The following is a 70,423-nucleotide window of genomic DNA, read 5'->3' as shown; positions in this document are numbered from 1 at the left end:
ATCTCCTGGATAGTGGGATCTCTGCTTTCAAGTGAGCATCTTGCATTTTGATTCCCTCAGGGCAAAGGGCGAGCATGGAAAATCCCCAAAGGAAATACATGGAAGAGGAAATTGTTGGCAGAGGGTGAGTCCAACCACAGTTACTTGTACGCAATCATGGGGCAACGATTTGCTGCTGGAATATCTGTCAAGGGTGAAGTCAGGCAAGCTGCAAACATATTCAGACACTGGGGTTAGTCTGCCCCATCTCTCAGTACCGGCCAGAATTTGGAAGTGTGGTCAGAAAGAATTGTCAAAGACACTTGGATTTCATTGCCAGAAACAGCAAGCACCCCTTTTTGTAGCAGGCAGATAACTGTTGCAAGGAACATTTCTTCCCAAGAGTTTGCTGAAGGAAATAGTGTGATCAGGATAAAAACTGCCCAGTTTAGAAACTGAAATCCAAAATGAAAGAATCACCTGGCCTTTTGAGCTGAGGCACTAAAGCCCAATGCTTCAGAAACAGGCCCAGTGCCCATGCACTGGAGAGGAAAATGCATCATCTGCCTTCTGGCAGAGCCCTCCTGCATGCTGCAGGTTGGAGGCATTTCCAGCAGACATCTCCTGTCTGGACTGGCTTTCACTCCAAGGTCTAAATGGCTTCTCCTTGCTTTGCTGCTGTTTTGTTTCTAGGGCTTTTGGAGAGGTTTGCAGAGCGATCGACACTGCCACAGGAGGACAGGTAAATGTCAAGAGCCCCTGCAGATTCTGCTGCTCTCCAGGGCTTTCCTCTCTCGTGTCAGCTGTGGCTGCAGCTGTGGCTAGAGCTGTGCTGCAAAGGCACAAGAAGCACAGACGCGTGCCAGCCAGCCAGCTGCATTTGGGACAGTCTTTGTCCTGCTCAGCTGCCAGAAGGAAGGCAAGGGGGGCAGCGGTTCCTTTCAGAGAAGGACGCTCTCCCTGGCTCTCAGTTGCTCCAACAAAGGTGGTGCCTTGGAGCATCTCACTGCTCTCTGGGGCTACGGCTTCAGAGTCCTGAATTCCCATTTCTGGCTGCCAGCAAATACATCTGAATGTTCCTGGCAGTTCCTTAGCCACCTGCAGTGCTGCACTTGGGAACTGCATGTAGGGAGAGATCTGCAAGGCATCCCTAAAAGCCCCAAGCCCTGCCTAGGTCCCGAGATGTATCCACAGAGTACCAAGGCACGCATTTCTTCCTCTGAAGTACGGACAGAGAAACAGAGAGTGTGCTCAGAGCTTTGGGGGGTGAGAGTTGACACACCATTTTTAACAAGTGGACAAGGCAAATTGTGGTCAGTGGCCACGTGTCCTGGAACTGGCCCCCAAAGGAGCAGAGAAATGAGCTGTAGGAATGTCAGTTCCTAATTACTCCTTTGTCTAATCACAAGGCACTTTGGCAGAGCTCACCTGTGTCATTGCAAAATCACTCGCTCCATGTGTGTTGTGGTCTCATTCCACCAGCTTCTAAAGTTACTGATTTTCTGTGACATTCTAGGTGGCCATTAAGAAAATCAATCTTCAAGGACCGAATAGGAATCAACAAGCGCTTAATGAAATCATGGTCATGAAGAAGAATAAGAGTCCCCACGTTGTGGATTATTTAGACAGGTGAGTGGTCATGGTCTCTTCCCATGAAGGTTTGTTTACATAGTAAAAGCATGCGAGGTTAAAACCCCACTTTGGACACTGGCAGAAAATAGAGCTGTTAATAATCAGTTAATTATTATTTCTCTACTCATCTCCAATGGATGGGAAGAGAGTGTATTTTGCCTGCATGTGTCTTCCCTGGCTTTCAAACACTGAGTTGGAACACTGGCCAAAAACCTGAATCAACCCTCCCATACTAAGTCAATACCTTGTAAGCTCACTGCCTCCATGTTGTCTCAGGATTGATTTTTTCAAGTTTCTTCAATGCTGATGAAGCATGCTAGAGAGGATTTCCCTTGAACTGTTGCCCCTCTTTTCCAGGGCTGGCCATGCCAGGAACACTAGGTGCTCCTTTCCAGAAATACCATGCGGGACAGGTTTTTCATCTTGGCTGATACTAAACTGTACTTTTGGCTTGCTGGCCATCTAAAATATCTCCTTTCTCACAGATGTGCTGTTCTCCTTGAGACTGCACAGACTGCAAACAATGCACAGCCTGGAGGGCATGTCTATTCCTTGAATTCTGTCCTTGTCACAAAGGGACCCGGAAACAAGAATCAAGCAAAGAAACCAATGTATGCATGTTCATCTGCATGGCCTTGTTCCCTTCTTTCAGCTACCTTGTGCTCGACGAACTCTGGCTGGTGATGGAGTACATGGATGGAGGCTCTCTGGATGATGTCATCGCTGAGGTTCGCATATGTGAACACCACGTTGCAACCATCAGTCGAGAGGTGAGGGATCCCATCTGTGCGTCCCAGGGCTTGGGCAGGATTGTCTGGGAAAGGGGCTCAGGACAGGAGCGATTCCGTGAGCCAGGCTTTGTTTCTGTGTGGCTGATATGCTCTGGGCAAGCAAGAGCATCTCAAGTGAACTGCCTGCCAGTGCCCCTGCACTCACTGGACTCTGTTCTTGTCCTCTTCTCTCCTGCTGTTGCACTTTCACTCTGGCTCTTGTATTTGCTCTTCTCCATCTTGCCTCTCTAAACTTTGGCCTGTCTGCGCTGCATTCCTTGCCTGTAAAAGCAAAGGTGGGGGTGGCACTGTTTGAAAGGAGCAGCAAAGAAGAGAGACTCATTTCTCTGAGTCCTCAGCTGGAAAGGTTAGCAGTGCAGCCAGAATGCTCTGTACTTCTGAGCACATCCACTGCAGCAGCAGTCATCCTGGCTGGTTTGCAGGGCAGAGTCTACACCAGCAGTTGCTGTTGCTCTTTGGCAAGCTGACATGCCTTTCTTTAGAAAGGTGCTGCCCTGCCTGTGTTGGAGCAGCGTGCTCTTGCCCTCAATGGCACTGTCTTCTGCCATTACTCCCCATTCCCCTGCAGAGGGAATCTTGGAGAGCTCTTTCCTTTCTTGTGTGATGAAATCACATCACTGATTTTTGCCCTCCTGTTTCTGGTTTCTCTCTCAGTGCCTGCAAGGACTGCATTTTCTCCATTCCAACCACGTGATACACCGAGATGTGAAGAGCCTCAACATTCTCCTCAAAACGGATGGCTCTGTCAAGCTGGGTCAGTATATTCTCGGTCAGGTGCAGCATTCCAGGGATATGTGGGCTGTGGGGCTGCTTTTGAGTGAGAGCCAGCCCCCCCAAAACGGTGCTGGTGGCAGTGCAGGGAGCCTGTTGTGAGCTGACCACGCGGTGGCAACGTGCACAGACCTATGGCAAGGATCGAGCCGTCCACAGTGGCATTGCTCTGTGTGTGTCCCTTCCAGAGGGAGGGGGCTACAAGTCTAAAGCTTCAGGGGAACAAAAGACACTGCTGGAGGCCGTGTAAAAAATGTGGGGATTTTTGAAGCAGCCAATGCCATATTTCCTTGGCTAAAGTCCTGAGGAAACAGAGCAGGGACAGTTGTCCAGGAGATTCAGCAGCACATTCTCCAACTTCAACTGGGCAATTCTTTTCCTTGCTTTCCTAATTGCACAGGATTCAAATAAAAACGGTCTTTTGCTTTCTCCCCAGCTGATTTTGGCCTCTCTGCTCAACTCACCCCTGAGCAGAGTAGACGGAGCTCGGTGACCGGGACTGCTTGGTGGATGGCGCCTGAAATTGCAAAAGCTGAGTCCTATGGCCCCAAAGCAGACATCTGGTCTTTTGGAATTGTGGGCATTGAAATGGTGGAAGGAGAACCTCCTTACGGGAATAAAGGTCCTCTCTCGGTAAGGTGTAAATACTCTCTGTTCCCGCTGTCTTTCTCCCCCATCCCACGTTCTGTGTGCCATTGGACAAAATGCCATTGCCATCTGCTGGAACTACTTCCACCACGGTCCCTTTCTGAAAATGTCCCTGCAGCACATCAGCATCTGCTGGGGTTTTGGTTGCATCCATGGGGGAACTCAAGCCTTAGCCCAGGCAGACAATCTCCCTTCTCAGGCAACACTGGGCTTTGGCTTAGAAGTCGTTCCAGCTCTTTTGGCCGTGTAGATGGCCCTACTAACAGGAAACAAGCATCTTAGAGCTGCTGTTATCTTTCCTGAAATGAAGGAAAGTAACCCAAACCCAACAAAGTTTCTAAAGCAGTGGTTTGGAGAGAAGTGTACCCCCATTCTTCTCACAGGGAAACTTGCCTTAACTGAGGGATTTCCTTTCTTTACTTTTAATTACCATTGTTTTCAAGAACCAAGGAAAAAGCTTGATGACTTTTATAGCAGCTGTGCTTAAGGGACCAACAAGTGCTGCAGAGATGCTTTTCATGTCATACTCCTTGGAAATACTAGAGTGAGTTAGTAGAGCAAAGTCCCTCTTCCAACTAGCCTGTCAAGCTGGTCAGGTGAATCCTCAGAGAAGCAAAGGTGCTTTTGCTGATGTAGTTTCCACTAAGGAGGTCAGTCAATGAAATCAGCTGCCAGGGCAAGATCTGCTGGATGCTGGAAAAGCTGTGACTGCATCAGGCTTTGGGTTTTTTGTTGGTCCAGGAAAGTCATCTCTTCCTCTGTGCCACGGCAGAAACTGCCACTGCAGAGTGCAGCTGAAACAATGGGATCTGGGAGAGCAGTTCCAGATGTGAAAGAAGCAGCTGAGAGACTCGTCTTTCCTTTTTCTCCAGGCTCGATTCCTGATAGCCACCAAAGGGATCCCAAAGCTGCAGCAGCCCAAGCTTCTCTCCCCTTTGCTGCGTGACTTCCTGAGCTGCTGCCTGCAGAGAGACGAGGAGCGGCGCTGGTCTGCCAAGGAGCTGCTGCAGGTAAAATGCCAAGGGGCTGCAGGGGAAACAGTGTCCCAGGGACGGGCTCCTCCTGCACTGAAGTGCCAGGCATCAGATGAGCCTCGTCCTCCTCGCCTCCACTCTTGGTGCTGTTCAAATGAGAACAGCCAGGAATCCTAGACTGGGCTGGGCTGGCAGGGACCTGTAAGGGTCATCTGGTCCAAGTGCCCTGCAATGAGCAGGGGCGTCTTTCAAGAGATCAGGATGCTCAGACCTGAAATATTTCCAGGCCTGGGGCATTTAGCAGCTCTTGCAGTAAGCTGTGCCACTGTTGTCCCACTGTTGCTCCTTAGACCTACTCTGACTCAATCCCCTTTTCATTGAAAAAAAGATTTCCCTGCCTTTGGGGCTCTTAGCTTGGAAAGCAATGGTTCATTCTTGGCTTTTTTGTTTTCCTTTGTGCAGCATCCATTTGTAACATCGGCCAAGCCTACATCCAGCCTGGTGCCACTCATCCTTACCTTTAAGAGGTGGAAGGAGTTGACAGGAATGGACCAGTCACTTAAAAACTTTTTCTTCCATCACCAGCATCGTAGTGGATTGTAGAGTAGGATTGTAGCTAGGATTGTAGAGTAGGATTTTAGCCTAGGATTGTAGGGTAGTATTTTGGCCTAGGATTGTAAATAAAGTTTCTGAAACCTCAAGTCATTTTGAAGATTGTCCTCCTTCTGAGCCTGTGAGAATGCTCAACATTTCCTTCTGAACTGTCCATTTTTTGCTTAGAGGTGGAAAGTGACATTGATGCCTTCTTTGGTACGGTTTGAAGGGGGAGTAGGCTCTTCTTTCGTCATGCTCTCCGGACCGCAGTGCCTTTGGAATATGGCCCAGGGGCTGGGTTTTACCCAGCTGTGGCACTTGTGTTTGAGGCAGAAAGGGCAGTGGCATTTGCAGGCAGAACCAAAGGACGAGTGGGGCAGCCCAAATACCCTGTGCAGATGCAGGCCTTGAGCTCTGACTCGAGAGCATTTGGGTTGCTGCCACTTGCATTTGTATCCCTAAGTGCAATCTCTTTGTCTGGGGGAGAGTTTTGCCCAAGTGAGACAGCAGAAAGATCAGGGAGGCTCCTGGGAAAGGCGCAGAGCTGGTGCAGAGCTGTCAGCGGCTGCAGGGTGAGCCCAGGCCCCGCCTTGCCCAGGCTGGAGCCCCAGCAGAGCCCTGGCAGAGCCCGGAGCAGCCTGAGCCCGGGGCAGAGGCAGCTGCAAGGAGGCCCTTGGAGCTGCAAGAGGCAGCAGCCCGGCCCTGGGTGCCTCTTGGGGGCCCCGGGCGAATCCTGCGCTCTCAGAGCCCAGCTGGCAGCCGGCTGCTCCCGAGGGGAAGCGTGGCCGTGCTGGGCACAGCACAGACCGGTGGCATCGGCCGTCCGGAGCGTGCACAGGAGCAGAGAAAGGCAAACCACAGCCGAGGGCTGCAGGCCTGGCTGAGGATTGCCACCCTTGTGCCGGCTGCCCTCTAACTCCTGGCCAAGGCGAGCAGTGTGTGCAGCGCTCTGGGCACAGGGGAGGGAGCCGGGCTGCTCCGCAGGCTCCGGCACAGGGCAGCCTCCTTCAGGCACGGCGCTTCTGCCGGGGGAACCGAGGCCAGCGGCAGGCAGGGACAGCTTGTCAGGTCACATCTGCAGGAGCCGGGGCCTCACACGGCTCTGGGAGGAAGCGCCTGCAGTGCTGGAGTTGTGCACTGAGCCAGAGCAAAGGGGTGAAATGCAGAGTGTTCTGCAGAAATATTCCGGGGCGCCAGGCCAGCCTGCTTTGTGCTCTCTGGCACACAGCAAGCACTGTGAAATGCAGCCCTGAGCTGCTGGGAGAGGGGTGTTAGAAAGGAGCCAACTCTTAGATGAAATTAAATGGGGAGACAAAGTCATCAAAGCCAAAGAGAACTGTTTCTTAGGAAGGATTCACCTGAGCTGGGTGTGTATCTCCCTCTCCCAAGAGCCAAACACACACACAACACACACACAGAAAATGCTGCTTTTTACTGCCTTTCCCAGCCCAGGGCGAACCGTGTCCCCTTTCCCTTTGGCCGGGAAATAGGAAACTTGTATTCTGTCCCCACCGTCTCCTTTTCTGTCCCCTCCCCTCTTCTCCTACTTCCCTTTTGGTTTGGTCTTCACGCTGGCCCCTCTCCCAGCTCACAGCAACACCCAACAAATCAACTAGAACCAATCCAAACCCTAAATAACAACCCCAAGAACCAACAGCTTTCGTTCTTTCTTCTAATAACCCTGCAGCTGCAGCAAAATATTACCTCCTATCTCACTGAGGGAATCGGGCATGAGCCTGTGGCTCGTGCTTGAGCAGTGAACTGATTTGGAAGGGAGCAGAAGGGTTTCAGTAGGCAGTTTGTGTTTTTCTTCTGAATTGCTGAAGGAAAGACACACTCTGGCTTCAGTCAGCAAAAACATTTTCAAGGTGCATTGAGGACATGCTTGTGAGCAATTCCCAGAGAAGGCAGGTTTTGAGAAAATGTTGAACTGTAACAAATTGTGAATTCCCTTTGCATTAACAGTGTTGAGCCCTCTATTCCTCCGGAGCAGTGATTGATGTGTGCAAGTGGCTACCTTAGCCTTGAGAATAGAGTAGTCTTCCTAAGAAGGTAGCTGGAACGCATTCAAGGGGAAAAGAGTGGTTGTAGGAGGCTCTTGGGCATCAGAGGAGAATTGCAGGAATGGGATGTTCCCCAAATGACCACCAGAGACTCTCAAGAGAGCCCTACTCTCCTGTCAGTAACTTCTGAGAAGTGATTTAAATATGTCAACTAATTTGAGGGAATGTTTAGCCTGTGAGTTTCAGCAAAGTAATGAGTAGGTCTTATTTCCATGGTTACAAATGAGTAGGTGGGATTTCTGGCTGAGCACGTGTTAGGAAAGTGATTCCCCACGAACCCAGCACTGAAATAAAGTCAACTATTGACAGGTGAAAATGAAACCTTTTCCAGCTGTTCCCCTCGGGTTTACATTTCTGGGGGCCAAAGCTCTGTGCTGCAGGTGGCCCGCGTGTGTGCAGAGCAATGCAGCCTCCACAAAGCCCTTGGTTTCCCCACAAGTCGTCATGATTTGTTGCCAGGTGTGCCCAGCTGTGGCAGGAGAAAGAGCCCGCAGTGCAGTGGGCGCCGTGCCCTGCCCAGCCAGGGCTCTCTGGCACAGAGGAGCAGCAGCAGCACCTTTCAACCCACTCCTGCCCTGGCCTCACCTGGGACACAGAAGCCTCTGGAAATCAGCACCACCTGGCCCCTTCCCAGCCTGGAGCAGCTCCTGCTGGTGGGCACATCCTGCACTTCTGCTGCTTCCGAACAGGAATCAAGGCACAGGGGGAGACGGACATACAGAGAAGCCCTGGGCTAGTGCAATAAATGGGCAAATGCATGGGGGAATGTGTTAGGAATCATTTCAGCTGTCATGCCAATACTGCCTTCTCTCCTCTTCTCCCTTCACGTTTCCTGTTCTTTTCCCTCTCACATTTCCACTCCTTCCCCCTCTCGAGTCTCACAGTTTTCCTGTCATGTTTGCCTCCCAAGTTTTACTTCTTTTCCCCACCCTTTTCAGCTCCCTTTCCTCACACTTTGCCTCTCACACTTCCCCAACTTCCCGCTTTTTCCTGCTTTTTTGTTCTCTCACGATTCTCACAATTTTCCCCTCACTTATCCTGCCCTTTTCTCCCCTCATGCTTTTCTCCTTTCCTCAGTCATTTTTCTCCAAGTTGTCTCCTCATGTTTCTCACTTTTGCCCTCATGTTTCCCAGGCTTTCCCTCTTACATTTCTCCCACTTTTCCCCTCACGTTTATCATTCTTTCCCCCTCATGTTCCTAATACTTTTCCTCTAGCATTTTGTGCCCTTTTTTCACTCCTGTTTTCTGTCACTTTTCCCATCCAACTTCCCACGCTTTTTTCCCCCCTAATGTTTTCTGCCTTTTTCTGCCCTCTGGTTTCTCCCTCTTTTCCCCTCAGGATTCTCACAATGTTCCCCTCACATTTGCTGCCTGTTTCTCTCTCTCTGCCAGTAATTTTCTCCCTCTCTTCCCCTCACATTTCCCTCCATTTTTTCCTCTATGTTTTTCAGCCTTCCCTGATCATGTTTCTTAGAATTTTCCCGTCATATGTCCTGCCTTTTCCTCCTCTCACCTTCCTCTCCTACTTTCACTCACATCTTCACCATTTTCCCCTCAGTTTTCTCAGCCTTTCCCACTCAGGTTTCCTTCCCTTTTCTTCCCTCACACTTCCCTCCTTTTTCCACTGCCATTTCTCACACTTGTCACCTCATGTTTTCTGCCTTTTTTCCCCTCACATTTCTTAACCCACTGCTTCCTGTCAGTGACTCTTCCTCTTCAGTAGTTGATGAGCTTCTTTTCTTCTTTCCTGCAATCCCCTCCTCCAAAGAATGGGTGCCAGAGCAGCGCTCCAAGAAGCCCCTGCCCGTGTGTCTGCTGAACAGAATGGCTGTGCTCGACTTGAACAATCTCGTGAAGAACAACCTAAACTGCAGTGGACTTTCAATTCCCTCTAGTCTTCATAGTGTTCTAAAGAAATGGGTACCCTGAGGGATACAGGTCGCAGGTGAGCAGCCGCTGCACCATCCGCCTCAAGCAGATCCCATCTCCGTTTTCATCACCTCACACTCACTGTGACTCCTGCCTGGACGAAACCACTTGTGATGCTGCTTGATGCTAATTGAAGTCCACGTGGACATTCCCAGCACTTTTTCCTGCACTTTCTGCCCACCAAGCAGAAATGGAGCTTTTTAGAAGCTTCTTACAGTGACACCTGAAAGAGCAGTGCTGCCGTCAGCACGTTCCCAGCCTTTCTTCCCTGGGAATATTTCTTTCCCAGAGCCAGCCTCACACCCTGTGTGCCCCGTAGGAAAAGTGCTTTCCCTACAAAGCTGAAGGGATTTTCAGGGAGTCCCACCCAGCAGAAAATGCCTGAGAGGGGCTGTGGATGGTGTCCAGCAGCTCCTCGTGGCCCAGCAACCTTCCCCAAACACCGAGCGCTTCCAGGAAACGGGAAAGAAACACACATCCCATGGGCCTGGGAAGAGGGCCTGGCTGAATCTCTGCTCCTCACACCCATCTTCAGGGGAAGGAGGAAAAATAAACGGGCTCCAAACAGGATAAATGGCTCCCTGCGGGGCTTGGCTGGGGGTTTATTCTACAGCCACAGCATCCCAGTCCCAATGGATGCAGGGCCTGGCTCAATCCCAGTTTGGGGCTGGAAGAAAAGCACCAACAATCAGCTTTGCTGAGGCAGCAGCCTGTGGTGGAGCTGTTGGAAAACCTTGGTGCTGTTGCAATGTTTTCCTCGTTGCTTTTGTGTGCTCTGCAAACAGATTTGGCAAGCAGGCATTGTTACCCTGGAATCCTCCTCCAGGATTTATTGGGGGTGTTTAATACCTGCCCCAACCACCCTGCATTTCCCTGAGCTGGCACTAAATGCTGGCCCTGAAGTGACAATTTATGGTTGGGTCTGTTGTCTCAGGATAAACCACAAAGCCAATAATGGTTGTAAAAGTGCCGCTCCCAAAGCGTCCCACTCCCAAAGAGTCCCGTTCCCAAACTGTCCCAAAATGTCCCATTCCCAGTGTCCCATTCCCAGTGTCCCATTCCCACAGTATCCCATTCCTAGTGTCCCATTCCCAAAGAGTCCCATTCCCAGTGTCCCATTCTCAAAGAGTCCCATTCCCAAAGAGTCTCATTCCCACAGTGTCCCCACTCCCAAAATGTCCCAATGTGTCCCATTCCCAGTGTTCCACTCCCAAAGTGTCCCACTCCCAGTGTCCCACTCCCAGTGTCCCATTCCCAGTGTTCCACTCCCAGTGTCCCACTCCCAAAGTATCCCATTCCCAAAGTGTCCCACTCCCAGTGTCCCATTCCCAGTGTCCCCTTCCCAGTGTCCCACTCCCAGGGCCTGGGGAAGCTCCTGCTGGTTGTTCCCATCACCTCCCAGCTGAGGGACAAGGAAGAAAACCCAGGGATAAAATGTCTGCAACTCCTGTTCTGATAACAGCTGGGAAGGTGCTTTAGCCCCCAGGCACTGCTGCCTCCAATCCAGGTTATCTTTGGGTTGGAATCATGGAATTTGGGATGGAAGGACCTTCAAGCCCCACCCTGCCACGGGCAGGGACACCTCCCACTGTCCCAGGGGCTCCAACCTGGCCTTGGACACTCCCAGGGATCCAGGGGCAGCCACAGCTGCTCTGGGAATTCCAGCCCAGCCCTCCCCACCCTCCCAGGGAGGAATTCCTTCCCAAGATCCCATCTAAATCGCTCCTCCCATAGTTTAAAGCCATTCCCCCTTGTCCTGGTGCTCCAGGTCCTTGTCCAAGGTCCCTCTGCAGCTCTTTCAGGCTCCCTTGTGGTCTTGGAAGGCCCCAATGAAATCTCCCCAGGTCTTTCTCTTCTCCAGGCTGGACAGCCCCAACCCCCGGTCTGAGCAAAGTCTCCTGCCGCCAGCTGCAGAAAAATGCAAAAATATCCAACAACTTCTCCAATTCTGCATTTTTAGTTAATGAAACAGATTGATGAGGGAAAACCCAAATTGCTTTATCAGCAAGGCTGAGCTGAACCAGCCCCTCCTAAACTCCTGCCCCTTCCTTGCTTTGGAAACACAGCAAATGGAAAAATGGAAACAGATGGAAACACAGCAAAAACAAAAGAAGGAAGGATTAATTTGGTTTGATTTTTGGTATTGACCTTCTACCCCCTCACATTTCTTTTAGCACACATCCCATTTCTGTTGCCTTCTCCAGCTCACTGAAACCTTCTGTGACTGCAGTGATGGCCCCTCCTGAGCCAGGCTTCTCCTGCCCTGGGGCAGAATTGTTTTCTGTTCTGTCCATGATGAGCAATGAGATCATTGCTGCCAAAAAAACCTGGGTGAGTTCAGCCCAGGTGCTGTGACTCTTCCCCTGGCACTGCCAGGCGTTTCCTCTCCCAGCCACATGAAATATTAACATCCCTCCCCTCCCTTTTCAGAGTCTTGTGAAGAAATGGCAATTTATCCCTAAATCCAATTTACTCTGCTGCCCCTCAAACCCTGCAACCACCACAACAAACATGGAAAGCTGATCATTAGACTTCAGAAGGCTGGGAAAAGGAATTGATTACAAAGAAATCTCTGACCTTTGGAGCTGTTCAGATCAGTGTAACTCCCCCAGCAGCACCTTCTGAATGCACCAGGAAGGTGGATCTCGGATGTCTCCTTGTGCCACTGGAATACAGGAGTTTTCCAGGTTGATAACAATTCCCTCAAGGAAGAGGCTCGTGGATCCCGAGGCTGGAGCAGAGCCAGAGGATTTGCCAGGGGAAGGAAAAGGGCTCAGTGGTGATGGGAGCGTTTCCCATGATTGTGCTGTAAATACCCTCAGCACTCACTCCCCTCCCATTGTTCTCCTCTGGAATCAAGGGCAGGCAGGATCAGGGGAAGAAAGGAAAGTAAAATGTCAACACAGGTTGGAGCTTTCTGCGGGGAAACTCTGCAATGGCTAACACACACAAAAAGGGGAAAGTTCTCCCTTAAATACTCAAATTAAAAATCCTTCCAGAGGGAAAGGTGGGTGATATCAGGGATTCAGGCAGAACATCACTTCAATCATGGGTTACACTATATATATATAGATGTATTTATTTATAATTTATGTAGATGTGGCACTGTGGTGTTGGTAAACACATCACCAATCTAAAGAGATCTATGCTTAATAAATAATTATAGCAGCAGGCTCTTAAGTGGCAGCAAATTACTTCATCTGGGATAATTTCATTCATTTCATCCATACAAATAATTCAGCATATTCTAGAACCTGGAAGAATAAAATTCCACAATTCTGAAGGGATTTTTTTTTGGAAAAAAACCCAAATTACCTAACCCATCCTGGACATGCTTTTATATCCTAAGCCAAACCCAAATATTATAACCCAAATCCCTCCCTGGGAGGTTGGTGAGGGCTAGGATGGAATTCCCAGAGCAGCTGTGGCTGCCCCTGGATTCCTGGAAGTGTCCCAGGCCAGGCTGGAGCAGCCTGGGACAGTGGGAGGTGTCCCTGCCCATGGCAGGGCTTGGGAATGAGAGATTTAAGGTCCCTTCCAACCCATCCAGTGTGGAATTCCATGGTTCTGTGAACATTTGAAGGTACCGAATCCTCATTTGCCTCCACCCACCATGCCACCGACGCCACATAGAGCAAATAGACTGCCCTCATCACACAGCGCGCCCGTATTAAAAACCCAGATCGCCCATAAATTTTAAAAATAATTACAAACTGACCAGAAAAGAAAAAAAAACAACTTTAGTCTCACAAACAAAGAAAAGCAAGAACAAGTGACACAAGCTAAAAAAGCTCCTCCGTACAACCAACTGCCGGCAAAAAAACCACGGTATGCCCTTTTAACTGACGGTTCCCGTTGCATTGTAAAAATGAACCGCAAGTAGAAAGCAGCCGTATAAAACCCCACACAACAAGTTGCAAAAGCCACTGAAAGGAAAAAAAAAATCAAGTCAGCATGCTAAACTTAAAGCTGTCCAATTAACCCTTGACATTGCTAAAAACAAAGAGTAGCCAAAGCTCTACCTCTACACTAATTCGTAAATAGTAGCCAATGCTCCGTAGAGTTGGCTAAAAAAGTAGAAAAAGGCCAACTAGCAATGTAAAAAAAAAAACAATCTAGGCTGCTGATGAAAAAAAAAACCATTGCCACTCGTGTAAAAAAATTACCTGTAAAAATCTGCCACGTAAATCCCCATGTTCCCAAGAATCGAGCTAATAAAAAACACCAAAATAATAAGCAAGTCAATCAAGCTGCCAAAATAAAAGTATCAAAAATAAATTTAAATTAGCAAGACAGAAAAAAGTTGTTCCTAGCTCAATAAGCCCATAATGCCTCAAATCATCCAAGCAAAAATGCCACCTCCAAGTGAGCCCAAAACCAAGAAGTAAATTTAACCATAGACAGCATTTCTCAAGTTATCCATAACTATAAAACACGTGCTGCAATCAAGCAAGCCAAGCAAGTAAAGCCCTTAGAGTATAGAAAGCAGTAGTCCAAATATAAATATAAAAAAACCTAACTAATTAACTACATCACCCTTCCCCAAACCCACCAGGGCAGGCGCTATGTACTAACCATAGTAAAAGCCATCACTAAATAGTTAAAAACCTACCCTGTGCCTCATGCTACTGTCCAAAACACCATCCTGAGCCTAAAAAAACAAGTCCTGTGAAAACACCGCACCCCTGAAAAAATCAAATCAAACAATAAAACCCATTTCAAAAATTGTCTTATAAGCACCTAAGCTAAAAAACACAGCATTAAGTAAGTATGCCATATTCCTTATCATGCACCAGCGGTCGAAAAAATTAAACAGTGCAATAACCTGCTTAAAGCTACCTTAAAAGCACTAAGTAAAAAAAACTTTCAAAACCTAAAGTATTAATTTAGCAAAAGCCACATAGCTAGTAAACACTCAAAGTTCCACCAACCGAGCAAATCCTGCCCAATCTAAGCCCGTGCAAACAACAACAAAAAATAAAGTTCCAATAGTACACATGAAAAGTATACTGAAAAAACCTGTTTAAATTAATCCTGCCTCCAGCAAAAACAATCCCATCCGTGAAATTGTCTTCACTCAGAAACCAAGTTGCACCTGGTAAATAATGCAAAAAAATAAAAAAAAACCCAATGCATATCTTAAAAAAACCTTGTCTTAAAGTAAACTACCCATGACAATGTGACTGTATCCATATTTGCATGTATATATATATAAATATATATATATTCTAACAGTTTAAACTCAATATAATATGTTAGTATAAAAAAAAAATTCAAAGTAGATAATGTTGGGAGTTAGGTTTGTTCCTTCTTTCTCTAAAGAATTTTTTCCCCATAAGTTACCAAAGAGACCAAATGTTAAACACTTCAAAATACTTAGCTGAAACAAAAACAGAAACAAAGTAACAAAAAACCCCCACGCAAGTAAAAAACAAAGCTTAAAGCAGCTAGAAGCTGTCCTTTTTTTTTTTTTCCCCCCCCTCCGGACCTTCAAAAAAAAAAAAAGAAAAAAACCGGCTAAACTGTTGCTAACTGGAAAAGTTTCACTGTAGCCAAAAAAAATCCAGTCCTCAAAAATCTACTCTGGCCAGTTCAGCCGGAATCCGGAGCCTTCTCTGCCACCCGCAGGAGTTAAGCCAGCCCTGCCCCGCCTTCGGCTTCTTCAGCGCTGCTCCTCTTGCTGCAGAGTGACCCTGCAGCCCCGCGCTGCCGGGACACCCTGCCATCCCAGCTACCAGCCCGAAACTTTCCCCTCTTTCAGCTTGCTGCTCTAAAAATCCTGCAAGAACACCAAAACCAAACTGCCCTAAGTTTTGTAAAACAAAGCCCTCAAAGTTCTTAATACTGTTTTTCTTTTGTTATTAATACTGTAGTTATTTGAAGGGGGTTTGTTTGTTTACTTTGTAATACATACTAATAAAAAACTGCTATTCCTATTTCCCAAATCTTTGCCTAAAAACCTCTAATTGTAAATTTATAATTTAGCAAAAAAAAAGTTTACACTCTCCATTCCAAAAAACCCTCCAACTTTTACCTAGCAAATACCTGTCTTCCCAAACCAAAACAAGTTGCCATGCTCATCCATAAGGATAAAGTGGCTAATCCAGCCTTTGCCAACTCAGCTGAGTGGAAGGGGGAAGAGGAGGAGAGGATCAGCAGTGACCCAAAAAGAGAAATTAAAGAGGAATTGGTCATTTTGGATCGAGCAGCCTTTTGGAGATCTTAGCTGCCCAAGGGTTTGCCTGCACTGAGCTGGCTTTGAAGTGAAAGTCTGACTTTGGTTGAAGACAATTATCAGCTGAGAGAAGGGAGGCCGTGCCAGCGTCTGCAGCAGGCCCCGTGCCCTTCCCGCTGCGGCTGCGTCGGCAGCCCTGGGGGCTCCTTCTGCCGCCCTGAGCCCGCAGAGCAGGGCAGCGGTTGCCGATGGCTCGAGCCATCAAATCATTCAAGGTCCTGTTGGGCTCTCTTAGACACTTGGGCCGAGGGATTCCTTCCGACCTGGGCCACTTTGGGTGGAGCGGGGGCAGGGCCGGGGCAGGTGGCAGGGTGTGCATGGGCCCTTTGTGACACGGTGCAGCAGCGTGGTCACCGTGGCAGGGAACAGCACAGGGTGTCTGAGGAGCCTTTGTGACACGCGGTGACATAGGTGCTGGCAACAACGCAGCCACGCCACAGTGCTCGGAGCACGCCACGGGACAGGACGCGCCGGAGAGGTGCTGTGAGGAGTTCCCACACAGCCCGCTCGTTTGTGCCCGACCCGGAGCCTTTCCGAAGCGCTGCTCCTGCAGCTGACCTCGCGGCCAGACTGCGGGACTTGGTGACTCGGAGCTTTCCCGAGGCATCTCCCAACCCTGCGGCCGGTGCCCTCGCGGCCAGACCACAGGATCTGGTGACCTGAAGCACCACAAGGAGTCTCCTGTCATTGTGGCAGGAGCCCTCAAGACCAGTGTCCAGGACTTGCTGTCCTGCAGCCTTCCTGAGGCTTCTTTGTCGCAGGTGCCTTCAAGGCACAACTGCACGACTTGTTGCCTCAGGGTTTTCCCTGGTTTCCTCAGAGGCATCTGTCTGAAGGTGCCCTCGAGGCCAGACACTGACATGGCGGGCAGATTTCGCGACCTCTTCACAGTTTGCTGGAGGAGAAGAAATACGAGCCCTGGAGATGCTCCAGCACAACACCCTCAAGAGCTGGAGCAGTTCCAGCCACAGCAGGATGGTGAGTGGCAGAGCCGGGCCACAAGGCCGATGACTGCGGACAGCTTGGCCCCATCCCATCCCCGTTCCCATTCCGCCCACTGACAGGATGGAAGAGGGGCCGAGGCTGCCCCTGCAGCAGCTGTGCTCCATCCCCTGGGGCATCCCGGGGCTGTCCCTGCCTGGGGAGAGCAGGGCTGGCTTCTCTGGCCTCTCCTGCAAGCCCTCAGCTCTGGCTGCGCTCGCTCTTTGCCAGATGCAACCATGGAGCAGACACAGGAGAAGAAGCCCACCCGTGGCCGCTTCCGCAGATCACTGAAGGTACGTGCAGCCATCCCCGCCTGGGCTGGGCCTGCTGTCACTGCTCGGCCGAGCTCCGCGCTTGGAGCACTCCATGGAACGCGTCTCTCTTCCCTGTCCTTTGCTCTCCTGCAGATGTTCCGGAGGCTCGTGCCCGTTCGCCTTAGGATGACCAGAACCCGTGCAACAGCTGAGCCTGACCGCAGGCTGACTGAGCTCCAGGCAGAGCCCAATGTCAGCCCAGATTTGGCTCAGCGCTTGGATGCTGCAATCAGTGACGCAGCAAATACGGACATGGCAGTGACTGAGTCCGTGGCCTTCAGAAACACCAACACAAAAGAGACCCTGAGTCTTGGAGGCCAGGAGAGTGTGGCGGGAGGGGAAGCACTTCTTGGGGAAAGCTGCTCCCTTGGACAGCGCTCCAGGTCTTCCCCATGTCTCCTCCAGGTGCCAGCCATGGTGAAGGACCTTCACCAGAGACTGGCGGCCTGTGTCACTTTGGATGCCAGGATGCGCTTGGACTTTCTGAGGCTGGCCGAAGAGCAACCTGCTGACGTTGTGCTGACCCTCCTGCGTTGTGCCCCAACGTGTGACAGGTATGGGGCCCACCTGCCTTGAGAGCTCAGGGCTCAGCAGCCTTTAGGGCCCATTGCCCTGCAGAGCCTGTCCAATGGGCTCTGCCAGACAGGCGGAGCGGTCCAGGACCCTTGGGCCCCTCTGTTCCACCAGCCTGCTGCCATGCTCCCTCCCTGCCCCTCAGGGCACCAGGGCTCTGTCACCTGGGCCTCCACAGCTGCACAGGGCATGCTACTGTGACTGAGACGGCCCTGACACAGAGCTCCAATCCCACAGAGCTGCTGCAAGCATGTGGAGAGCCATAGGCTCGTCGGCTGTGACAGCGGAGAAGGTGCTGCCAGCACTCATCCGCGTGATGGAGGATTGGCCTCTGCATACAACGACCACCTCCGATGGCGACGACGAGGACGTTTTTGCCCTGGCGGTGAGCTTCTGGAACCGGCCTCTGCTCGCTCCCCGGTCGCCTCTCCATCAGCTCTCCGTCCTCTCCCTGCCTCAGGCACTGGCTTAGGGCAGGCTCAGGGGGCTCCAGGCCCGTCGCTCCCCCCCGCGTCTCCCCTCGGGCCCTGCCACACGGACATCTTAGCACTGAGCTCTGTCTCGGGCTGCTTCTTTTGCAGGCAACTCTGGGGCTGTGGCTGACTGTCCAGGTGCCCAAATGCCACAGGGCAGTGCTCCTTCATTCAGCCCATCTGTTTGTTGCTCTCCTCTTCCACATTGTCATCACCACACAAGAGATGCCAGTGGAAGTTGCTGACTTCTGGAGAGCGTGCCAGGAGGAACACGGCCTTCCCAGCAACCCCAACAGGTGCCAGTCCTCCTGTCTTTTCAATGTCCTTGTGGCCGGCGCCAGCGCTCGCCGTGTGACCTGGGTTTTGCTCTGCACACAGGTTTGCAGTGCAGGCCATGAAGGCTCTGTTCAGCCAAATGTGGTGGAACACAGAGATGATGGCTATGGAGCGCAAGCGTGGCTGGGACACGCTGCTCTGTGCTGACACCCAGCACTATGCCGTGGGTCTGCTGGCCAGGTGAGAACCCCTTCTCTCCCACATTTGTCCCCTGTGCCCCACACAGTCCTTGTGCTCATGGCCTCGAGGGCCTCGTCACCGAGGGACGGCCAAGCCGACTGGAAAAGGCTGGCAGAGGAGGGTGCCCAGAAGGGGCCGCCTCCCAAAGCGCCCACATCCCCCTCCAGGGATACTGGGGAAAGACCGGACCTGTGAGTTAGACCTCCTGGGAGAAGACTGTCCCCCCCACCTCAGGCTCTTGCTGCCTTTTTCCCCCTGACAGGGAGATGCGCCGTCACTTGGGCCACACCTGTTCCCGCATTGGCTTCTACCTACTCCAGCCACTAAGCAGGGAGGAGCCACGCTGGGATCTGCCCTCCCTGGCATTCCTGGTGGAGGTGAGCCAGCGCTGCCTCGCTCAGCTGCCTCTCAGCCCTCTGCCCTCTCGTAGCTGCAGCTGCCTGGGCCGGTGCCCGAGCCCTGTGCTGCTGCTGCTGCTGCTGCCTGGGCCCGGCCCTGTGCGCTTCTGGGCTCCTGCTGTTCGGGTCACCTGTCACTGCCCTGTGCCTTTCAGGTCATCGAGTACCTGGACCTGAGGGAATGCGCAGGCCGTGTCCTGGAGGAGATGTCAAGGCACCTGCGGGGCACGTGCAGGCAGAGACGTCACCTGGCGCTCAAAGGCCTTGTGCTGCTCAGCGAGGAGCCCTCGATGGTGAGAAGGGGGCAGCGGCTGAAGCTGTGCTGGGGAAAGCAGCCCCTTGGGCTGGCTGGGCTTCAGGAGCTGAGGCAGCTGCTCCCAGCTCTCCTGCCTCCTGCTCCAGCTGCTCGAGTGCTTCGGGACAGGCCTTTGGCCTCTGGGCCCAGCAGCGGCAGGGTGGGCTAGCAGAGCCAGGGCGGTGTTGGCGCTGCAGCTCTTGGTGGCTTCCCAGCACAGCCTTGTGTTCCATACAGGCCGGAGGTGTACGCAGCCTGCTTCCAAGCCTCCTGGAGCGGCTTGGTGATGCCGACGGAGAGGTGGTCGCCATGTCCCTCGCTGCGCTCACCAATGTGTGCCAGCGGAAAGACTCCGTGATCGGCAGGACCACTGCCCTGAAGCTAGCCGACCTCCTCCTGTGGCTCTTTGGAAACGTAAGGCTCTGCGTGCCACGGGCATTAGCTGCTGCCCAGAAACTTTGTGCCCTGGGGATTTTTAGGCTTTTGCCCGGCTGGGCTGGAGAAATTGGTGCTGAGGCCTCTTCCGCTTCCTTTCCTTCAGGACAACAGCCAGGTGCAGCTGCTCTCCATTCAGCTTTTCCAAAAGGTGATGGGCTTGGTAGCGGATGAGGGCAAAGAGCCACTGAACACAGTTGTGAGCCAGAGCCTGCTGCCACTCTACTTGCACTGCCACGAGGTGAACGAGCGCGTGGCCAAGGTGAGGCGTTGTGTGATGCCGGTGCATCCCTGACAGGGGGCTCGGCTGCCTCCTGCCCGGGCACCTCTCCCGGCTCGCAGCCTCCTGCTGGCCCTGGCGCAGGGACGCAGGGCCCGTGCCCTGGGCTGGGCTGCGCTGCCAGCTCCCGTCTCTGCTGCTCCCCAGGCCTCTCGGGAAACGCTGCATTGTGCGGCCGGCTTCCTGAAGAGGAGCGACCTCCAGCACGTGCTGAAGACGGAGAAGCTGTTCAAGTTCGCCGAGTGCGTGGTAAGGACGGCCTCTGGAGAAGCCCCCTGACGGCGGGGCTCGGTGTGCGGGGCTGGCAGCCGTGGCCCCTGCCCAGCGCCGCACGCAGGGGCTCCGGCCTGCGCCCCACACGCCGCTCCCTTCCCTGGGCCCCGCGGGCTCTTCTCCAGGCTCCTGTGCCCCGAGTCGGGCGCCGACGGAGCGCCGGCCCAGCGGGGCCGCGGGGCGGGGCGGCACCGCGGCTCCCCGGGCAGCGCCCGGCCCTCCGCCCCCCTCCGGAGCCCGGCGCCCGCTGGCCGGGCCTCGGGGCTGTGCGGGCAGCGCAGGCCGGGGCTGGGCGCCGGGAGCGCCCGGCCGAGGGGCTGAGCCCGCGCCAACCCTTCCCTCCCTCCTGCCGTTCTCTCCAGCTGGCAGACGACAAGAGCCGAGCGGCCGAACACCTGCGCCTGGCCCTGCCCTACCTGGAGCACCCACAGGAGCCCCTGCGAGAGGCGGCCATCAAGCTCATCGGTGAGCCACGAGCCCGGGCTCCCTCCAGCCCCAGCCCCAGCCCCAGCCCCCGTCCCGGCAGCGGCATCCGCGCCCGGCGCCGTGGAGCCGCGCCTGCCCTCGGGGCTGCTGCCGCCCTCTGCGGCCGTGCCCTGGGGCGGCAGGATGCGGCAAGGGCCCGGGCCGAGCCCTGCCGGGGCAGGAGGCCGTGTGGCCACAGGGCTGGCAGCGCCGCTGGCAGGGCGCCGTGCCGCTGGGGCCCTGACAGGCTCTGTGTTCCCAGGGATCGCCGGGGTGCGCCTGAGGAGGCAGAAGGAAGAGCTCCAGGCCCTCAGCGAGGGTGAGTGAGGGCAGCGGGTTCTCAGCGGGGCGGCCGGGGGGAGCCGCAATGCTCGCGCAGGGGGCTGCAATCCCTGTCCTGGCTGCGGAGGGCCTGGCTCCCTGTGCGGACAAGGGCTGGCGTGCGCAGAACACGGAGAGATTTCGGGGACGCGGGCGGGGCGATTCGTGTTTAGCACCTTGCGGCGAATCCCGTTGGCCTCTCTCTCCTCTCTTGTGGCGGCCACGGCAGGAGCTGGCTCGGATGGCCCTTGGCAGGAGGGTCTCCTTGGACTCCCGCACATCCGGGCTCTGACCGGGGCTCTGTGCCTGTCTCTTCCAGCTCTTCAGGCCCTGAGAGACGACGACAGCCCCTCCCGGATAAGCCTCTTTGTCCAGCTGATGTTCGAGGAGCGAGTTGCAGAATTGCAGTCATCTGCTGGCTCAGAAGAACCGGTGGCCTTAGAAGACCTTCAGGGGCCACAGAAGATGAGACCGCCTGGAGACGGGGGAGCCGGAGCTCCAGGCACAGCTGATGATTGACGCAGCTGATGCCTGTGGGAAGCTCCCGTGCCTTCAACCCTCTCCCTGCCTTGCTACACCATCCGTCCCTTTTCCCTCCACCCTTCCTCCCTTTTGACAGCTCCATGTCTTCAGCCCTCAGACCATGCCCCTCCCCTTTTTTCCCTCCCAGCTCATCCCTTTGCTTTGCCTTCCATTAATAAACATTCAAAGAGAAGCTGATTGAAGGCACTGAGGTGCTTTTCCCAAAGACTGGACTCGGTTCCATGGGATCACACACTGGTTTGGGCTGGAAGGACCTTCAAAATCACCTTCCACCACGTCAGGGTGCTCCAAACCCCAATGTCCAGCCCAGCCTTGGACACTGCCAGGGATGGACACCCCAGGATGGACACCTCGTGCCAGGACCAAGGCTGGTGCACATCAGGCACCCAAACAAGCCCCAGCAGCTGCAGCCTCGGTGGTTTTAATCCCAACCATCCAACATTCCCGAGCCGGCAGCGCGGCAGTGCTGACCTCTAGGGAGAGGTCCCTGGAAAAGGGAGGATTTCTTGGGATAAAGTTCCCTTCCCAAAGCCTCCGAAGGCAACACCAGAACCCTCAACAACCAAAAAAGCACGGGTGACAGTGTCCAACGAAAGGTTTTCTTTAAAAAACACCCCAAATTCACAAGGAAAGCGTCCAATCAAAGCCTCAGGGCTGGTCCCGAGGAGCCCAGAAAGGACCAGGACAGCTCAGGGGGACAGGGAGCTCCCAAACTGCTCCTTTGGGTCCCCTCATTGTCCTCCAGAATCCAGAACTTTCACCCAAAATGTCCCTCGGGAAGATGAGAATTTTCCAGGCACGTCAAAGAAATCTCCACTGCACAAAAATCTCTTTTAAAACCAAGCTTTAAGACTGGGAGTTCTGCTTAGATTGAAACGATGAAATTCAGGATATTCTACATCAAATGCAGCTTTTTGATTCTAACGGACTCCTCTCCCTGCAGCCAAACAAACGTCAAAGGCTCCTGAGCTTTTTGTGGCACACCAGGATTCCCTGGAGCCATCCCAGGAACATTTCCTGGAGTATCCCAGGAATGTTCCCCATTCCTGGGGCTCCACAAACCTCCTGCCCCTTTACAGCAAGCTCAGCTCGGGTCAGAGATAATTGATCCAATTACCTCCAGGAGGAATGAAAGCAAAGCAAAGCGCACTCTGCAGGAGCCCTGGGAAGTCCCTGTTCAGCAAGGAACTTCCCACCGAAATGATGGGAAAAGGATGAGTTCCAGCATGGAATTCAAGGCTTTTCCCTCTGGAAGCAAAATCCAGTCCTTGCATTAACTCTTTTTATTGGTTTTAGTCACTAAGTCTTAAAAAATAAATCGGTTTTCACATTGTTCAGGCTTGGAGAGGTTAGTGCTTTTCCTGAGCTGGGATAAATTCCTGAGGCTGGGCACTTTTTCTGGAACTGGAGATTCCTCTGCAATATTCCCTGGGGAGCTTCTCCTCACCTTTTCCTCCCTCAGAAAAACGAAGCAGAGCAAGGAAGGTGTCCAAGAAGGAGAGGCTGGAGAAGCCCCACCTCCCTCCAGGCTCATCCCAGCACTTTCCTGATGGAATTTTCCCATTTCACAGCCAGAGAGCAACCCCTGGCCCCTGACTCAGCTACTCACGGAGTAATTCGAGCCAAGAGGCTGGAGCAGGTACTCAGAGGTTCCACCAGAGCCACAATCCCCCATCAGGATCCTCTGGATTGTCCAGGAAGGAGGAGTTTTTAGGCAATATTGGAAATCTAGGATCTAGGCTTGCAGCAAAGCACGGAGCATCTGCTGGCGCTGGGCTCTGCGTCCCAGGAAATTCAGTGGATTCCTGCTTCTCCACAGGGCCAAGCTGCTATTTCAACACACTTCTGTGGGCCAGGGTTGAGAAACAGGAGGAGTAATGAGCTGGGAGCTGCAAAAAAATAAAATTCAAGACATTCCTCAGCTTCTGAAATGGGCCAACCTTCGAATCCTTTCTCTTCATTAGATTTTTCATTACTGGGAGGTTTCTTCCTGAGAACAAATCCCAGGGATTTCATTCAGAGGTAGAGTTGCTGGCTGGTAAAAACCGCCAAATCCTTTAAATAAACCCCTCAGCATTCTGGTTTTTAATCAGTGATACCTGAGTTCCAAGTTTGGACAGGTATTTATTCCTTAAACTAAAGGCATCAGCTTTTGGCAGCAATTTGGCCAAATCATCGTCCTTCTGTCTCCTGAGCCTCTCCTGCTCTTCTGCTCTGCAAAAGAAAAGCGGCGAAAGATGGTTTGCCCTGAGGGAAAAGCCTGCCAAAGCAGGGAACTGCTGTTATTTGAGTGTTAGTTCATATTTTAATGTTGTTGTTGTTGTTTGAACACCTAGGAAACGCTTTGGGGCAGCAGGTGAACGACCCTGAGAGGCGCAGGGCTCAGTAACTCAGTGTAAAGAAAGAGAGAGGCTGATTTCTGCAGGTTCCTTTTATTTCACTCCAAGATTTCAGTAGAAAGAGAAACCTTTTGGTTTTTCCCCAGATTACAAGGTGCTCCTTTTAGGATTTTTTCAGATGTATCTCAGGAGGAAAGAGCATTTACCTCTCTCACCTGTGGAAGCAGCCTGGGTTTGTGCACACTGCCAGAAAGAGTCAAACATGCCCACAGGCTTCAGTGTGTGTTGCTTAAACACATGCTCTGGACATTTTCCTACTGGCAGCAGAAAGGATGATGGGGACAGTTACATCAATTGAACTGAACTCTAGAATTCCATATCTAGTTTTTTGAGTTCCTTTTTTTATGCATTTGCAAACCATCATCTTACCTTCTGCCCCTTCTCTTACTGTTATTGGATATTGTCTTGTTGGATGTAATGTTTTAGGGTAGCTCAAAATAGATTTTAACAGCTTGAGATTTCCTGACACCTTAATTATAGAGGTTGTAAGTCAGTCCGTATTTTTTTCTGACAGATGCCTCATTTTTATACCTCAAGCTTAGTGTATTAAAGTCTCTACTGTTTCAGAACTCACAGTTATCATGGATACAAAGAACAGTTTAAAATGCATCATTTAGTAATAGATACAAAGCTGAGGGGCAAATGGGCATCATGCACCCTTTGTGAGAAACCAACTCTAAAAGCTGTACAGACACATTGCCACTCACATCTCAGGGAAGGGATAGATTTTTTCATTTAGGTCAGCAGGAAATAGAAATTTTCTGGCAGTTTGAAACTTATCACCAACTCCTGAAGTTTTGTGCAAAATCCCAGTGTGTAACATCTGGGTATTTTGCAAAGTCACCTGGCTGCAAACCTCAGCCTCCAACAAATGAAGTGCAGCTCAGCTGTGAGGATTTTTCTGTAACATCTTTAGAACATAAGAGGTAATTAAAACCAGTTCTGTTGCCTAGTGTTACAAAATTGATTACAACTACATGCAGTAACTGCTTTAGACTTGGGAGTTATTTTTAAAAGAAAAAAAGTCCACCACATAAAACATTGCCCAAAAAATCCCCTTGCAAAGTAGTTTTAATGAATCTTTCATGGTTCAATGAGCTATTGTATTAGGTCATTCTCCTGATGAAGCAATGCTCCAATCTCATTACATTTAGTCAGAAAGAAACAAGCTGCTAGTGTTATTGGATTTCTTATAATTAGTTAAAAAGCAATTTCTTAGAATTTCCTTTCATAGGGTTGGGGGAGGAGGGAAGTTGAGACAAGTAATATTGTGCTGCATATAAGTAAAATATAGTGCTCCACACACAATAACCATTCCCAGCTGAGATGTGCTTTAAGGTTTGGGTAAGTCAGCCTCTTTCTCCTGTATCCTTCCTTCCCGCTCCTGTCATCTCTGCTTTTCCAAACAGCAAAGCTGAGAACGAGCTCAAAAGGCTGAAAGTCCAAAGGAAAAACACCAGGCAGTCCCCATAGCTGGTGGTAATTAATAGAAAGTGAATCAGTTGCTTTGTATAGCAGATAAAGGAAAAGCCCAGCCAGAATAACCTGCCTCATCACCACATTGTGTTCCCAACAGAAATTAATTTTGTGAGCTGTGGGAGTTTGAAACAAACATGTGAGGGCTAAAAAGACCTAATGCCATCATCCCAGCGTGGAGAGGAAGATTGAAAGGTGCTTTCAGGAGAACGGCTGCAGTCTCTGGGTAGGGACAATATTTTGCCCCCCTGTGGCCTTTATGAAAAAAGAGTAGAATAAATAGTGCCACATGTCTGCACAGCTGGAACATCTGTGACTGGTTGGCACAAATTTACAATCCTACCTGACCGCCTGAATCTGGCTGTGATTGACAGACACGGCCGTAATGGCAACATCCTATCGATCTTCCCTGGGACCAGAGCACCTCAGGCTTGAACGACTAAATTGTGGTAAAAGAGCACGAGATCCCTCAAACATTCACAGAGAAAAAAAGCATTCTCACATTTTAGAACGTACGCCTGATTTTTCATACGAGCCCAAAGGCAGCCTGCACAAGTTGATGTAAAGGCATCTGATGAAGGTTGCTAAATACACAGAAGCTCATTAAGTGCCTGCTTCAAAAGAGCTGGAGCCTGGAAAAACTTTTCAAAATACCAAGTATGCTTATCCGGCATCTGGGTAGAAATCTGCTGTCAACACAGCTAGAAATGGGCTCTTTGAACTCCATGGAGTTCTCCTAAATCCTTGTTTAACACGAGATACAACGTATGTGATTGCAAGTCCTTGTATGTAGGTGATAAAGCAGCCCATCCACAACAAAATAAATGCTATTTTATAAAACTACAGCTTCTTATTCAACATGCTGAAGGCACCTAAAAGTTTTGCAGTGCAGCATGAACTATATTAGCCCAAGTAAACAGCATGAAAACACAACTGGTGCGAGCAAAAACCCTCTCAGATTTTCAATACCTCCACTCTCCTCCCCACATTCAAGTTTCCTCTAGATTCAAGATTATTCTAGTATAAATTCCTAAAGACATGATTCCATCTTTATACTAGTTGGCGTTTTTATTTATTCCCACTAAAATGTGTGTTGCAGAAAAATATTTTCCAATACAAAACTTCAAAACATTTCACAGACATACTTCAGAAAAGAAGAAAATCATAGGTTTGCTAAGGAATTCACAGGCCTGCCGTGCATAACTACAAACCTCTTTCAGCTGTGATCAAGACACCTTCTGTAGTTATAAATCTTAAAACTTAAGTCTTATTTACTGGATAGAAGCTTGGGGTTTTTTTGTTTTAGTTTTTTGGGGGCTTTGGGGGGGTTTTCTGCTTGGTTAGTTTTTGAGGTTTTTGGTTTTGGTTTGGTTGGTTTTTATTTTGATTATGTTGGTTTTATAAGAAAGAAAAAGCATGCTGTGATAAGACTGTGAGATTTTTTTTTTCCTGGGTTCATTTCTTGCTTTGGGAAGCACTGCCTTTTTAACAATATTTGCAAAAGAGGTTCAGGGATACACTGAAACACACTCTAAAATACTACAGAGATAAACAGGGATCCACCATCCCTGTGCCCTGGATTCCTATCCCTCATTCCCACTCCTGGAAATGCTTTTGATAACAATAAAACATGTTGAACTCTTTTTTGTACTCGCTGACACCACTGCTAAATCCCAATAAGAAATAAAAGATTTGCAGCTTGCTTGGATTTACATCCAAAAGAAACAAAAGGCACAAGACTGGGAAAGGGTGAAAAGTCCTCCACAAAAGCAGTCATGCTTTGCAATGTCCAAATGAAGGAAGACACACAAATATTTTCGGGAAGACCGAATGTAGAATGGAAACACTTGGAGACGGGCAAAAATAACAGAAAAGTGAGCAACCTGAAACTCCTGGCATGCCCAGAGACCTCCTGACACCACGCCAGCCTTAAAACAGAGCTACTGCTGCTCACAGAATAACCATTCGAGGGAGGCTATTTGGAATTATTTCACACAATTTCAGTTCCCAAAGGGGCTATAAAGCACTATTGGTAGTCATCTGTACTACAATCATTGATCTTAACTTTAATTATTATTAATGCAAAAATATTTATGAACCAAAGCTATTCCCTTCCATTTCTCTGTCCCTTTCAAAGCTGCTAAGAGCTGGATAACTAAGCGAAGGAGTGCCCTCTGGGAAGTCAGCGGTGATTGCCTCATCCTCAAACGGGAAATTGGAAATTCAGAGTAGGGCAAGAAGCTTAACTCCAGCTATTGAACAGCTGCCATAAAAGAAAGAGTTAAGTAGACAAGGGCACTTGTGTGGAGAAGAGGCAGCTGAAGAAAAGGTAAAAACCAGACAGCTGTGAATGTAGGCACTGGACAGAAAGCAATGATTCTTTTTTAGAAGAATATGGAAACATCAAACTAAACCAGCAGAATGAAGACCAGGATTCCTCGCAATGTGCAATGGGGACACTTTTGGACAATCCTATGTCCCAGGTGCACAGTTAGGGACTCTTCCAGAGCCAAAAGACTAAACTGGAAATCCCCTTAACTGGATTTAGCACACGCCTGCAGCTTCATTGTGTTCAGAGGAACACTCACCGTAAAGGTAAAATCCCCAGGAAGCCACACACAGCACACTGTGGAACAAGCAATTTCCTCTTAACCCATTTTAGTTCCTTTGCCAAGACCCAAAAACAGAAGAATGCCAGCAACGTGGATTTTTCCCCTGATATACCTAATCTTTCTATCAATTAAATGTATTCCCAAATCTTTTAATGGACGGGTTTTAATTATTACTTCTACCACTTAAAAAAATAGTCTCAATAATTTTCTTAAAAATCGCTGAAGCAAGGCACCGTTCAAATGAAGGATACAATTAAATGGGGCTATTGATAAAAATTTTCTCCATATTCAGAATTTTTCCTGTGATTTACATGCATTAGCAAAAGCAGTATCAACTCTTCCCTGCCAGAGTAGTTGAGCATCTTCCTGCTACTAATTCAGCACACATATCTCAGCCATTACCCAGGGAATGCAGTGATTAGGCAGCTTTCCAGTAAACAGTCCTTAAAACAGTTCATAAAAATTCCATTTAGAAAAAGGTTGGTTTCCTGCTCGAGAATTTGAAAAGATATTGCAATTACTGCTTAGGGATATGTTTCAAGTCCGCCAAGTGAGGTAAATTCCATTTCCACACACGCTATCATAGCGTTTGCAGGTTAAAATGCCATAAAGTAGTTCTTACTTACTCAGAAGATGCAATTAATTTGGGTGCTGCTTTTTTAGAAACACACGCTTAGAAAATCCTAAAAACTTGCAATGAAAAAAGTGAAAATACCCATAAAACAGGCCACAAAAGGCAGATCCTCAAGTAGAAATCTAGTGGCATTGTCTGAATCCCAACTTGCCCAGACCAGAAACTGTTCCTAGTAATGGAGAGAAAACAGCATCACAATCTATATATTCTTTTGACATCCCACCTGAGGTAAGACCCCTAGTTCAAAGGTCCCAGAATACCCAGAAACAGTCAGTTTTATGGGTTACAAGGAAATCAAAGAAATACTCAAATTTTGGCACAGTAATTCCTAAACTTAGAGCATCAGTTTGTTATCCATAAATGGAAAGCATTTAGCTTGTTTTAACAACTTCCTAAAAAAACCAAGATTCAATTGCAACATTTATTATCTAAAAGTGTTCTGGTCAAAATAAAAATGAAACTCAAAATTATGAACCCTTTTTATGAAAGTAGATGATACTTCTTAAGCAACAAACTCTTGCTCTCTCCTGTTTTTATTTCCTCAAAAAAGCAACATAAACTAAAACAATGTAATCTCATGTGTTCAGGCTCCATATATGTTGTTTTGAGAAAAGGCTTTATAACAGCTTCATTGAAGGCTCTTTAAGAAACTAAATCTTTCTAGTTTAATAGAGTGACAAGGTGTATATGAGGGCATCAAATGAAAAGGAAAATGAGCTGTCACAATAAAGTACTACTGAAAGCCTTAGCACAAACTGCATGACAAGCTAAAAGAAAAAGAATTATTTTGTTCCTTTTGCTTTAACCAAAGTCCTAACACTTAGGACCTGCAAACCGCTGCCATTTTAGAGCCAATCTGTATTTTAAGTGGATGTAACTAGCCCTCGCAAACGTAGCAAAACTTGAAATGTTCTCAAATTGGTCTTAGCATGTGCACTAATCCATCCACACCACATCAGATCTATCTTGTAGTTGATAATATTTTACATGCTTACAATAATTACTGTAATTCAGAACCTTGACACCCATTTTCCTAAGATAAATCAACATGACAAAAATTATTCAACCTCCCTTTTCTTCTAAGGGTAAATGCAAAGCAGTTTGAAGCTCACTGTAGGTTGAAATTTTAATCCAAGGGCTGATGGTCTGCAACATGATTACAGTCTTTCCAATGTCAAAAGTTAACAGAGAAGTGGAGTCTATTTCAAATGACTGGCTCTAAACATCTCAGAATTACATTAGATAAATTACACTTCATACATATTTACAACAAGGTTTTGCATTATTAGGCACCGGTCTGAAATACTTGGCAGTTTCACAGTGAGACACTATTCCTGTTGATGCATTTGGATGAGGTCCTTACCCTTCTACCATCACAGTCAGGGATCTGCCACTGGCATAAAATTCCAGATGGCAAATGCCAGCAATCCTAACTACTTCACAAAAACACAGGTAAGGAGGGAAATAGATTAATATGCTGTTCTTATCCCCTTTCAACTGACAGAAGTTTTGCATGCTTAAAAAAAACAAATCGGTTTTCCCATGACATCATTCGGCTTGAATACTAACGCTTTTCCTTAATGCAGCTACATGTACATGGATGTACAACTTGTCTTTTCACAGAAGCAACGCCCAACTTTATATGTTTTTCATTACTCTGTTTCCCCTGATTCTAAGATCGTTTCTGATTTTTATGCCATTTCCCTGTCTTAATTCTTCAGTGTTGTTAAATGAAGTGCCCCTCTCCATTCTGTGAAGATAGAGTGATTTACAGCAGCTGAAAATCAGGGGATTGTCCAGTAATTACAGCTTTTTTCAGTAAAGTAGTAGTATTGGATTCATTAACAGTGTTTGGATTCATTAACAATTAAAGTTTATTTCACTGAACAACAAGTACAAAGCTGGGTCAAGCTCCCTTGTTAGGCTTTGACACTTCCTTCAGGAAGACTACAATTCAACCCAGGGTTTCATTTTCTGTTTGGCTGCTTGTAAAATAGAAGGCATCTTGAAAATGATACTTCTATTTAGGGCTCTTACTATGGACCTTACAGGCACTGTAAACGTGGAGTGGCTTTGTCTTAAACAGCCTAATCCTGCCCATTCCACAGAACAGACATTTGGAGTACAACGACAATGGGAGCATGAAAACGCAGCATTAACAACTTCTTCATTGCAAAGAGTAAGCACAATCCAAGTCTTGCTGTTTCCTTGGTAAGACCGTAAGAAGTGAGGCAGGGAAAGTGAATGTTTTGGGCTTGCAACCCATTTTCCTTGAGCTGGGACATCTGCTGATTGCAAGGGGTTTCAGTTTGGAACTGAAGGCATGCTTTTTACACCGCTGCCATTAGACAGATTCTATCTGACACCCTACTTCAAAATTAAAACAGCAGGCAAGTGGGTAAATAGGAGCAAAAATTGAAATTTTCAGTACTTGCTCACACCTTATTTTCAGATATTCTCCAAAACAGGGAGCAGCACCAGTGAAAAGCACGTTTGCATCAACAGGGCCTGGATCGACTATCCCGGTTGACACAACCACTAACCCACAGATGACGTGAGAGGTTTCACAGCACAGTGTTTAAAATTCAAGCAGCAGAAGCCCTTCCACCAGAATTTCACCCTGCTTTGGGAACAGATCTTCTGTCTGTATCATTAATTTCTTTGTTTTCCAATTGAGTTGCCATGCAGCAAGTATTGCAGCATCACTAAAGAAACAGAGCTGGAGCACAGAGCAGCTCAACTGAGTGAACTTGCAGCTCAAACCATCAGAAACACCAAGAAAAAAAAAGGCTGGGCCAGCTTTCTCAGCAGCCTGGTTGTGGCACTCAGACCTGAAATTACTCACTGCAAGTGTTCTCTCTAGGGTCTGACAGGACTTACATATATTGGAATATATATAACAAAATGATAAGGCAGCTTCAAAGAGTGACTCACAGAAAACCGCTGCTGGAGCACTCAGAATTCATAAGGGACTTTAACCACAGTCACAACCCTCAGTTATTTGGTTGGCCTCCTTTATTCCTTTATTCTTGGGCTTTTCTTCCAGCTTTCTATCAACTGTGATATAAAATCATACTAATTAATCCAAATAAGCACATGTGCTATGTATTTCTTTCAAGATGGGATAACTACATACTCATCATTCCTGAAAACAAGCCCACAGTAACCAAAACCGGTCAAAGCAGCACTGTTGTTATAAATTATAGCCCACAGCCATGGGTGTTCCTTGATGGAAGAAGAAGAAATATCAACCCAACCTCCTGGTCTGCTATGAGAACACTTGTTGTAAACCATGTTTTTCCAGTGTTCTATTTCAACTACATAGATCAGTATCCAATAGAGAGCTCCTTAAGTCACAGACAAACCCACAAAAACTGCTTAAGACCAACATTCCACAAAAACATGACAAAAAAATTCAAAGCAACCTTAGAGTAGAGAAAATGCAGATTTAATAGGAGCTTAACATTAAGAATCCCATCCTCAAAATAATGCAAATTGATTTTAAAGTGGATTTAGGTTTTTAAATATTAAGAGCATAAAATTGAAGAATTAATTGAATTTACTGTCGGTTCAACATTGCTAATGTAAATGATAGATAACTGTATCGGGTGATTCTTGACTAAATGAAGCGCTATCTACCATTATTACATGACTAAAGGCTTTAAAAAACTCTGTTGTTAAATGCAATCAACTTTAAATTAAACTATGTGCATTCAGTCAGTGTCTTAAGCAATGATGAGGCAGAGATACCTTAAGGTGGTAGTAGGGATTTAGACCTCCACAACTTCTGATGTGAAATTTAAATAAGTTAGAATTTGGAAAAGCAAATTAACCTGTACTGCATTTTGCCCACAAAGCTCTTCCTTCCATTTTGATTTACCACTGGTCTCCACTCATTAGATCAAAGCTCACAAAGTATTTTTGAGACCAACCAGCACTTTCAGCCCAATTGAAAAGTCACTGAAGGCAATGAAAATTTCTTCTGTCAGCTTCAGTAAGGCCTTCTACAATCTCAGTACTCAGAAGCTACAAGGAGTAGGACTGAGAGGGTCTGACCAACTTTGCTGAGGATATCACTTGGCAATCAAACATCATTGGAAAAAATCAGAGATTACTATTTATATTGCTTCAGCACAGCCACTGCTGTTCTGAGATTACCTGCTGCACAATGGAAAAAGCAAAAAAAAGGATGTGAAAATACATATACCGACACCTGACTTATACACATCAGTATTCATCAATTAAAAGAGCCTGTGATGACTTCTCCAAACTGTCACTGGGGAATGACAAGCAACAGTCATTTCAGCCAAACTGGTACTCACATATCCTCTTGGCTGTGGGAATTCTGGGTCACACCCATTTCTTTTACCATTTTTTTCCTGCAATGTAACTGAAAGTGACATTGACATTTGTCCCTTGGAAAAGTTACTGTTATCCTCCTTGTTGACAGGATTATTCTACTGCCTGATGTTTTGTTTATTTTCTAAGCAATTGCCAAGAATACTGTCTGTGCCTGTCATCAGTCTACATGTTGACTGGTATCTACGCATCACACTGGAAGATCAGAATCCTTAAAAGACACTTTCCTTCTCAACTCTTGAAAAGACATTCACAACACCGCCAGTAGAATCTGAAGATGCCAGCTATTAGGAGACAGAATTGACCACAATTTAGTCAAAGTGCACCATCACACCTCCTACTAAGAAGATTTTAAGAACTGGAAGGTCTGTTCTTGTGGGAAATCCGCAGCGGGAGAAATGTGCACTCAATATGAGTGATCGGCAAATCTCGTTTATTGATAATTCATACAATGCTTTTATAATAACACTAATAAGCTCATGCATATTTCAAAAGTTAAGCTCAGGATTGGTGCTCAGACTAAAAGTCAGCTACGCCTCTTTCTACATTTCTTTGTGGTTACACAGTTTGAGTAAGTTTTTGTTTTACCGTGCTTCTCCCTCATATCTTTCAGCTACAAGGTCTTGTTATCGTATCCCAGCTGTGCTCAAGGACATGCGAAGCTTGCTGCCTTGCTGGTTCTCATGAGAGTGCCTGTGTGCTCAGCAAAGCTCCCTCATGTCTACGTGACCTTTTGCAGCTAGCCAGTTATCAATCACACTCTCCACACAGAAACTTTCTCCCTCAGAAATGCCCACGATGAAGGAGAAAGGCATGCGTGGCATTGTGTTTGTTTCCAGCTGTCATCGCTGCGTAGCCCTAATCTTGGCATTCAGGTGGCCTGAGACGCTCTGAAGATGGTGTATTTAAACGATTATAATGCAACAACATTGTTTTCAGTCTTATTCTCATAACTGAAGTCTCCTTTATGTGTTACTGCACACTGGCTTACTTGAGACAAGCAACCAGGTTACCTGGGTGGGTTGGTTTTGGTTTTGGTTTGTTTGGTTTGGTTTCTTTTGTCAGAACCTTAAACTGTAGGTCTCTGGCAAGTCTTGTTCCGTTCTGCAAGCAAAACATGTTTTGTGCAAAAAAAAATAGGAGCAGGAGTCTGCCAGCTCCAGCTAGGAAGTAGTGAGCCTGGGTTCAGGGAAGTATTGGATCTCTTGGTTCATTTTAGGAGATAATGTCAAATCATTGTGGGGAAGGGTTAATCTAAAGAGTTACTAAACAAAGCAAGGCCTGACACACTTGCATCTATTACAAACAGGAATGACGGCACTGAGTTTGGTGGGTCTGTTTATCAGAAGGTTACTAATAAGGTTGAGACATCAGTCAATCTTGCATGGACTGCTGGCAGTAACAACACACGTTTTGGTATTGCTGGAAAGTACCAAATGGATGAGAGGACTTCCGTTGTGGTAAGAATTTTGTTACAGAAATGAGTATTTCAAGCTCCCCTAAATACTGAAAATTTGTAATGAAGCAGTTGCTTGAACTAGTTACTGAGGAAGTATGGTAGATTGCGAACTGTGGCTTCTGTTGTGGTTCAAATTTAAATTGGGACCTCACACATCGTACTTGTGAACTTATGGAGGAAAAGAAATCTTAAATATAATTTTGTCCATAGTGAAATAGTCTGACTAGTGTGCTTGGAATAGCATGCTACTGTGCTGAAAAATGTCTTTCAAAAGACAATGAAAGTGTCCTTTTAATTCTTAAATCCATAATGTAAAACCATATTATAATTACAATGGTGGAAGTTTACCTGAGCTTACAGCCTTCTCCTAACAGTAAGTTAACCGTTGAAAGTTAGCTGACGTGTGTGTTTTAAGACCAAGAACTGAAGTAGCAAGGATTTATGTTTCAAAACAACAATTAGTTCCAGGACCACTGAACCAAAATTGAAAATGAGAAATACTGTTGTTAAGAGCTCAAAACTTAGTAATGCAAAAAGGGGATTGCATATTCATGTATTTCTTGCTCATTAGAAGAAAAAAGAAAATCACTCCTGAGTGATGTGAACAAGACAGGCTCTGAGGGACTGCAGTAAGTAGCTCTTTAAAAGATATAAAGACATAATAGAGGAGGCAGTGAAAAACAGCATGGCATTCTGTGAAGGCAGAATTTGCACCATTCGCTTAAGCTGAACACTCCTGAGAAAAGGAAAAGATTGGAACATGCTTCTAAGAGAGGTTGGTCTCCAAGTAGCTCAAGAGTGTTAATGCATAGGCCACCTTCTCAGGGGACTGGGATACTTCTGTATGAATACTTACACAGTTGATAAATACTGTGATTTTTTTTTCCTATAGGCTAAAGTGAACAATGCCAGCCTCATTGGAATTGGTTACACTCATGCCCTTCGACCTGGTACGCAGTTCTCACTGGTAGCAGCAAATGGTGTTAAGTACTACACTATGGTTTAATTCACTGTCATCTTAAGAACAGACTAGATGAACAAAGGAGCTAGAAGTCTACGTAGACTCAGAGAACTAAAGGATGTCTATGGATGCAAGTTCCTGTGGCAACTAAGCCACATTAGTGAGGTCAAGGACCTGAGGAAGAGCACTGTACTGGGATGTCAGTGCATGATGGTTCTCATGACTTGCTTTTGTAGGTGTAAAGCTGACCCTCTCAGGCTTGACTGATGGCAAGAATTTCAGTGCTGGAGGTCACAAAATTGGGCTGGGATTTGAGCTGGAAGCCTAACACAGCTTTAAGTAAAACAACTGGTGGTGCTCTGGAAGATGAAGGAAAAGTGTACCCGGTGCATTTCAGCCTTAATATTACTTGGAAATTTGAAGAAGTGTGAACTTTTTACTCTGCCCAAGAATGACTTTAACCCAATGCTGAAGTCCAGAGTGTGCCAGCACAACAAAGGAAGACACTTGAAGGCATGCATGGAAGTTGTGATGTTTGTGCCACATTTCAGTTTCCTGTATTTTAAATCTGTTCCAAAAAACCCAAAAGAAAATCCAACCTCTCCCCATTATTGTATTGCATTTTGCATGTCCTATACTTCACAGCCTTTTATAAAAGGAGGTCTCTGTGTTGTAGTGGAAATTTGGGGTTAGAACAGAATGAAATAAATTGGTCACAGTCAGAACACAAGGTTGGTGTGTGTTGACTCTCACCAAGGTTCCATCCAGCTGGGGTTTTGGTCTTTTTTTCATCTTTTCATGCAACTTTAAGCATGGTTAATAGATAATCTGAAAATGCTTTGTTACACGATACCTGTACACTGAAGATTTCCTTCTTTGGTTTCTAGGCTAACATTCTTACACCTCTCATGTTTTAGAGACCTGCACAGTGAAAGCAGCTTTTTCCATTATAGTGTTATTGAGCGCATCAACAAGAGCAAACCAAAAGTTTACATGTTTTAGATAATTTTGTTCCCATACAGGAAACAAGTATTAGGTAAGTACAACCATTACACTTAAAGAAAAAAAGTGCAAATCAGCAAAGTTAAGCAATTAAGTTCACAGTTCATTAGGAAGGTGACATCTACCAGTGACTGGGTATACCTTGTCCATTGTTCATTAGAAAGCCTAAAATGCAGCAAAACAGCCACAGGCGATGCCCAAGGGAAGACGTATCAGGACAGAGATCTGCTGTCCTAAGGCACAATTAAGAACATAACTCCAAGCAGTTAGAACAGGCATTCCCTAATGTATCTTTGTGAAAAAGTGTCTGAGAAGTGGATACTAAAAGCTAAGCCATATGTATCACATAAGCAGTTGGTGACAGTAGAAGGCAGTTGATATTCCCTTCTCAGAGGCAGCAGCTTTTCACAGTTGGCTTCCCAAAGCAGCATGGCTTCAGAGGCAACCAGAGTGATTCTACATCTGGGTTTGTTCTGGATTGTTTGTTTCTTCTACCTGAAGCTGCAGCCAGCTCCAGTCTAGAGCCGAAAGAATAAATTAAATTCAACACCAGGCTACAGTTGAGCTTTTTCTAAAATAAAGGTAAAGTGTGTTAAGAGTTATAAAAAATTTACTGGGAACAAGTTGGTCAATTTCATGATGAGCCACGTGACTGCTGTCAAGGAAACAACCTACTTGCACTCTCCAGTATTTTACTCTCTCTTCAATATTCTGCATTGTTAAATTAAGGATCCCTGACACCCGCTCATCCCAAATTTGTGTGCAGTTTTGCAGTAGTTTTGTACAACAGCCAAGTGCTTTGCCCCATCCTTTACTGTTTAGCGCAGCAAGTTCCCAGCATGTGGCCCCCAGTTTTGGCAAGCAGTGTATGTCAGGCGGCAGATTATGAGGGAACCGGTGCTTCCTATCTCTGTGCATCTCCTACTCTCCCCCTTGTCCACGAGTAAAATGCAGATTTCATTTAGCTGTGTTAGTGGTGGCAAAGTTGCACATTCAGAACTTCGAAGCCAGGCACTTCCTTAGTCCATTTACAGAAGAGTGAATACATTACCAGGAAACTCTGCTCTTGATCCTTCATTGTGTCATGCATCACATTTTCTAGTTGGCTACAAAGTTCCCGAGATTCCAGCAGCAGCTCCTCACTGAAAGGGGCAATTATTACACTATTAATTTCTGTGGCAGTTTAAAGAGATGCTGCCTCTGTCATCAAGAAATACTTCTGGCAGATACGCTGCAGAACACTGAAGTTAGTCAGGTCATAGGCTTGTATTTCATACTGCAAATGAAAAGTTGGTGGCAGCCCCTGATTTACTAAATGGGGGAAAGGAAATGTATTCCAAGATGGAATTGGGTTCTTATTAGGTGGAAACACTGTTGCTAGAGGAAAAGCTGAGAAGCCTATAAACTTAAGGATGGGGCAACAGGCAAAAACAAAACCAAGGTCTTTCATTCCAAGTGGTAACCCAGTTCATTTAAGCAAGCCGGAACTACGCATGCAGCAGTCTCAATGACACAGCTCAGCTCCTGTGACCTTACATGACAATACTTCAACAGTTCTTGCTGGCAGTGTACTTCCAAGTGAGCCCAACCATCTCAGATTAAAGGAAGAAAACCAAAAAACCACTTTTGTTACTGAGGCTGGGGGAAGTGAAGCCATACATGATACCCAATTTTCATATGGAAGATCTGAAAGCCCCAGGAAGTCTTAACTACCAAGTAAACTAAGGCTGCTGACAATGCAAGCTGAACACAAAGGGTAAAATATGAGAAACCCTGTGGGCCATTATTTCACAAAGCAGGAAGCCTAGCTTTGTAGTGGTGGCATTAGCAGCCGAAGAACTCCAGACTTTGCCTCACCTTTTTCTTACAGATTCTGATACACTGAATGTTCCAGAAGGGACTTGCAGCAGCAGTTGACCTGAGCTACCAAGACGGGATGTGTTCACGCTCTCTGGACTGCCAGTAACAGGACCACGCACTTTACTCTGAAGAAAACACAGAATATTCAGAGTGCAATTGTTCCCACTAGTTTTCAGCAGCCGGGAATATGAGACAACCTGGAACTTGGCTTTCATACTGATACAAAATAAAGAAAAGAACCATAGGATACACTCAATTTACTATTGTTTCAGTAGCCTGTGCTACAAACCATATTCTCAGGTTAAAGGGGAGTTCTTATTTTACTTACACAAGCAATTTTCAGCAAGTTCCACAGTTCTTTCTGTCGTTTCTCCTGAAGCCTAACAACTGTTTCCTCATCTTCACTCATCAGATTCATCACTTTCTCCACTCTGGGGAACAATTCCAATGCCTTCTGTTTGCAAACTACAGTTTTACTATTAAAAAAATAAAAACTAATCAGATCACACATGGGCCACTGCAGTAGAACATTTCTGAAGTTAATTATTTTCTGTTAACACTGCAAGATCTCAAGAGCCGTATGCAATGAGTTTTAAACCTTCTCTTGCTGGAAGAGAAAATACCTTCTCTCAACTCTGAATAAAATGTGCAAAGCTCACCTGAGCTGAGCATAAATGACTCAAACTTCTTTTTCAAAGGTCTGGATTGCCTGTAGAAGCAGTCGTACTATTTCCTGGCTGTCACCGCCTCTCCTCTGATCTGGAATGAGAGCCAATATTACACAGAAAGGTCGGTTTATAGGACAGAGTGAGAAGATTCTTAGCGGCTCATTTCCACTACTGCTTTAATCCTGAAACAGCCAAAGTTCAGGATATGTGAGTTTGAGTGGGATGAATTACACTGAATTTTAGCCACCTTCTTCAAAATTTAAAGAACTTGAAAAGGAGAGTTGGGACTGGATCAAAGGAACAGTCGTGTCTTTCATCCTTTCTACCCAGAAAGGTTGGTTGTTGCTTGTGGCAACAGCCTGCTCTGAGAAGAGCTCCAGAGGAGTTTCGAGAACAGCTCACAAAGCACCAAGAAAGGAAGGCTGGCCTAGTGTGAAACTGACTCCCTGACTTCCCTCTCGAGAAAAGGCAATCCAGGAGAGCCCATGTGCTGCTAGTGTCTGGGAAGCCCTAGAAGTCAGCTAGTTTTCTCAATGATCGTTACTACACCTCCAAAGTTACACACAAAGCAAGCTGACCTTGAGCTAAAGCGTCTTTTACCTCTTGGCTTCTCTCTGAGTCTTCGGTACAGCTCTCTGGCTTGTTCTTCTCTAGAAGTAAAAAGCAGGAAAGAAAAGGATTTCCAAAGAACCAAAACATGGAACAAATAGTTTGAGAACTCAAATCTTTTCTATACCTGTCTGCCATTTCAGAACAATGACAGATGAGTCAAAAAACATCTTTAGTGTTAAAGTGCTCCCAGTCCCCCACAATTTGGGTGGAAGAAACAGCCCTTTCACTGTCCTCTAGTGAGTAAGCTTAGCCAGAAACACTCCTGCATCTGAAGCTCAAGGTAGTTCAACTCACAAATCCTCCAGTGTTCCTCCTTGTTTACGACCTAGCGGGCTTCTCTGCAGGTCCACGATGTCTGTCTGCAGGGCCATCATCCTCTTCACTACCTGCTCCACATCATCTTCCTGAAAGCAGGGTAGAACATAAGCAACACAACAGTCTCATACCTAGAGACACTACCACTCACACTCACACTGGTTCTTCCTTTCTCATTCTTATTTCTAAACAAACCAACAAGATGCAAACAGCAGCCTTGGCCAAAGACAAACGAGTCGTTTCAATTCAAGGAAATTCCAAGAGGTTTCTGGGGCTTCGCCAAGATCTCCCGTTTCCCCCTAAGCCTTACAACAGAATGAGCTTCATGTAGTACTAATAATGCACAAAAATTGTGCCACACAAACCAAGGCAATGTGAAATCTGACATCAGTGCAGATACAAGGGGCTTCTATTTAAGGCAGGGACAATGAAGCTAAAGGGGGAGGAGGGGAGAGATAACAAAAAACAAACCTCTTTATGATTAGCAGTTAGATTTAAAAACATACCCGCCCACAAAGTTCCACAGCTTGCTCCATCTCTTTCCAGGCAAACAGCAGCTTCTCAGAAGCTACAGGAATCAAAGAAGAGTGACTGGCTTTCTCAGGTTCACAGAGAAGGTGGCAGGTGTTTTTGTGAGGATAAGAGTCATGAAAAGACCTGTTTGCCAGATTCTATACTCACTAATTCCAAACTCAATCTGCTCTTTATACTTTTCCAGGTCAATTTGGATGCTTGTTTTAAAGAAGTCCAGCTTTGCTTCCAGCTGCTGAGAAAGGGAGGCCATAGAATTCTTCATCTTCCAGAGGGTACTATTGTAACGCAACAGATTCATCCTGCAAGGACAAGAAGTTCCTATTAGCCTCTGAAAGTAGAAATCCACCAGGCTTTCATTTACATCCAAAACAGATACTTGAGACAGCGGTGAGGACAAATGCAGTTGTGCCAAAGGGCTAACTCTCCACTTTTCATGAATTGCATACAGCTCCAATCACGGGCTTCCCCATTCCAACAGGGTCCCATTTCTGTCTTCCCTTCCACCAGTGCACAAAGACAGAGATAAGTATTGTGGAGAAACGGCCACCGTACATGGCTGCTCGCTGCCCCTGCTGAAGCCGATTACAGTCCTCTTTCAGCATCCGCATCGTCTGCCAGATCTGACCCCACACTTTGCGCAACTGGAAAAAGTGGAGATTCTTCTTTGGATCCTGAACTGAAAACAGAGGAGGTGGGAGAAAGGGAAATGGTCATATTAGCGGGAAGCAGGAATACTGTGTTATCACAAAACAGACCAAAACATTGCTCCTTTGAGGGGCATGTTACTGCCTGCAAAGCCTAGAGCAGGATAACCCCTGTGCAGCTCCCCTAGCATGTCAAAATCAAACCCCTCCCTTTTTTAGTTATTCTGATAAACTGAATGAATGACAGTCCATTTTACTGCTTCTTCAGTCCCAATACGCAAAAGCTCCCTCTACTCTTTGTGCACGATACAGACCACAAAACACAGACGCCCCTCTCAACACTGACCCCGGCCCGCCCTTCATATTCATGCCAGAGGAGTCCTTACGGATGCAGTCAACACTTTCTGGATGAGGACGCAAGGCCACCTGAGCCTCAGGAAACTTTCTTGTTATCAAAGAGGAAGAGAAGGTCTGTGTCTGCTGCTGCAGTATCATTCACCTGCACAAGACAAAAGACCCAACCAGGTTTTCTTGGGAAGAGCAAGCCTTGGCAACACCACAAACAGAAGAGTCCTCCTCAACCAAACACAGAGCACCAAAGGCAACAGGCTGCCTACGCTACAGTGGCTGTTAGGTCTGTGAGGTTACCATGACAAAAGCATGCCACAACAGCAGGGAGTGCTGTGATCCCAAAGCGAGTGCAGTGACTTCTGATTCACTCAAACTTAAGAAAGGGAATACCGAGACTCACCTTGCCATCAGCTGTATGTTTAGTGACCAACTTCTGAGAAAACAATTCAAGTCCTGCTTCCTGCACTAGTTCCTGGTCCTGTTCTGGAATTCCTGTATCTGACTGAATCCTGGCCTTCACACTCTGCAGAGTCTCTTCCTCTGTCACAGGGTAGGTGTGCACAGTTCCCGTAACCATGTTCAAAACGTGAAGCAACTACCAGAAGAGTAGCATGGCATGAGAAAGGCTGAAGATACATTGGTCATCTTAGAGCAGAGATTGAGGGACCGAAAAAATGACCACCAAGAAACTCTTCAAAGCACTTGGCAGAATCAGCTACTTCCTAGCATTATGGCAAAGTTCTTGTCCTCCATCAAGGGGAAGAGAGGCCACATGGCAGTTAAATACCTGTAGAATCCTCTCTCAGAATATGGAACCAAGCATGCACAGAAGCTATTCGCTACTCCCAACAAGCTCAGGGAGTATTTGTCCTCAAAGAAGCAAGAGGAAAGCACCTGTCACTAACGGTCAGGAGACAGTTCTATGAGTTTCTGCCTCACTCTTCCTCCTAAGTCTAGGATTCAGAGGCTCAGGAAACTGCTCTCTGGAAAACTTTTTAGGCTAATACAGACATATTGCTTACCTTCAAGTTCAAAATGCCATCCAATGCTTTGAAACACCCATTGGGTCCATAGGTAGGATCTGTACCTCTCTGACGTGGGTGCCACATTAACATGAGTTGCGGCCATTTCTCCAGCCTCCCAGACAAAACACTGAGCAACAAAAACCAGGAGATCAGAAAAGGTAAAAGTGCAGTGGCAGTAACGATACGGCTTGTTCTGTGTGGGAGGACTGACAGAACTGCCCCCCTCCTTCTCCCTCCAGCACTCCACCTCTCCCCATCACAAACGCAGCGTTTAGAAGGCAGAAACCAAGACTACACAAGTCTGACAAGCGACAGTAGTACTGCCTGTGTCACGCACTCAGTGTATTCACAGATTAACACAGTAAGGCATACAACACAAACTTGGTCCCTTTGCAGAAGAATCAGTTTATCTCAGCACAGCAATTTCTAGTACTCACCTGTTTAGATTGTTGGGGCAGGGCAAACTGCTAGAAAACTTGACTTCTCCGGATAAGTCTTCTGAAACAACAATATCCAGCTCACTCTTCTGACGCACTTTTGCATGCCTAATGTGAGCGAGTACAATGGTGAAAAAATTGCCCGCCTTTCCCAGCCTGCATGCTAGTAGGCTCTTGAAAGCTACTCTTGACATATAATACAGATGCCACTTTGGTTTCTGTTACCTGCCCTGCGGGAGTCAGCCCTTATCCCATAGAGCAAGTCTCAGGAATGCTGAACTTGCTCAGGTGAGTCAAGCCCCTGTGAAAGGGGTCACTTTCCAAAAGGGCAAGAAACATGGGGATATTATCCTCAGAATCAAGGGACCACACTTCTGCTTCCTGTAAACAGGAAAGTCACATCATGCCCACTTACCACCCAGCCACGGTTCACTCACCATTGCACTGGCTGCCAGTTGGGTAGGAATGGTCGGAAGCCTGTAATGCACTCAAAGGCAAGCGTGCCAAAGCTCCAGGAATCCACTGTCACCCTATACTTCTGCTGTTCCAGCAGCTCTGGAGCCTGATACAGTTTACACGCATGAGACAAAGCCAGATGGCTTTGGCCAGAAAGCTCTTAGCTTTCTCTATCCCTTAACATCTCATTAACATTTGTACAAATAATTAAAGACATTACTGAACGCTGCCTCTCACGGGCTTTAAGACCCTCCTGGAGTGAGTAGCATAGGTTACTGGCACTCCTGCTTATTTATAACAGATGCAGGTAGCACAAACCCCAGTCTCAGCAAAACCCAGTGTCAGCAAAAAAGCAGTCACCTTTGCTAGCTTCAGCACCACAAACGCACCCCATACCGTGCAAGTACCTAATCCCAGCCCAAAGCTTGGTAACAGTTAATTCTATCCCACTAGAAAGCAGTAGCTGCTCTTCTAGCTGAATTCCTTTCTTACCAAGTACTGCAGAGTCCCAACAAAGGATGTGCACAGGCTCCCCTGATCCAACTCCTTAGCATAACCAAGGTCAATGATTCTGTGTATTAACTGAAACACACAACAGAGAATAAGAATGCCAGACTGAAGTCCTGTTAAAAGCACATCATACAGCAGAAAGAAAAGGTCTGGCTCTTCAAAGCTATGCAGGAAAGGTGCCAGTGAAGAGATAGAAGCAGAAATGGGAGGCTACTGTAGATTTCTAAAACCACAATGAATTTGAAGGTGTTGGAGCACACTTAGCAGTTACGCCTCTAGCTCCTTCCGATCTTTGGTCAATCAGGACAGTCTGCTTCTTTCCTTAATAGTTGAAAGTCAAAATGTCAGGTGTTAACAGACGTCTAATACAATGTCTCACCTCAGCTGCACACAGAATACTATGTGACAGTGACCTGAGACAGGTGTTATCCTGGGCTGAGTGCTCTTGCAGAGGGACCATGTAACTGCATGAAGCACATGCAGGTTCCTTGTAAGTTTACTTGTCTGTGCAGGTAGAGACGACGGCTTCCTGCTTACCCTTTGCTCTCCTTGCTGCAGCACAATGTTCTCTGGCTTCAAGTCTCTATGGATGATCCTGTTCTCATGAAGGTATTTGAGAGCAGAAGCTGAGACAGAAAAAGCCAGTTGTTAGAGCTAAGTAACAGTACCCAGCATGAGCTCAGTAAGGATTCATCTATTCTATCTAGTAATAAGCATGGCTTTCACATCAGACCTTGTACAATCAAACATACAACGAAACGCTGAGTGTCAGGGGTAAAGTCAGCACCATAGAACTCTGGACACAAATTGAGTTCTCTCTCTGGATGTTCCCTCACATCCTTCATGTAAACTGTAGTAATGCTGGCTAGCTTCCAGTAGGCAAGAACCTCCCCAGTCTCCCAACACTTTTGGGAGATGATCAAGATCATAAAAGGTCAATCTGAAATGGAGTCACTAAGGTCACTACTGTATATTTGGAGAGTGGACTCAGGACTAAAAGGGTTTCCATAGTTCAGACAACTGAAGGTACTGCCACCACTTACCAATGTCAGATAACAAGATAAGAATAGTTTCTTCCCGCAAGCCACAGCAATTCTCCAGCTGGTCCAGGTACTGCAAGTAGGGAACACAGAATGTAGTCTTTCTCTTCTCTATCCCGAGTGAACTCCAGAGTTCCACAAATTCTCAGGGATGCAAGAAGTTTCAGCAACAGCAATTAAATTCTCCAGAAGCACAAAACTCTATGGACTGTGACCTGCGGTAGCAGCAATTACAGCTTTGTGCCTTGGTTTAATTGCATGGGAAAGAAGATGAAAGAAGTCACTGTCATCCCGTTTTCATCCTCCTATTTGTTCCATCCCTCTTTGCCTGACACTATCAACTCCAATCTGAGGCCTAAGGTCTGTGTTTTAGCTATGGGCAGATTATAGACAAGGTCAGAAAAGCCTTAGGATTAGAACTACCATGTGTTATCTCTTCCTATGACAGACAAGAGTTCATCACTTTCAGGAAGGGTACAGCCTACAGATGCACCTACCCTACAATGGTCTTGGCCATACTCAAATACTGTTGCACGTCCCCTACACTTGCCCTCATTCTCTGTGTGCAAACTCCTCACAGTGTCACTTGCACCTAAAAAAATACAAAGCACTTAAGTCTTCAAAAGCTGAACGTAATACCAAGGACCAAGCCACCAACACTTGTTGATGCCATGACTAGAAATAGGAAACATCAGGGTATGAAAGCAAAGGTTTGAAGGGAAAACTTCAGTAGAAAACCTAGGACCAGATCAGAAGGTGATCCATTCCTAGGTTACCATCCTAGGGACCCCACCTTGCGGAGGTCTCCACCTTGGCAGTACTCCATGGCCAACAATGGCAAGTCATTTGGTGCGAGCTTCTGCATCCCTTCAGGGACATCGCGGGCAGCCACCACATTGGGATGGTTCAGTCTGTAGAACAAAAATTAGGCAAGTACACACGATGTTCTGAAACTGCTATACACTTTCATGTGCTCGTGGTCACCACGCAAAGCCCAACACGGTCACAAATGCTTTGAGAAACTGAGTTAGTGAATTCTAAAGGTTTCCATCTCTCACGGACTCATTTTAACTCCTGGCACTTCATACGGAAGACAGTGTGTTTCTTCAACATGTATGCATTACAGATCTTTCTAGAAGGTACAGCAACGAGCCCTGCACAGGAGTGCAAGGGAGTCTGTTGCTACCGTCCAGAAAAGACCCAAACTGCAATGAGACTGCTGCAGCCGAAAATGTTAATCCAACACCCCAAGGGACTGCCGCAGCACAGACGTTAAGTCAGGCAAAGCGGCGGCTCTAGGTAGCAGCGCTGTTGTAGCGCTGAGGGCACGGCAGACGAGCCGAAGACGGCAGTGTGAGACCCAAGAGGAATAGGAATAGGAATAGAAAATAGAAACTTTTAGAGCCCCAAAATCCCCCAAAATTCACCCAAAATGCCCCAAAAATGACCCCAAAAAAATCCCACTAAAAATCGAGATTTCAGAGCCCCAAAATCCCCAAAAATGACCCCAAAATCTCGACTGAAAACTGAGATTTTTTAAGCCCCAAAATCCCTCAAATTCACCCCAAAATTCCCACCCAAAATTCCCACTAAAATTGAGATTTTTTAGAGCCCAAAAATCCCCAAAATTCACCCCAAAATTTCCTGCTGAAAGTGGGAATTTTTAAAGCCCCAAAATCCCCAAAATTCCCCCCAAAATTCCCACCTAAAATCCCTCAAAAAACCCCAAAATTCCCACTAAAAATTGGGATTTTTAGAGCCCCAAAAATCCCCAAAATTCACCCAAAAATTGGAATTTTTAAAGTCCCAAAATCCCCTAAATTCACCCCAAAATTTCCACCCAAAATCTCCTAAATTCACCCCAAAATTCCCACTAAAAATTGGAACTTTTAGAGCCCCAAAATCCCCCAAAATTCACCTAAAATGCCCCAAAAATGATCCCAAAAATTCCCATTAAAAATGGGGATTTCAGAGCCCCAAAATCTCAAAAACTGGCCCAAAAATTCGCCCCAAAAATCAGGATTTCAGAGCCCCAAAATTCAAAAAAATTACCCCAAAGTTCTGATTGAAAAATGGGATCTTTGAAGTCCCAAAATTACCTAAATTCATCCCAAAATTCCCACCCAAAATCCCCCAAAATTCTCACTAAAATTGAGATTTTTGGAGCCCCCAAATCCCCAAAAATGACCCCAAAATTCCCACTAAAAATTGGAATTTTTAGGAGCCCCAAAATCCCCAAAATTCACCCAAAAATTGGAATTTTTGAAGTCCCAAAACCCCCAAAATTCACCCCAAAATTCCCACTAAAAATTTGGATTTTTAAAGCCCCAAAATCCCCCAAATTCACCCAAAATTCCGACAGAAAATTGGGATTTTTGATGCCCCAAAATCCCCAAAATTCTCCCCAAAAATCCCAAAAAACCTCCAAACCCCCTCCCAGTACAAACCAGTACAAACCAGTAAAGAAAAACCCCAAACCAGTATAAACCAGTACAAACCAGTCACCTCAAATCCCTTCCCAGTTCATCCCACTTCATCCCAGTGACCCCTAAACCCTGTCCCAGTACAAACCAGTAAGGAAAACCCCCAAACCAGTACAAACCAGTATATCCCAGTACAAACCAGTAAAAACCAGTATAAACCAGTAACTCCCAGTATCCCCCAGCGCCGGGCCCTGGTGCTGAGCCACTCCCTGGAGGCCGCCGAGCGTCGAGAGATCCCAAACCAGTACGGACAGGTGAGGGCACTGGGACGGGGACTGGGGGTCACTGGTTTATACTGGGATGGATTGGGAGTGGGTTTGGGGTCACTGGTTTATACTGGGATGGACTGGGAGTGGGTTTGGGATCACTGGTTTATACTGGGATGGACTGGGAGTGGGTTTGGGGTCACTGGTTTATACTGGGATGAACTGGGAGTGGGTTTGGGGGTTACTGGTTTATACTAGGATGAACTGGGAGTGGGTTTGGGGTCACTGGTTTATACTGGGATGGACTGGGAGTGGGTTTGGGGTCACTGGTTTATACTGGAATGGACTGGGAGTGGGTTTGGGGGTCACTGGTTTATACTGGGATGAACTGGGAGTGGGTTTGGGGTCACTGGTTTATACTGGGATGGACTGGGAGTGGGTTTGGGGTCACTGGTTTATACTGGGATGGACTGGGAGTGGGTTTGGGGGTTACTGGTTTATACTGGGATGGACTGGGAGTGGGTTTGGGGGTTACTGGTTTATTCTGGTTTAAACTGGTTTTGGGGTTTCTGGGCGTGGTGTAACTTTTGCCCCTCCCCCCACAGGTGAACCGACCACGCCCTTCATCAGGCCACGCCCCCTTCCCTTATATGGAGCGACAAGGGTGGGACAAACTGGGCGGGGCCTGGGGGTTACTGGGTTGTACTGGGAGGGAGTGGGAGGGGCCAACGCGGCTCTGACCCTGCCCACCGCGCCGATATGCAAATTTATGTACATGAGAGCACAAATAAACGCGAATGACGTCACTGACCACGGGGACTGGGAGTTACTGGCTTGTACTGGGAGGGGCCTGGGCGTGGCTCTGACCCCGCCCACCTCACTGACACACCAGCCTTATGTAAATTTATGCAAATGAGAGGCGAAATAAATGCGGGTGACATCAATTGTACACCGAGGCGCAAAGCGGCGCCGGGGGAATGATGGGATAAACCGAGGCACAGAGCGGCGCAGGGCATGACGGGATACACCGAGGCGCAAAGCGCCGCAGGGCATGACGGGATACACCGAGGCGTAATACGGCACGGGGCACGATGGGATACACCGAGGCCCCAAATGACCCCAAAATTGTCCCGAATTTCCCCCCCAAAAAATCCGCCCCAAATTTCCCCAAAAATCCCCAAAATTCCCCTCAAATTTCCCAAAAAATCTAAAAAAATTCCCAAAATTTCCTCAAAAGTCCCAAATAATCCCCAAATTTTACCAAAATCCCCCCCAAAATTCCCAAAATTTCTTCAAAAATCCCCCAAAATTCTTCAAAATTCCACAAATATCTCCCCCAAAATTGTCCCCAAATCCCCCCAAAATCGACCAAAATTCTCCTGAAATTCCCCCCAAAAACAGCCCACAAAAATTCCCAAAATTTCCTCAAAAATTCCCCAAATTTTACCAAAATCAAAAAAAATTTCCCAAAATTTTGTCAAAAATCCCCCCAAATTCCCCAAAATTATCAAAATTTTTTCAAAAATCCTCCAAATTCTCCCAAATTTCACCAAAACCTAAAAAAAATCCCAAAATGTCTTCAAAAATCGCAAAAATCCCCCCAAATTCCCAAAATTTCCCTCCCAAATCACCCAAAATTTCCCCCGATATGACCCAAAACGGTCCAAAAATTCCCAGGATTTCACCATTCCTTCTTTGAATTCCTCCAAATCCCCCGAATTTCCCCCTAAAATTCCCAAATTTTCCCAAAATTCCCCCAAATAACCCCGAAATTTCCGGAAAAAAACCCCAAATTTCCTCAAAAAAGTCCCAATTTTTTTCCCAAATTCCTCCCAAAATCCCCCAAAATTTCCCCCAAATCCCCTGAATTTTCCCAAAATCCCCAAAATTCCCCCAATTTTTTCCAAATTACCCGAAATTTCCCCCAAATTCTCCCAAATTTCCCAAAAAATTCCCCCAAATTTGCCCCAAAATGACCCCAAATCATCAAAATTCTCCCAAAATTCCTTCAAAACCTCCCAAAATTCCCCCAGATTTTCCCAAAATCCGGCAAATTCTCTCCCCGCAGAGCCCCCACTGGTGGCCCTCAAGGTCGGAAAGTTTTGGGGGAAAAACCCCGAAATTTCGGGAAATTTGGGGTGAAATTTTGAGATTTTTGGGGTCGTTTTTGGGGGAATTCTGGGGGGGAAATGGAGGATTTGGGAAATTTGGGAGAATTTTGGGGAAATTTTGGGAGATTTGGGGTGAAAATTGGGAATTTGGGGATTTTGGGGGGAATTTTTAGGGGATTTTGCGGGAAAATTGGGAAAATTTTGGGATTTTTTGATGGTTTGGGGTCGTTTTTAGGGGGATTTTTGGGGAAAATTTGGGGGAAAAACCCCAAAATTTGGGAAAATTGGGAAAAAAAATGGGAACATTTGGGGGGATTTGAAAGATTTGGGAATTTTTGTGGAAAATTTTGAGGAATTTTGGGGGAATTTTTTGAGGATTCTGTGGGAAACTTTTGGAATATTAAAAAAATTGGGAAAAATTGAGAAAAATGGGGAAAACTTGGGAAAAAATTGGGAAAAATGGGGAAAAATTGGGAAATTTTGGGAATTCTGGGGGAAAATTTTGGGAATTTTTTCGAGGAAAAAAATTGGAATTTTTTTGGGGGGGGGAAATTTGGAGTTTTTGGGAAATTTGGGGATTTTTGTGGGAATTTTGAGGGATCCCCCCTCTGCCCCATAGATCCCGAATCCCAAACCCCGCCCCACAGATCCCATCCCCGCCCCACAGATGGCTCCTGCCCCACAGATTGTCCCGCCCCCGTCTCTGCCCCACAGGAGCCGCTGGAGCCGCCCCACAGGATCCGGCGCCCCCCGAGTGACCTCCTGAGCAACCCCTGCCACGGTGAGCCCCACGGCTGAGCCCTGACCCACGGATCTGTGACCCACGGCTGAGCCCTGACCCACAGAGCCCTGACCCACGGATCTGTGACCCACGGCTGAGCCCTGATCCACAGAGCCCTGACCCACAGATACCAGACCCACAGATCTCTGCCCCACAGATCCCTGCCCCACAGATCCCTGCCCTGCCAGGGGCCGGGGCTCAGGCCTTGGCCTTTTGGATTCATGGAACACATCCAGGTTTGCTCAGCACCAGAGACACCTTTGCCTTGTCTGTCCCCACCTGTCATCAGTGCCTGCAGTGATGGAACCTGGGGACACTTTCTCCATTGGGTCTCTCTGTGTGTCCCATTAAAACTGCAAAAAACTTCAGTGTTTTAATTTACCTTTGAGTTCTTGAGAAGTTTTTGGAACACTCTTTCAGGGACAGAGTTGAATGGAAACACCAAATCCACGGGAGGGTCATTCAAGTCCTTGGGCTGTTTCTGTGCTGCTGAGCTGGGCCGGGCTCCTGGCACAGAGGCAGCTCCTGGCAACAAAGGAAACTTTTAGAAAGACATTTCCCCTGAGGAGAAATCCTCCTTCAGATGGGTCACCTGTATCATTTGAAATGTAGACTCAGAGTGAAAGTTTACAGTGGCATAACAACCTTTTCTGTTCCTTTCTCATTAATTGTTAACCCTCTCCTTTTTGTTTGTTTTGGTTCATTTTGCTTTTAACAGTAGAGAACATCATTCTTACATGGAATAGTAGGTTTTGCACTTAGGCTAATTGATATCTACGCCTATAGAACCCATACCTATGGAATATTAAGTTTTAAATACAATACGTACGTTTCATGAGCAAAAAACCACGTTGAACTAAACAAGTGTCCCCCAGCCCCTCCAGGATCCCCAACTGTTCCCTCAGCGCCCATTCGCCCGCCCCTAAAGCGTCCCCGGATCCCTTGAACGCTCCGACCCCACAGATTCCCCTTAGAGCGACTTCAGGGAATTCATCTCCAATCATCCCCCCTGGCCTCGGAGCCCCTCGGAACACGGTTCTGCGCCTAAAAACTCCTGCCCCGCCCCGCGCCCTAGAGAGCTCGGTTACAGCTCCCCAAGCTCCCCGCAAGTGCTCCCGAGCCGTACACGTTCCCCCCGAGGACCTCAAATCGCGGCTCGGACACAAAAGTGTCCCCAAAGCGCCTTCCCGGAGCCCCAGACGCCGCGTTCGAGCCACTTCCGGGACTACAGCTCCCAGCATGCTCCGCGGCGCACGCGAAGCGCTCCTCCAGCCGTGACTCCATCTCCCATCATGCCCCGCGCCCCGCCGACAGCCGTTGGAGCTGCGCCTCGACCTCCCGTGATGCTCCGCGGCGCCGTTCAACCCTGTTCTACCCGCGCCTACAACTCCCATCATCCCCCGCGCCCCAGAGAGTCCCCTCAGAGCCCCCCAGGTGCCCGCCCGGACCCCGAAGGGCCCCGGATTCCCCTCCCTGACCTCCAAGTGCCCCCTGGACCCCGAATTGTCCGACAGAATCCCTAAGTGCCCCTCCAAGTGTCCACCCGCTTCCCAAATGTGTCCTCCAGACCCTCAAGTTCTCTCCAAATTCCCTGCCCCAAATGTGCCCCAGAAATGTCTCCATGAACCCCAAAGTGGCCCCTTTTACCCTGTCGGAGAAAATGCTAAAGAAGATGACAAAAGGACTAAAAATAGAGCAAATCAGCATGAAGAAGAAGAAATCAATAGCCAGTAGTGGTCAATCAGTTCATGAAGGGAAGTGTGTTACTTAGAACCAATGACCAATACCCTTTTTCGTTGCTAAAAATATATTGATTTTATAATGTCAATATAAAAATTAGGTAATAAAATATAGAAAAATGTTATTACAAAACTGAAAAATAAATTTCTAATTTTATTATTTACATAAGTTTGTTTTTAATAAAAAATGCTGAATTTTCTTTTATGTTTTGGGAGCTCAGTCCAAGGTGGGTGATGTCACACGTGGTGAGGTTGGGTGAGAAGCAGGTTGTCCAAACAGGGTCAGCCTGCAAGGGGCTCATTCTTCGCTGTGCTCAGAACTCCTAAGGAGACATTCAGCACCAAGATCACCTAAAGAACGCTTCAGTCAACTCTTCAATGAAATGAAAAATTAAAAAAATACTCCTGCAATTAAAAAACCAAAAATCATGAGGTGCGCTTTGATATCTTCCTCCAAGTTTTTCCAAAAAAAAAAAATTTTTTTTGCAAGTTTTTCCAAACAGTTTCTGACGCAGAGCCAAAGGGCCCTCTGCTCAGAATCCTTTTCCTTAAAAGCATGGGGATATGGATGATTTCTGTGCCCCGTAAAGGTCCAGTGCCATTCACCTCTGGATACCAACCTGTTCTTCCATCTGACTGGGGATGGAGTCGCGGAAGATGAGAGGATTTCTCTCCAGCAATGATATCCTGCCCCTTGGCAGATATCAGGCAGTTCAAATCAAATTTCAGGTTTAGCTCACAACACTCAGGATGCTGACAGATGATGGAAGCACTGTCACAGCAGCTCTAGCTTGACTTTCCGCCTACACTACTGTACATTTTAAACCACTTCTGAACAGGATCACTAGAAATGGGCAGCCATCCCTAAATCATCCCTGAAAACACAACGGCATCCAACAGGTGTTTGCTTGAGTTATGCCCCTAAGGGAAGGCAGTACTTAAACAGGCATAGAGAGGATAAAAGGAATAATTCTGTTCCTAAGAGCTGCCTCCTTCCCCTGTCTCCTCATTTGCCAAGGCCATGCACGAGGCCGATCAGCGCCGCTGGCGCCTCCGGAACCACCTGCAGCTGGCGGCCAAAGGTGACCAAAAAACCCCTCCCAAAAAAAACCCCCAAAAATTTGGGGGAAGGGGGAATCCCTCCCCAGAATGATATTTTTACATTTTTATTTATTTCGGGGTTTTTTTGTTTGTTTAATCAGGCCCTCTCCGGCAAACCTTCGCTCAAAACCCACTGAGCTCCCCCGGGGCCGCTCCGGCCGCGCCCTCAGACACCCCGAAAAGACCCTGGAAAGACACGTTGGGCTGAGGGGGGATCCTGGAAAATTCAAAAGAATTAAAAACCGGAAATATCCGACTCGTTCTTTGGGGCAAAAAACGGATAAAATCGGGAGGTTTCGGGCGGTTTGGCCTCCGGGGCTTGCCGTACAAAATGGCGGCGCGGTGTGAGGGTGACAAAATGGCGGCTCGGAGATTTCGCCGTACAGAATAGAGAAAACGGAGATTTGGGAGGAAAAAAGGGGATTTCGGGGAAAAAGGGGATTTCAGAGATAAAAATTGGATTTTCCAATTCTAAATTTGGAGAAAAAACGGATAAAATCGGGAGGTTTTGGGGCGGTTTGGCCGCTGGGGGTTGCCGTACAAAATGGCGGCGCTGTTTGAGGGAGACGTGAGGACGACAGAATGGCGGCGTTTTGAGGATCGTGCCGTACAAAATGGAGAAAACGGAGATTTGGGTGGAAAAAGGGGATTTGGGGGAAAAAGTGGATTTTAGAGATAAAAATGGAAATCTCCGACTCTAAATTTGGGGGGGAAAGGGCAAAATTTAGGGAGTTTTGGGGCGGTTTGACCGCTGGGGGTTGCCGTACAAAATGGCGGCGCGGTGTGAGGGGTGAGGAGTGTGCGGCAAAATGGCGGCGCCCTGAGGATCTTGCCGTACAAGATGGCGGCGCGCGGGGTTTTTTTTGCCTTACAAAAACGAAGAAAATGGAGATTTGGGGGGAAAAATGGGATTAAAAAAAAAAAAAAGAAATTTTAGAGAGAATAATGGAGATTTTGGTTGGGAAACGGGAAAATTTGTTGGGTTTGGGGTGGTTTGGCCGCTCGCGGTTGCCGTACAAGATGGCGGCGCGCGGGGGGTTTTGCCGGATAAGACGGAAATTTGGGGGGAAAATGGAGATTTTGGGGAAAAAAGGGAGATTTTAGGGGGGAAAATGGGGATTTTAGAGGGAAAAACGAAATTTTGTGGGGAAAAAAATCGCTTTAAAAAGAAAAAAAATCCCCAAATCGGCAAAACCTGAGGGGAAAAATTTTCCCCAAAATCGCCTCAAACTCCCACAAACAAAAAAAAAAACCCGCGGCGACAGCAAAACAACAACAACAAAAAGCGGCGATCTGAAAATTTATTGAAATTTTATTTTAATTTTATTTCCCTTCCGGCGTTTAATCGCCGGCGCCGCTCCCGCCTCGTTCCGTACAAGATGGCGGCGCACGAAGCGGAAGTTGGGTCATGGCACTTCCGGTGCGAAATGGCGCCGCGCTTCGCGGTCATTCCGTACAACATGGCGGCGAGCGGATGCTTCGGTGACGTGCGCATGCGCGCTGTGACATCACTTCCTGCCGTGGCGAAGATGGCGGCGCGCAGAGTCCTCCGGCTCGGTTCGTCCCGGGAAAGCTCCAGGAGGGTCTCGGGGGGCGGGAGGCGCTGATTTAATGAGATGCAAATGAGCGGGCGTGGTCTGAGGGGGTTGAGCGTGGTTTAATCTCGATTTGGGCGGGGTTTTGAAAGAAGGGGCGTGGCTAGCGCGTGATTGACGTTTGGCACCCCCCCAGCGGAGCGGCAGGCGCGCGCTGCCCGGCCCTGGCCACGCCCCCCGCAGCGGATTGGCGAATTGCGAGAGAGGTGAGGGGGGAAAAGAGGGCGTGGCCTCAGGATCGAGGCGTGGTTTTAAGGGAGGGGGCGTGGTTTCGTCGTGAGGGGATTTGGCGGGAAATTGTTGGGGGTTTTTTTTTCCCTCGAATTTTGGGGGAATTCCCGGGATTTGGGACGTTTTTCCCTGGATTTGGAGGTTTTCCCCCAAAATTTTGGGATTTTTTCCAGCAAATTTGAAGTTTGTCCCAAAATTTCTGAGTTTTTCCCAAATTTTTGGGGTGTTCCGTGGAGTTTTTTGGGAATTTCCCAGGATTTGGGGTGGAATCGGGGAAAAATTGGGGAATTTTGGAAAACTTTGGGGTAAATTTGGGATTTTTTCCCCCAAATTCTGTGATTTTTACCCAAATTTTTGGGATTTTTTTTTCCCCAACAAATTTTGGGATCCTGGATGGATCTGAGGGAATTCCGGGCTGAATTTTGGGTTAAAATTCCCGAATTTTGGGATTTTTTCTTCCAAATTTTGGGATTTTTTCCCCCAAATTTCGGGATTTTTTCCCCAAAATTTTGGAATTTTTTCACCAAAATTTTGCGATTTTTTTTCCCCCAAATTTTGGGAATTTTTTTCTCCAGTTTTTTAGATTTTTAACCAAATTTTGAGATTTTTTCCCCCCAAATTTTGGGATTTTTTTCTTCCAAATTTCGGGATCTTTTCCCCCAAATTTTGGGATCTTTTCCCCAAATTTTGGGAATTTTTTTCTCCAGTTTTTTAGATTTTTAACCAAATTTTGGGAATTTTTTCCCCCAAATTTTGGGATTTTTTTTTCTCCAGTTTTTAGATTTTTAACAAAATTTTTGGCATTTTTTCCCCCAAATTTTGGGAATTTTTTCCCCCAAATTTTGATTTTTTCTCCCCAAATTTTTTTGGTTTCTTCCCCAAACATTGGGATTCCAGGGGATTTCTGCTGGAATTTTGGGGTAAAATTCCCAAATTTTGGGGTTTTTCCCTCAGCTTTGGGCTCTCTCCGAGTTCCTCCGGGCCCGGCCCCCTGCGGGACCTCCCTGACTGGAGCTTTTCGGGTAAAAAACCGGAAATTTTGGGGAAACTTTGGAGAATTTTGGGAGATTTGGGGGAAATTTGGGAATTTTGGGGACAAAGTTTGGCGGTTTTGGGGAGAAAATTTTGGAATTTTGGGGCGGGGGAAAATGGGAATTTTTGGGGAGGGAAAATTGGGAGTTTTGGGATAGAAATTTGGGGAATTTGGGGTTTTTTGGGGGAAGTTTCAGAAATTTTCAGGAAAATTTGGGAAGTTTTGGAGGGAAAATTGGGAATTTTGAGAAATTTTGGGGAGGGCAAAATCAGGAATTCGAGGATGGAATTTCTGGCGGGAATTTGGGAATTTTGGGGATAAAAATTTGGTGATTTGGAGCTGGAAAATTTGGGAATTTGGGGAGGGAAAATTGGGAATTTTGAGAGCAAAAATAGGGAATTTTGGAGAGGAAATTTGGGAATTTTGTGAGAAAAATTTGGGATTTTTTGTGGGAGGGAAACTCTGGGAATTTGGGGTGGAAATTTTGGGAATTTTTGGGAAAGAAAAACCCGGAAATCGGGGAGGAAATTTTGGGCGGAAAATTTTGGGAATTCTGGAGGGAAAATTTGGGAATTTTGGGGATAAAAATTTGGGAATAAAAATGTGGAATTTTGGGGGAAAATTTGGGAATTTTGGGGATAAAATGTGGGAATTCTGGGGGAAAAGTTGGGAATTCTAGGAAGGAAAATTTGGGAATTTTGGGGATAAAAATGTGGGAGTTTTCAGGGGGGAAATTTGGGAATTGGGGGGGAAAGTTCGGGAATTTTGGGGAGAAATTTGGGGAATTTTAGGAGTGCAAAATTTGGGAAATTTGAAGGGAAAACGCGCGAAAATTTTTGGGGGAAGAAAATCGGGGAATTTTCGGAGGGAAACTTGGGAATTTTGAGGGGAGGATTTGGGAATGCTCTGGGGGGGAAATTTGGGAATTTTTGGGGGGAAAAATTTGGGGATTTTTGTCTCTCCCCTCCCCCCCTCCAGACGGGCGCCCTTCCCCCCCCGGCGGGGGCAGCTCCGGCGGCTCCAAGAGAACCAAGAGCTGGTGGTGAGTCCCAAAAAATCCCCAAATCACCCCAAAACCCTCCAAATTTACCCCAAAATTCCCAGTAAAAATTGGGATTTTTAGAGCCCCAAAGATCCCCAAAATTGGAATCTTTGGAGTTCCAAAACCCCCAAAAGTCACCCCAAAATTTCCACCCAAAATCCCAAAAATCACCCCAGAATTCCCCCCAAAAATTGGAATTTTTAGAGCCCCAAAAATCCCAAAAATTCACCCCAAAATTTCCACCCAAAACCCCCCAAAATGACCCCAAAACTTCCACTGAAAACTGAGATTTTTAAAGCCCCAAAATCCCCCAAATTCACCCCAAAATTCCCACCTAAAATCCCTCAAAAAAACCCCAAAATTCCCACTAAAAATTGGGATTTTTAGAGCCCCAAATATCCCAAAAATTCACCCAAAAATTGGAATTTTTGAAGCCCCAAAACCCCCAAAATTTCCACCCAAAATCCCAAAAATTTACTCCAAAATTCCCCCCCAAAACTGAGATTTTTAAAGCCCCAGAATCCCCCCAAAATCACCCCGAAATTCCCACTAAAAATAGGAACTTTTAGAGCCCCAAAATCCCCCAAAATTCACCCAAAATGCCCCAAAAATGACCCAAAAATTCCCATTAAAAATCGGGATTTCCGAGCCCCAAAATCCCAAAAAATGACCCAAAAATTCTGACTAAAAATTGGGATTTTTGATGCCCCAAAATCCCCCAAATTCTCCCCAAAAATCCCCCCAAACCCCCTCCCAGTATAAACCAGTACAAACCAGTAAAGAAAAACCCCAAACCAGTATAAACCAGTACAAACCAGTCACCCCAAATCCCTTCCCAGTTCATCCCACTTCATCCCAGTGACCCCTAAACCCCCTCCCAGTACAAACCAGTAAGGAAAACCCCCAGACCAGTACAAACCAGTATAACCCAGTACAAACCAGTACAAACCAGTATAAACCAGTAACTCCCAGTATCCCCCAGCGCCGGGCTCTGACCCTGAGCCGCTCCCTGGAGGCCGCCAAGTGTCGAGAGATCCCAGTTCAAACCAGTACGGACAGGTGAGGGCACTGGGACGGGGACTGGGGGGCACTGGTTTATACTGGGATGGACTGGGAGTGGGTTTGGGGTCACTGGTTTATACTGGAATGGACTGGGAGTGGGTTTGGGGTCACTGGTTTATACTGGGATAGACTGGGAGTGGGTTTGGGGTCACTGGTTTATACTGGGATGGACTGGGAGTGGGTTTGGGGTCACTGGTTTATACTGGGATGGACTGGGAGTGGGTTTGGGGTCACTGGTTTATACTGGGATGGACTGGGAGTGGGTTTGGGGTCACTGGTTTATACTGGGAGGGACTGGGAGTGGGTTTGGGGTTACTGGTTTATACTGGGATGAACTGGGAGTGGGTTTGGGGTCACTGGTTTATACTGGGATGGACTGGGAGCGAGTTTGGGGGTCACTGGTTTATACTGGGATGGACTGGGAGCGGGTTTGGGGTCACTGGTTTATACTGGGATGAACTGGGAGTGGGTTTGGGGTCACTGGTTTATACTGGGATGGACTGGGAGTGGGTTTGGGGTCACTGGTTTATACTGGGATGGACTGGGAGTGGGTTTGGGGTCACTGGTTTATACTGGGATGGACTGGGAGCGGGTTTGGGGTCACTGGTTTATACTGGGATGGACTGGGAGCGGGTTTGGGGTCACTGGTTTATACTGGGATGGACTGGGAGCGGGTTTGGGGTCACTGGTTTATACTGGGATGGACTGGGAGTGGGTTTGGGGTCACTGGTTTATACTGGGATGGACTGGGAGTGGGTTTGGGGTCACTGGTTTATACTGGGAGGGACTGGGAGTGGGTTTGGGGTCACTGGTTTATACTGGGAGGGACTGGGAGCGGGTTTGGGGTTACTGGTTTATACTGGGATGGACTGGGAGCGGGTTTGGGGTCACTGGTTTATACTGGGATGGACTGGGAGCGGGTTTGGGGGTCACTGGTTTATACTGGGATGGACTGGGAGTGGGTTTGGGGTCACTGGTTTATACTGGGATGGACTGGGAGCGGGTTTGGGGTCACTGGTTTATACTGGGATGGACTGGGAGTGGGTTTGGGGTCACTGGTTTATACTGGGATGGACTGGGAGTGGGTTTGGGGTCACTGGTTTATACTGGGATGGACTGGGAGTGGGTTTGGGGTCACTGGTTTATACTGGGATGGACTGGGAGTGGGTTTGGGGTCACTGGTTTATACTGGGATGGACTGGGAGCGGGTTTGGGGTCACTGGTTTATACTGGGATGGACTGGGAGTGGGTTTGGGGTCACTGGTTTATACTGGTTTAAACTGGTTTCGGGGTTTCTGGGCGTGGTGTAACCTTTGCCCCTCCCCCCACAGGTGAACCGACCACGCCCCTCATCAGGCCACGCCCCCTTCCCTTATATGGAGCTACAAGGGCGGGACAAACTGGGCGGGGCCTGGGGGTTATTGGGTTGTACTGGGAGGGAGTGGGAGGGGCCAACGCGGCTCTGACCCCGCCCACCGCACTGAGATGCAAATTTATGTAAATGAGAGCACAAATAAACGCGAATGACGTCACTGACCACGGGGACTGGGAGTCACTGGTTTGTACTGGGAGGGGCCTGGGCGTGACTCAGACCCCGCCCACCTCACCGAGGCGCCAGCCTCATGTAAATTTATGCAAATGAGAGTCGAAATAAACGCCGGTGACGCATTTGTACGCAGAGGAGCAAAGCGGCGCCGGGGGAATGACGGGATACACCGGGGCGCAGAGCGGCACCGCAGGGAATGACGGGATACACCGAGGCGCAAAGCGGCACCGCAGGGCATGATGGGATACACCGAGGCGCAAAGAAGCTCAGAAAACCCTTAGAAATACCTCGTGACTGACCGTGAGACTCTGGCCAGCCTCAGCCCAAGCATTTTCTCAATATCCTCTGTACACTAATCTAGGGGAGCTATGAAACACAAGAAATCTCCCCTAACACAAATTACCACTCACCAGTGGCCAATATTACAGCCCTGACCTGATAAAAATATCCAGGAATCATCCGAATCAGATTTTTCTCCCTATCCCATCCACTGGCAAAATTACACAAAGCAAAGTGTTTAAACTGCCATTATGTACCAAGACGGATGAAGATGCACAAGATCCTGTATTTGGTGACTGAAGTTTCCTCATGCAGCAAGGGGAGGACAAACTGGGGGAAGCAATCTCTTTGTCCTAGCATGGACACAGAAGAAAACCATTTAGTCTGAGACTAAATTCATGTCATAATGAACTTGTACCTTTGTTTGTTCCCACCGCTTCCAAAATATTCCTCTCTTAAAATAACAATCCTTTTGTTCAGGCTGCATTTTCACTTTCTGTGTTAAACACTTCCAAAACAACTTTGAATATCTGAGGAATTCAAGTTGTTGAAAACAGGGGCTGGGAGGAAAACAAATTAAACAGATTTGTTTAAGCCCAGTGTGCTTATATGAAAATCTTTCATTTGGCTTTCCACAGCTCCATCTGCATGGCGATCTCTCTAGACTCACGGACAGATTTAAACTTGACATTATCTAATGGACCTTGGGAAAAATCCTGCACAGCAAATTGAATTTTTAAAAGTGGTACTGCATTCAATGAGCAACTAATACATTACATTTACTTGAACTGCAGCAGAAGAACATTAAGGATAAGAAGCCCATTTGGAACTTATGTTCTTTAGCCTACATTTGAATATACATTTCAGGTGTAGATGTTACAGTATTACAGGGGGGTTTTGAGTCTAGGCTTTGTGCAAAAATTAACAACTCCAGTATATCTGGTGAGGGGAAGCAGCAAAAAAATCCCATAAACACGCTGTACACAACCTGTGCCAATCCCACGTGTGACTTGTGGCCTGACAGTGTTGTCAGCTCTCCATCTTAAAACAGCTTGGTTTTCCATTCCACTGAAACCAAACCTTTTCCACAGCATCGACACATTCCCTGCTTATGGCCAGCCTGTTGTGACCCAGCACCTTCACAGCTGGTTGTTGGGTGGGTGGGTTTTTTTGATTTGAACCTTCTCCTTCACAACAATTCTCACTAGCACATGAACTTCACTCTATGTTACTCAACTGTGCCCTGCTTTACATTCCAGGCTGTCGAGACCATCCAGTTCTTCCAGGAATTATCTGCTCCTCCTGCCTATCAAAGTCTCTTAATCCTGTGCCATGGCATTTAGTTCATCCTGAAGAACAGCCTCAAGACAAACCCTGAGGATCTGTATTAACAGACCAATTCTTCCCTTCCAAGTACAGCTTCTTGCTCTCCCCTTCAGTCATTCCCTGTCCAGTTTACCAACCACCATTTTAACGCCTTATTTTGTAATTTCCCATAGAGAACTACACAGACATGTTTCTTAAGTGTAGATAATGAACTTCCTACACCTAAACTATTATTTTATCAAGTTAAAGGACGGGCTACATCTGGCACCAATTACTTTGGAGAAAAACCTCTCATCCATGTGCTATTTGCTGTTGAATCTGTCAATATTTTTTCCAGATAGGCTCTAGAAAGTCATCCATCCTCTTCAGACCAGAATAATTCTCTTGCCCATCTCCCTTCCCCATTTTTTTTCTTCCTTTTACACATTTCTTGTCTCTCAAAATGTAGTCATGATGTTTGCCAGTAGATTTCACAAGTCTCTAAGGGCCTAGTTCTTGAGTAAAAACAAATTAGAGATAGATGTTGATATTTGTCACAAATACATTTAATTCCTCATTTTAGACAGAGCCCTTCTTTGGTTTCTTTAATCTCTGCAGTTCAGGCAACCTCTTGCACATGTATCGACTCACTCAATCCTTGCCTTCTTCCCTTTCTCTGCCCTCTTCTCACCCCCACACACAAGCACATGGCTCTACAGGCCTGATAAGAAATCAACTTTCATCAGCAAGCTACTTTAGTCTGCAAATCACCCTGAGCAAAATATTGCCAAGTAAGGGACACACTACAATCAAACATCAAGAAAAAGCGGCCCTAAAAAAGTGAAAAACGCTTATTAGAAAGGATAGATAGGAGTCAGGAAAAACAAAACTTATGGCAAAATCTGGTTTCTTAAAATAATTAAATTTGAAGCAATACAAAAAGAAAAAAAACCCTATTTCTGTGTTTCCAACTGTCTTCGTATTTGTCCAATTACTAACCCAGATATGGAAACAAACCAATGTAATGCACTTCAACTTGATCCCTGGAGATGCCTCCTTGAAATAAGATTCAAAACCACAACTTCTCAATTCCTGTTAAAAATTCATTTCTTCGGAACACTGTTAGGCAGAACAGTGAGACAAAAACCTCTGAAAAAGAATGCACCACCAGAGACAGAAAATTATTTTGAATCTATTGAAAGCATTGATATTAAATCTCGATACAAGCTGAAGTCTGTAACAAAAAGTACTATTTCCTACAGGACATTTAAGGACTGTAGGACACCATGTCTCCATAGGCCTGGGAAATGTGTTTTTAAAGATACTCCTTCAAAGGCCTCATCCAGAGTTTGGACAAAACTAGATGTCCAAGTTTCCTGTCTCTTGAAGTAACAAGTAAAAACAATGGTTTGAAGACTGTTAGGACAATCCTGGAAACATAAGAGCAGTCCACACAACCTCAAATCGTTCTCTTTAAGGAAAATGCTGGAACTGCAAGTTGTCACAAGGCAAAATTGCAAAACAAACATTTCCACAAGTTTTCTCAGCTGTTCTGCAGGGTTGCTGCAGTGTCCTCTGCTCCCAAAAAAACAGGTTTTCCACCGTTTTTAGCTGCAGCTTAGCAGTGGTGGGAAAAACTGTGTTTCTGCAGATAGAGCCATCAGCTGGAAGATCTGAAATACTTCTCAAGACAAAGTTCCTCCTCTCTCATTCCCCAAAAGCAGTGTTATAGAGAACCTACGTTCTGGAAAACTCTCCACATACAAACCTCTGCACATTAACAGGGAAAGAAAACAAGATTAAGAGAACACTGCAAGGACTGTAAAGTAAGAGGAATTCCCCTACAAATTGTTTTGGTTCTAATACTACTTCTAGTATGAACAGTTTTTCACTTCTATGATAATATCTTGCTTCATCCCCGAGTTCCCCAAAGCATAACAACAACTTCAGAAAAATAAAACAAGCACTGGGTTTTGTTTTGGGTTTTTTTCTTTGTTTGTTTCAAAACACAGCAGAACACAGCAATATTTTCCCAACTAAGCAAGACAAAGTCACACTGTTCATTGCCACTCTGCCTTTTCTAATTTCCTGGTGTAAGCAAAAGAGATTGCTCTAGCCTGAAAACAGGAGTTATCATCCAGCATCAAACTCAGCCTAAGGTATTAGCTCACGTCTGTAATGATGATTCAAAGCTGCAGTGATCAATATCACATCACAAGTGTCCAATCCAGAGGGCATTAAAGGATCCTGTTACTGCCTATCTGAAGGATCACACCGGAGTTTCAGATGATATCAATGCAAAGGTAGAGAAAAGAGAAAATTCTCACCCCACAGAAGCAGCAAATTGAACTCTCTCTAGGAAGCTTCAAGCTTCTACTTTATGTGGAAACTATTTTACTGAAATTTGTCATTTCCATGTTAAGACACAAGTTTGTCCCATGGAGGAGAACCCCTTCACAACCATCCACCACTACCTGAGGGGTTTTTTTTTCAGATGAGTGTCTGAATATTACACACACAAACAGCTGCAGGTAAACAGAACTTTGTCAACCCAGCTCAGCACGGAATGGAAAAGGAAAAGCAGACACAGGGAAGTCAAAAGTCAACTAACAAAACTCAAAGCACATTAAAGAGAGCTGTATTTAAGCCAACACAGCTAAGAACTGCCAGCGGCACAAGCTACAGGATTTTGTTCAGTGTTACAAAATGCCAGGTTTTTTCTGCTGATTTAGTAGATTTTGTGCAATTCTCTATTTTTAGTAGAAAGATAAAGCTCATGAGTCACCCTGAAATCTGCAGCCAGGTTCCTTCACTCTCTCCTTTCCAAAGTGGCAAACATTTCAAATTAAGCTCTAATACAAAGAATACTACGTGCACTAAAAGCTGTCTGTTCTTGTGTACTGTATCAAGGTTTGAAAATGGCACAACAGTGTTAAAAAAGAAAAGTGTTCTCTGGTACACAAAAAATGAGAATAGGCTAATTTTTACTACAGTGACTTTGCCACAAATCACTTTTTGCCCAATGCAAAGTTACAACGCAAAGGGCAAAAAACGGTTCCCTGTAACTAGAGCAAGATCTACTTGACAAGTCAGTCGCATTAGTGATCTTCTAGTCAAAAAAGGAACTTTTACCAAAACACAATATTCCCGCCCTGTTACACAGAGGGACTATTTGTAGACCTTCCACTGTACTGCAGTCTGAAAACTTTTAATTTCCATTTCTGGCTAAAATTATTTTTTTTATCTTGACGTATGTTTGACATCAGAGAAATATTGGATGAGTTTAAAGTACAAGTAGGGCTTGTCTGCCCTCCTTTTCCTAAATTTATTCAGCCTTTTCCTTTGAAAGCAAACACCATTCTACATCTACAAATTCTACAAATCCTGCATCATAAGTCCCACACCTACAACTTCCCCACAATTCCTATGCAGCTCCATCCTCTACTGCCACAAGTACCTGGCAGCTCACTGAAGGAAACCATCACTTTTTTGGTTTCCCAGTTACTGTCAATCTTTCACTCCCTGTTCCGATTTAGTGGCACTACCCTGCTAAACTCCTATTTGGTTGTGTCGGTTCTGCCCACTCCTTTTTCCTACCACATTGTCTTGTCAGGCTCTTGCTGCTTTCTCTCTCCCCAGTCTAGCATGCATGAGGACCCTTTATGCCCAAGATACAACTCAGAGAAGCTTCCTGTCACCACATTTCAGAACCTCCAGAAAACCCACCTGTCATTAGGTGTAGCAGACTTATTCCAAGAGCAAAATGAAATCAGAGTTCGTTATTTCTAAATATACTTGTGATAGCTTTGATGGTTTTTTCCACCTCATTCCTCTCCTTACAGTCTAAAACATGAAGGTCTTAACCTTCTTTGTTTAGTAGAGAGTCAAGTTCTTGACTACAAGCACAGTCAAGAGGGCAAAATTTTCCACAGCACATCACTGACAATCAGCAGAAACACACTGTGCATGTACAACATCAGAACTGTAGGCAATTTCAAACCTTATTCTGCATCCCGACATACCAGAGACACTATACACAGGGCATGAAATGAAAAAATGGCAAGAACTTTGTACACAAAACGTAGAAGGCCTTTGCCAGGAGTGAAGAGCAAAACTTTGTACAATACAAGCCTCAAATGTAATGATATTTACATGCTAAAACAATGACAGCCACAAATGACATAACCTTGCTTTTCTGTATTACAGAAACAAGGGTCGCTATTCCAAGTGGAACGTGAGGGCGGTCTGGCTGAAAAATCCATCACCTCACTGACCTCCACGGTCGATTTAACTGATTTGGAAGGCTAGATGAGTGCCCCATACAACACCAAGTCTGAGGGCATCCATCCTAAAGCTGTTTGCTCGCAGAGAACAACCCCCCTGAGCAGACGAAACCATCCATGTGTCAACAGCACATGGTACCTGCACTCCCCAAATACAGCAGCCAACGAGGCCCAGGTGGATTTGGAAGAGAACGTGAGTAGTCCAGCTTCCAGGACTGCAGGACACATGGAAGTGAGACCACCCCCAAACAAGCTCAAAACCAATTTCTAAGAGAAAAACGGGTAGTCTATCTTCCAGGATTGCAGACACATGAAAGGGAGAGCCCCTAAACAAGCTCAAGATCCAGTTTTTGGAGAAAACAGGGTACTCAAACCACCATGACTGCAGACATACATTAGTGAGACCACCCCAAACCAATTCCAGTTTTATCTGCAGAAGAATATCAGGTGGTCAAGCTTCCAGGAGCAGAGACACATGAAAGTGAGATGCCAACAAACAAGCTCAGGGTCCAAATGTAGGAGAAAAAAGGGCAGTCAAGCTACCTAGACAGCAGATATATCAAAGTGGGACCACCCCCCAACAAGCTCAAAGTTTAATTCTAGGAGAAAAAAGGGTAGCCAACATTCTAGAACTGCAGACACATGAAAGTGAGACCACCATGAAACAACCTCAAGGTCCAAATGAGGCAGAAAAAGGATTAGTCAAGCTTCCAGGACTGCAGGCACATCCAAGTGAGACCACACCTGTTATGAGTGGGCCAGGAGACAAATCTCCCTTTAAATGCCTGTATTAGGACAGCTTTGGGCGGGGAACCCAAGGGGTCACACACACCGCCACTGCTCCCTGGAGCGATGAGGACGAGGAGGTGAAACAGCTTTGCCAGGTGCCCGACAGAGCCGGGGCTTGCGTCCCCACGAGAGCCGCAGGAAAGCACAGGCTCGTTGACAAGCCGAGGGCAGTCACGCAGAGAGGGCACTATCTGACTTATGGCGACAAGACACGGAGCCCCAGCAAGCAGCCCCATGCTCTCCCTGCTCACTGGGGTAGTTTGGAGTCCTGTCTGGCTAATGGCTCACCGGCCCTAGGGGTTTTTAGGCGTCCACTCCACCTCCTGTGGGCACTGCAGTCCCAGGGAGTTCTCTGGTTTGCGTGTCGCCATCAGGGCTGTGAGGGGAGCAGCGGGAGCACGGCCCCACGGGAAGGAGACAGTTTCAAAATGGACACCGGCTCGAAATGGGGGGTGAGGGAGAGCGGAAAAGGTACACAAATGAACTTATTCACATGCAAACTTGTCACGATCCGCTCACACAAGCGGGGTTCGTGATGGTTCGTTTTAGGGATCTCAGAGCGCAAAAGACACAGCGGGGGACAAACTCAGTTTACTCAATCACAAATGCACCTTTATTTAGTGCCAACAAATGCGATAGTGGGGAGAGAAAAGGAGAATAGTAAGAAAGACAGAAAAAGAGGGGAAGGGGATTATAGCTACCAACATGGAGGGTCGAGTCCTCGAGGCTTTTGAAGATGCCTAGAGACGCGATCTTCTCCAGTGGGGAGATCTCAAAAGTGAGCGGGAGTCTCCAGGGTTTTTATAGTCCTCTCCGAAGCGACAGGCAGTTGGCCAAACAGCTGGGGGAAATCATTGCAGTGTGTTCATTCAGAGAACCCAGAACAAGTCGGTCATCAGCAGGTACAGCGTCAACCAGTGCAAGTCAGCAGGTGCTGTGTCAGCAGGCGCGGTCACTTCACCGTGACTTGCCCATTGTTTCTGCTCAGGTTCTGATGTTCCCATATGGGTGCTGGGTGTTTTCCATCAAACACACCTGCAGGCAGCACTTGGCCACCATCCCACCTCAGCCAGGCCAGAACTCCTGTGTTGAGATTTTCAAGTCCCTTTTAGGGGTTTCAGTCTCTGTCCTTGACGATGGTCGTGAGGCAGATGAGGGATCTTCGGACCGTCTCTTACACAAGGGTCGGCAGGGGAGAAGATCCCACTTCAGGCTTCCACAACCCATCTCCAGGTTTCTCTCTAAGCCCTCCCGGTGTAGCAATGTATCTGAATAACTTGGGCCATTCCCTGTATCAGCCAAACTGTTTGTAGAGAAGACGACACCTGCAGTCTTCTTTTCCAGAGTTCGCAGGAATTCATCAAGGCTACAGGAACAACAACAGCTCTGAAAATAAGAGCCTAGGAAAGCCTCTCCAAGAAATGCAGAACTCAGATAGGAGACACATAGCACGGTGATGGACACTTAACCAATTAAGTGCCCTGAAAGATGCGTGCGTGCGTTCCTGCCTTCCTGCCTGCCTGCGTGATGGAGAAATAACTTAGCCGACTGAGAGAGACACCTGTACCCATGAAGAGTAGTGCTAGAAACTGGAACTGTAGCTTTATGTACACAAGAAAGTAGCTGCTGTTAGAAGCATATTGTTTCCTTCATTTCAGCAGCCCATTTTCCCCCTGTATCCCTGTGGCTACCTGCTCCCACTGCAGAACAGAAGCAGCACCCAGCCAGCAGCTCCTCAGTCCTGGCAGGTCAGCGGCACTTCCAGGAGCACACCAGGCTGGCAGCAAACTGCCCAAAGGGCGCTCAGCCCTAGACCCTTCAAACCCTCCAAAGTAACTTGGCCAGGGGGCAGGGTCAGCACCAAAGACACAGACACCAACCTCAGGAGCTCAGGGTCATTGGCGACAGCTCAGAGCAGCCAAGAACCTCCCAAGGAGAAGCTCAGCAATGCTCCCCAGCACTGCTACCCAAGGTGACCTACAGGGACTGAGATCCAGCACCAGGGACCCTGAGCCTCACCCCCAGCAGCTGGGAATCCCCTGTCACAACCCAGCCCTGGAGAGCCCCCCCAGAACTGGCAATTCCCGCGGGTGCGTCCGCCCGCAGGCCAAGAGGCTCCGGCTGTGCCGGGACAGGGCCCAGGTCGGGCAAATGCTGCAATAAACAGGCGCACACAACTCCCACGGCGGGAACAGCTGGGCTCAGCCTCCTCCGGCGTCGCCCCAAAGCCGGGCCAGGGCTTCAGGAGCAATGCAGGAGCTGCCTTTGGCCCCGCTCCTCCCAACAAGGCCACAGGACTCATCTCAGGGCCCTGTCCGGCCTCTGAACACAGAAAGGTCAAGCCATGTTTCACTAATGAGCACGGACCTAGCCCAGAACACTAATGATCCTGGCTACCGCACTGCCGACAGGATACAAACACAACATCTGGGTTGAAGGCTCACCCAGAGGTCAGCTTTGCCTCAAGACTCTGCTTCAGGCCTCAGGCCTTCAGGAAGTCCCAAGGTGCTTGAACCTCTGCGCAAAGCCTGCCCCCATCTCCTGTGGAACCTCACAGATCAGGCAGCACTTCCTCGGCCCACTCCTGAGGCTATTTAGCCTGCCAGCAAAGAGCAGGGGCTGACCTGGGAATGACAGAAGGCAGGGAGGGGAAAGGACCCTTTTGCTTCCATCCAGAAAGCCAAAGGCCGTCAAAAAAACCCTCTGGTGAACACCTGAGCAGCACCAGGAGATGAAAGGCCTGGCACTCCTGACTCCCAGAGCTCCCAGCGCTGCCTTGCCCCTCACCTTCAGCCCTTGTCTTGGACAGCAAGGCAATCCCAGGGACAGAAATCCAGGCTCCTGCTGCTCCTGGACGGAGGCACCCAACAGCTCTGTGCTGGCTGAACATGGCAGCAAAATCAGGATGCTGCTCTTCCTTGGGCAAAACTCCAGCCACTAAAAAGCTGGAATGCAGGACAACCCTGCCTCTCCACCAGGGCACTTGGATCCAGCCCTACTGACACATGGACATTTGAGACAGGAATCCATAACCCTCCGTGAAATCACATCACAGCCTCCAGGTGTTTTCCTGTTCGTGTCCTCACTTACCTGGCATAGGCTTCTTCCAAGGCTTTGCAGACACTTTGCCTCTAGCCAAAAAGATTAACATCGCCTTCTTTCCAGCTTTCAAGAAGTCACAGCAAGTCATCCTGGTCCCATGTTCCACATCAGATTCTCCTGTAAAAAGAAAGATATTTTTTCTGTTCAGATCATTTCTCAAGCTGTCAAGAAAAGCAGGATCCCACATGCACTCCCAGAAATTCTCTCAACACCATTTGCTGCTTCTCTCTCTGGCAGGGCACCAACAAGTCCTGGGACACTTCTTGTTCCCTGCTGGCCAGTGACCTTGAGCGATAAAAGAAGGCACCAGTATTGCTGCTAATTTTACAGCCACAGGCTTTGAACTTTCCACAAGTTAAAAGCAGAAGCAGACACTCCTCATCGGGCTCGAGTTCTCGCTTCCTGGCCCAGGAGACGCGCGGCCGCAGCTGCTCGAGCTTCTCTACCACTGCAGAGCGCGCCGAACACGGCAGGCGCACGGCAGGTGACGAACAAGCGACTTCTCCAATCCCGGCCCCGGAGAGGCGTGGCCGCCGCTCCTCGAGCTCCTCCGCCTCTGCACAGCGCTGCACGCACGGCAGGAGCACCGGAAGTGACGAAACAGCGAGGCCACGCTTCCCGGCCCGGGAGACGCGTGTCTGCCGCTCCTCGAGGATCTCAGCCGCCGCAAAGCACGCCGAGCAGGTAAGCGCACTGCAGAGAATGAATAAGTGAAATCTTGCTTCCCAACCCCGAAAATGCACTTTCGGTGCTGGAGGAGCTTCTCTGCTTGTGGGGAGCATGGAAACCGCCCCTAGACGCTGTTCGCAGCCAGCCTGCAGCATACCGCCGGAGAGTGCACTCGGCGCGGCCAAACGGCGTTTGCTCGCTTCCCAGGCTAGGAGAAGCACTTGC

At 47.3% G+C, this 70,423-nt stretch overlaps 2 protein-coding genes, 1 long non-coding RNA gene and 1 pseudogene across 8 annotated transcripts; 2 read left to right on the top strand and 2 right to left on the bottom strand.

Moving 5' to 3' along the window:
- Positions 1 to 34,283: 34,283 nt before the first annotated feature.
- Positions 34,284 to 35,790, top strand: LOC136304737 (voltage-dependent anion-selective channel protein 3-like; the record flags this gene model as incomplete). Its single annotated transcript, XM_066208211.1, has 3 exons — positions 34,284 to 34,427; positions 35,319 to 35,376; positions 35,624 to 35,790. Coding segments are annotated over 3 exons (294 nt in total), but the record flags the coding sequence as incomplete, so codon positions are not given.
- Positions 35,791 to 36,651: 861 nt separating this feature from the next.
- On the bottom strand, positions 36,652 to 54,757 carry LOC136304738 (inhibitor of nuclear factor kappa-B kinase subunit beta-like; annotated as a pseudogene).
- Positions 54,758 to 54,774: 17 nt separating this feature from the next.
- LOC136304735 (large ribosomal subunit protein mL52-like) lies at positions 54,775 to 60,939 on the top strand. 6 transcript variants are annotated; one of them, XR_010724775.1, is made up of 6 exons: positions 54,775 to 54,819; positions 54,994 to 55,063; positions 56,043 to 56,110; positions 57,100 to 57,163; positions 58,146 to 58,222; positions 59,557 to 59,750. XR_010724775.1 is itself a non-coding variant. In XM_066208207.1 (5 exons), the coding sequence occupies exons 1-5, from the start codon at positions 54,792 to 54,794 to the stop codon at positions 59,969 to 59,971; spliced, it is 306 nt and encodes a 101-aa protein (XP_066064304.1). In that variant the 5' UTR covers positions 54,775 to 54,791; the 3' UTR covers positions 59,972 to 60,939. The 6 variants fall into 6 exon arrangements, 5 of the variants coding, with proteins under 5 accessions (XP_066064304.1, XP_066064306.1, XP_066064307.1 ...); XM_066208207.1 differs by lacking the exons at positions 56,043 to 56,110; positions 59,557 to 59,750 and adding an exon at positions 59,905 to 60,939; XM_066208209.1 differs by lacking the exon at positions 56,043 to 56,110.
- Positions 60,940 to 68,965: 8,026 nt separating this feature from the next.
- On the bottom strand, positions 68,966 to 69,991 carry LOC136304734 (uncharacterized). Its single transcript, XR_010724774.1, has 3 exons — positions 69,742 to 69,991; positions 69,518 to 69,646; positions 68,966 to 69,051 (listed from the first exon to the last, which is right to left on the bottom strand). It is a non-coding gene; the product is annotated as an uncharacterized lncRNA (long non-coding RNA).
- Between the last annotated feature and the right edge of the window lie 432 nt (positions 69,992 to 70,423).

Source organism: Chamaea fasciata, unplaced genomic scaffold (genome assembly GCF_029207755.1).
Source record: "Chamaea fasciata isolate MVZ Bird 193981 ecotype frontalis unplaced genomic scaffold, bChaFas1.0.hap1 SCAF_153, whole genome shotgun sequence".
Taxonomy (NCBI): Eukaryota; Metazoa; Chordata; class Aves; order Passeriformes; family Sylviidae; genus Chamaea; species Chamaea fasciata.
This window is presented reverse-complemented; position numbering and strand designations above follow the sequence as displayed.

Coding starts and splice junctions, on each gene's coding strand:
- LOC136304735 (XM_066208206.1), top strand. CDS start 54,792: ATGGCGGCGCGCAGAGTCCTCCGGCTCG. Junction 54,820..54,993: donor GCGCAGAGTCCTCCGGCTCG/GTTCGTCCCGGG, acceptor GCACCCCCCCAG/CGGAGCGGCAGGCGCGCGCT. Junction 55,064..56,042: donor ATTGGCGAATTGCGAGAGAG/GTGAGGGGGGAA, acceptor TTTTTCCCTCAG/CTTTGGGCTCTCTCCGAGTT.